We start from the raw sequence: 72089 nt of genomic DNA, 5'->3' as shown, positions 1-72089 counted from the left end.
TTTCCCTGGCCATGGATTTGTCCAAAGTACTTGATACCTGGAGATGGATTTCTCCACAGGGTTGGATTGCCCTTTTTCCTCGGTGCTGGTGATGTATAGTCAGTGTTGTATATGTTACGGGATAGATTTCCCTAGGCCGGATAGCCATATATAGTACCGAGTGGTTGAATACTTGAGAGTGGAGCACATGGTGCATTTCATACAGTCTGTGCATTGGCATGTAGAGATAGCTGAGTTGTATACCTTACACTGTTCAGGGTTGTATTTCCTTTACTGTTTGAGATGTATATTTGGCGTGAAAGCATGCCTACGTTTCTGCACATTTATTTCTATTATATCTGTTGAGGTTGAGTTCGTCACTACCTTTCCGTCCAAAGTTTGGACTTGTTACTTACTGAGTTGGTGTACTCGCGTTACTCACTGCACCTTGTATGCAGATCCACACGATACCGGTCGTAGCGGTGGTTGCTGATTAAGGATCCTAGAGTTTTGGGGACTATCAAGGTAGCTGCACTGCATTCGCGGGCCTTGACTCTCCTTCTTTATCATTGTCGTACTTTCAGTTTATATCTCTAGACACTGTAGTAGACTGTATTTCAGATGTAGACGCTCGTGTACTCAGTGACACCCTGGTTTTGGGCTGGATTGTATCACTTTGGGATTTTCATATGTTTTAAACAGTTTTTCTTTAATGTTATATGTTTCCGTTAATGTTTTCAAACTTATTGTTGTTAGTGTTGGGTTGTTGAGTTGAGGCTGGCCTAGTTCCACGATAGGTGCCATCAAGACGGTTGATTTTGGGTCATGGCAAGTTGGTATCGGAGCGTAGGTTACATAGGTCTCACTAGTCATGAGTGGGTTTAGTAGAATCTTACAGATCGGTACGGAGACGAATGTACTTAACTTCGAGAGGCTACAGAACCCTTAGGAAACTCCACATTCTTGAATTCTTGTCGTGCGAATCTGTACTTAACTTCGAGAGGCTACAGAACCCTTAGGAAACTCCACATTCTTGAATTCTTGTCGTGTGAATCTGTTGATTCTAGTAACTAAACATATGTTGTTTCATTCTCTCACAGATGGTGAGGACTCATACTACCGGGCAGGATGGACAGCCACCAGTACCACCAGCCAGGGCCGCGAGAGGCCGAGGGCGCGGTAGAGGCCACGGTAGGGGCAGAGGTGCAGCCCGCACAGCAGCTGGGGTAGTACCTGCAGATCCACTAGTTTCCCCAGATCAGGACCAGATTCCGGTTGTTGATGCACCATCTCAAGAACCACCTGTGTCTATTGTGATTCCAGGCCTTCAAGAGGCCTTAGCTCAGATTCTGACTGCGTGGACTAGTCTTGCTCAGGCGGTCTCTAATCCGACCGCAGTAGCAACTTCTCAGGCCGGGGGAGGTGCTCAGACTCCCGCTGCCCATACACCAGAGCAGGTGGTACAGGGATTCCAGACACCGGGGGAACCACCAGCCCAGCCGGTTGCAGTTGCTCAGGACTATGTGGTTCCTGCTATGCCTGAGGATGAGCAGCATAGATTGGAGAGGTTTGGGAGACTCCAGCCTCCATCTTTCAGTGGTGCAGAGGGTGAGGATGCACAGGGTTTCTTGGATAGGTTTCAGAGGATACTCTGCACAACAGGAATTCTGGAGACCAGTGAGGTCTCATTCACTACTTTCCAGTTCTCTGGGGCTGCTTCAGTTGGTGGGAGGCTTACGAGAGGCGTAGGCCAGTCAGCGCAGAACCCCTTACTTGACAGCAGTTCTCTGTTATCTTTATGGAGAAGTTCGTGCCTCAGACCAGCAGAGAGGAGTTGCGCAAGCAGTTTGAGCAGCTTCGTCAGTGTGATATGTCGGTGACGCAGTGTGAGATGCGATTCTTGGAGTTGGCCTGTCATGCTATCTGGTTGGTTCCCACAGACAGGGAGAGGATCAGGAGGTTTATAGATGGCCTCACCTATCAGTTGCGATTGCTTATGACTAGAGAAAGAGTGTCTGATGCTACTTTTGATGAGATTGTCATCATTTCTTGCTAGATTGAGATGGTACGCAGTCAGGAGAGGGTTGAGAGGGAGGCCAAGAGGTCTCGTAGACAGGGAGGATTTATCGATGCTCCTTCTGGGGGTCAGTTCCAGCACGGTAGAGGTCGTCCTTTCATAAATGCTCAGACGGCCCATCCAGGTCACCGTGGTGCATCATCTGGCCATGGTTATCACGGTTATCAGTAGGGCCAGACATCATTCGGTGCGCTACCAGCTTAGATTTCATCTCATGCACCATCAGCTCAAGGTTCATCTGTGTCAGGACCTTCTAGCGGTTATTCCAGTGCTTGGGGTTCCCTTCAGTCCCCGGTGGCCGGTAGAGGTTGCTTCAAGTATGGGGATTTGGGTCATATCAAGAGGTATTATACCTTCCTGACGGTAGGTTCATCTTAGCAAAGGAGTCAGCCTTCGACTTCAGCACCAGTTACTTCATCACCCATCCAGCCAGCTCGGGGTGGAGGTCAGTCAGCTAGGGGTCGCCCGAGAGGGGGAGGCAGATTAGGGGTGGCCAGGCCCGTTTCTATGCCCTCCCTGCCAGACCAGATGCTATTGCTTCAGATATTATGATTACAGGTATTGTCTCAGTTTGTCACATAGATGCCTCTGTATTATTTAACCCTGGTTCCACGTATTCATATGTTTCCTCGTATTTTGCCCATTTTCTGGATATGCCCCATGAGTCCTTAGTTTCATCTGTTCATGTATCTACTCCTGTGGGTGATACTATTGTTGTGGACCGCGTATATCGATCATGTGTGGTGACTATTTGGGGTCTGGAGACCCGAGTGGACCTTTTGCTGCTCAGTATGGTTGACTTTGATGTGATATTGGGTATGGATTGGTTATCTCCATGTCATTCTGTTCTAGATTGTCACGCTAAGACCGTGACGTTAGCGATGCCGGGATTTTCGAGGGTTGAGTGGGGCGGTTCTATAGATTATGTACCTAGTAGGGTGATTTCATATTTGAAGGCTCAACGTATGGTTGCGAAGGGTTGCCTATCTTATTTGGATTTTGTGAGGGATGTTAGTGCAGAGACTCCTACCATTGATTCTGTTCCGGTGGTACGGGATTTTCCGGATGTGTTTCCTGCAGACCTACCTGGCATGCCGCGTGACAAGGATATTGACTTCGGTATTGATTTGGTGCTGGGCACTCAACCCATTTTCATCCCACCGTATCGTATGGCACTGGCGGAGTTGAAGGGACAACTTCAGGAACTCCTTGATAAGGGGTTTATTCGGCCTAGTGTGTCACCTTAGGGTGCACCGGTCCTATTTGTGAAGAAGAAGGATAGTTCTATGAGGATGTGCATTGACTACATGCAGTTGAACAAGGTCACGGTCAAGAACAAGTATCCTTTGCCACGTATTGATGATCTATTTGACCAGTGTTCTCCAAGATTTATTTGAGGTCTGGGTATCACCAGCTGAAGATTCGAGATTCGGATATTCTTAAGACAGCTTTCAGGACCCGATATGGCCATTATGAGTTCTTAGTGATGTTTTTTGGGCTGACCAATGCCCCAGCAATGTTCATGCTTTGATGAACAGTGTATTCCAGCCCTATATGGACTCATTCATTATTGTATTCATTGATGACATCCTGGTGTACTCTAGTAGCCAGGAGGAGCATGCTCAGCACTTGAGGATTGTATTACAGAGATTGAGGGGGGAGAAGCTTTATGCAAAGTTCTCCAAGTGTGAGTTCTGGCTCGGTTCCGTAGCATTCTTGGGGCACGTGGTGTCTAGTGAGGGTATTCAGGTGGATCCGAAAAAGATAGAGGCGGTGCAGAGTTGGCCTAGACCGTCCTCAGCCATGGAGATTAGGAGCTTTCTTGGTTTGGCGGGCTATTACCATCGCTTTGTGGAGGGATTTTCATCTATTGCATCGCCCTTGACCAAATTGACCCAAAAGGGTGCTCCATTCAGGTAGTTAGATGAGTGTGAGGAGAGCTTTCAGAAGCTCAAGATTGCTTTGACCAAAGCTTCGGTGTTAGTTCTACTATCTGCTTCAGGTACTTATACCATGTATTGTGATTTCTCGAGGGTAGGTATTGGATGTGTTCCGATGCAAGAGGGTAGGGTAATCGCATATGCCTCGCGCCAATTGAAGACCCATGAAAAGAACTATCCTATCCATGATCTTGAGTTAGTAGTCATTGTTCACGCCTTGAAGATTTGGTGTCATTATTTGTACGGGGTTCATTGTGAGATATATACTGATCACCAAAGTTTGCAGCACCTATTCAAGCAGAAGGATCTTAATTTGCGCCAGCGGAGATGGTTGGAGCTTCTCAAGGACTATGATATCACTATTTTGTACCATCTGGGGAATGCCAATGTGGTGGCCGATGCTTTGAGTCACCAGGCGGAGAGACCCTTGGGATTGAATATTCAGGCCTTAGTGGGCCAGCTTGTCAGATTGGATATTTCGGAGCCGAGTCGGGTATTGGCTTGTGTGGTCTCCAGGTCTTCTCTTTATGATCGTATCAGGGAGTGTCAGTATGATGACCCCCACCTGCTCGTTCTTCAGGACAGGGTTCAGCGAGGTGATGCTAGGGATGTGACCATTGGTGATAACGGTGTGTTGAGGATGCAGGGCCGGATATGTGTGCCTAATGTAGATGGGCTCAAAGAGTTGATTCTCGAGGAGGCCCACAGCTCGCGGTATTCCATCCATTCGAGTGCCGCGAAGATGTACCAGGATTTGAGGCAGCACTATTGGTGGAGGCAGATGAAGAAGGATATAGTTGAGTTTGTGGCTCAGTGTCTCAACTATCAGCAAGTTAAGTATGAGCATCAAAGGCCGGGTGGCTTGTTTCAGAGGTTAGAGATCCCAGAGTGGAAATGGGAGCAGATCACCATGGATTTCGTAGTTGGGCTCCCACGGACTTTGAGAAAGTTCGATGCTATTTGGGTTATTGTGGATCGGCTGACCAAGTTCGCGCACTTCATTCCAGTTGGTACTACTTACACTTCAGAGCGGTTGGCCGAGATTTATATCTGAGAGGTTGTTCGCCTGCATGGCGTTCCAGTTTAAATCATTTCAGATAGAGGTACTCAGTTTACATCACAGTTTTGGAGGGTCATGCAGTGAGAGTTGGGTACTCAGGTTGAGTTAAGCACAACTTTTCACCCTCAGACGGACGGGCAGTCCGAGCGCACTATTCAGATATTGGAGGACATGTTGCGCGCTTGTGTCATTGACTTTGGGGGTTCATGGGACCAGTCTTTGCCGCTCGCGGAGTTTGCATATAGCAACAGTTACCAGTCGAGTATTCAGATGGCTCCGTATGAGGCGTTATATGGGAGGAGGTGTAGATCTCCGGTAGGATGGTTTAAGCCGGGTGAGGCTAGGCTCTTGGGTACAGACTTGGTCCAGGATGCATTAGATAAGGTGAAATTGATTCATGAGCAGCTTCGCACTGTGCAGTCTAGGCAGAAGAGCTACGCGGACAAGAAGGTCCGTGATGTGTCTTTTATGGTCGGGGAGAAAGTTTTGCTGAAGGTATCACTCATGAAGGGTGTTATGAGGTTTGGGAAGAGGGGAAAGTTGAGCCCCCGGTTCATTGGGCCTTTTGAGGTGCTTCAGAGGATAGGAGAGATGGAATAAGCTTGCCTTGCCACCCGGCTTGTCGAGTGTGCATCCAGTGTTTCATGTTTCCATGCTCCGGAAGTATGTTGGCGATCTGTCCCATGTTTTGGACTTCAGCACGGTTCAGTTGGAGGGTGATATGACTTATGATGTAGAGCCGGTGGCCATTTTAGAGCGGCAGGTTCGGAAGTTGAGGTCAAAGGATATAGTTTCAGTGAAGGTGTAGTGGAGAGGTCAGCCTGTGGAGGAGGCCATATGGGAGACCGATCGGGAGATGCAGAGCAGATACCCACACATATTTGAGGCTCCAGGTATGTTTCTAGACTCGTTCGATGACGAATGTTTGTTTAAGAGGGAGAGGATGTAACGACCCGGTCGGTCGTTTCGAAAGTTATAGCCCTGTTTCCTCCATTTCTTCTTCTTTTTGTGTTCTTCAGCTATATTGTGATATACCAGGTTAGTTGGGTCGGGTCCGGAGTGATTTTGAAGTGAATTGAGACACTTAGTCTCTTTATTAGAAACTTAAGTTGGAAAAGTCAACCGGATGTTGACTTATGTATAAACGATCTCAGATTTGAATTTTAATGGTTCTGTTAGCTCCGTTAGGTAATTTTTGACTTAGTAGTGCATCCAAAATATGATTTGGAGGTCCGTAGTGGAATTAGGCTTGAATTGGCAAAAGTTGGTAATTTGGCGATTTTGGTCGGCAGTGGAAAAATTTGATATCGGGGTCGGAATGGATTTCAGGAAATTGGAATAGGTTCGTGGTGTCATTTTTGACATGTGTGTAAATTTTGAGGTTATTCGGACGTGGTTTGGTAGGTTTCGGCATCGTTTGTGGAATTCAGAAGTTTAGAAGTTCTTAGGCTTGAATCCGGGGGTAATTTGGTGTTTTGATATTGTTTTGAGTGATTCAAAGATTCGATAAGTTCGTATGGGGTGATATGACTAGTTGGTACAATTGGTTGAGGTTCCGAGATCCTCGGGAGATGTTTCGGATGCTCAATGGAAGGAAGTTTTGGACTTAGGCTTGGCAGATTTTTCTGGTGTTCTGGTGGTTTCGCACCTGTGGTGGGAGGCCCGCAAGTGCGGCCCTGCAGAAGCGCTTAGGAAGTCGCAGATGCGGGCAAGGCTGGGTTGGATAGGAATCACAGGTGCGAGAAGGGGAATGCATCTGCGAGTCCGCAGAAGAGAGGAATTTGGTTGTTTCCGTAGAAGCGGAGGGAAATGCGCAGGTGCGCGTCCGGAGGTGCGAGACCTGGGACGCAGGTGCGGGGCCAGTGCATCAAGTGAGTTTTCGCAGAAGCGGCAGATATTGGACCGCAGGTGCAGTTTTTCTAGGCAGAAAGTATAAATAGAGGACTTCAAGATTTTTCCTCATTTTCACAATTTGGAACACGGACTTTGGAGCTTTTGGAGCGATAAAGGAAATTCGAGGGTTATCACTGAGGTAAGTTCCTTGATCCTAACTATCCTTAGCTATGGTGTTTACCCGTTGATTTCTCACCTAATTAGTAGGGCTTTGAAGTGAAAATTGGGGGTTAGGGCTTGGGATTTTGGAGAGTGGATTTGGGGGATTTGAGAGACCAAATGATGTCGGATATTGATGAAGTTAGTATGGTTAGACCCGTGAGTGAATGGGATTTTGGGTTTTGTGACTTTTTTGGATTTCGAGACGTGGGCCAGGGGGCGGGTTTGAGTTGATTTTGGATTTTGGCCATAATTTGGCATTTTTCTTGTGAAATTAATTTCTTTAGCCTATATTGATCGTATTGTATTACTTGTGGCTATATATCATGCTAGATATCATGTTTAGGCCTTATGCCGGTATTGTTTGGACCCTTAGCGGTCGTTTCTTGCTGTCATCTCACTAGTTTTCATTCACTATTTCATACTCAGTCATGATAATGCATTTTGTATCATATCTCGGACTCAGTTATTTATTGATTCATCATATCATTGTTCCGAGTTATTTTCATGACATTGTGAGACGTGGTGAGATTGGAGAGGTTGATGACTGAGTGAGGCTGAGTGCCTGGTTATGAGTGACAGTTATAGGATCGGGCTGCACGCTGCAGCAGTTATATTGATGATTATGATAGCGCTTGGATTGTAGGAGCCCCTCCGGAGTCTGTAACACACCTCCAGTGAGCGCGGATGATATTATTGAGGGATAGATTTCCCTGGACATGGATTTGTCCGATGTACTTGATACCTGGAGATGGATTTCTCCACAGGGTTGGATTGCCCTTTTTCCTCGGTGCTGGTGACATATAGTCAGTGTTGTATATGTTACGGGATAGATTTCCCTAGGCTGGATAGCCATATACAGTACCGAGTGGTTGAATACTTGAGAGTGGAGCACATGGTGCATTTCATACAGTCTGTGCATTGGCATGTAGAGATAGCTGAGTTGTATACCTTACATTGTTCAGAGTTGTATTTCCTTTACTGTTTGAGATGTATATTTGACGTGAAAGCATGCCTACGTTTCTGCACATTTATTTCTGTTATACCTATTGAGGTTGAGTTCGTCACTACCTTTACGTACAAAGTTTGGACTTGTTACTTACTGAGTTGGTGTACTCACGTTACTCTCTGCACCTCGTGTGCAGATCCAGGCAATACCGGTCGTAGCGGCGGTTGCTGATTGAGGATCCTAGAGTTTTGGGGACTAACAAAGTAGTTGCACTGCGTTCGTGGGCCTTGTCTCTCCTTCTTTATTTTTGTCATACTTTCAGTTTATATCTCTAGACACTGTAGTTAACTTTATTTCTGATCTAGATACTCGTGTACTCAGTGACACCCTGGTTTTGGGATAGATTGTATCACTTTGGGGTTTTCATATGTTTTAAACAGTTTTTCTTTAATATTAAATGCTTCCGTTAACGTTTTCAAACTTATTGTTGTTGGTGTTGGGTTGTTTAGTTGAGGTTGCCCTAGTTCCACGATAGGCGCCATCACGACGGTTGATTTTGGGTCGTGACAGCTTTTCCTTATCGTCGGGCATTTTCTGACTTCAAGATACTTGACAAAGATTTTACATATTGCCCTTCAGATGAGGATTGGGTTAAAGCTGAAATAATTGCTAAGTTTTTAAGGCCTTTTTATGAAATCACTACACTATTTTCTGGGAGTCGTTATCCTATAGCCAATTTATATTTTCATATGTTGATAAGGGAAGAGTTAGGTAGTGAGGATCCTAATATTAAGGCGATGGCTATGGAAATAGAGAAGAAGTTTACAAAATATTGGCAAGACGACTATAGTCCAATTTCTTTTATGGCGATCATCATTGATCCTCGATATAAGTTAAAATTGATAAAGTTTTGCTCCTCGATATAAGTTAAAATTGAAAAAGTTAAGATTGTTGAGGATAATTTGCTTAGGTTGTTCAAAGAATACATGACAATATCCGATGTTGAAATTGTTGGAAGTAGTAGTCATGGATGTTATGATGAAATAATGGGCGAAATGGATGAATTTGACAAGTTTGAAAGTCCGTCTGAGTATAGTTCAGAAAAGACACAGTTGGATTTATACTTGGAAGAGCTTGTAATAGTTTGCAAAGGAAATGAAAATTTAGATGTGCTTACATTTTGGAAAGATAATAGGAGTAAGTATCCTGAACTCTCATTGATGGCTCGTGACCTGTTAAGTATACCTATCAGCACAGTTGCATCCGAGTCAGCTTTTAGTGTTGGTGGTCGAGTTATTGGCAAATTCCAGAGTTCTATTCTACCAGAGAATGCAGAAGCTAAGTTGTGTTCTAGAGATTGGATTTATGGGCATCAAAGTACATTATAATTAGTATCGTGTGAGTTTTATTTTATGAACTTTCTTGTAGTTTGACAATTTTTTAAATTTTCTTATTTTTAGCTTGTGATGATTCTGAAGAGGAGGACATTTCAATAGATGTGGAGAAAATTGCCGCTACACTTTTAAAAAGTTTGAATTTTGGTATGATTCAGGTTTTTCACTTGATTGTATATTAAGTTCTCCATTTAGACACACCTTCCAAAATTATGATTTCTTATTTTACTTCTGTTGTGTGATGCTTTGTCAGGGTAACTGTGGTGCTAGAAAAAGGAAGAGGAAAAGTTTGTGTTGAAGAAGATGTTGACTTGAATCTTTACTTGGAACTGCAATTAATTGTGTGCACTGCAATTAATTTGTTGATAGTAGTTCAGATAATCACTCATCTAGTATACACTAATTCGATGTAATGAATATGATAACCACAAGTAAATGGGTTTAGTGCATCCCAAATTGGAACTGAGTAATGGAATATCAAATCCTTACTTGGGAAATATTCTGTTACATGATCTTTGGCAAGATATTTTTGCAGATGAGATAGATTTAAACCATTGATAGTTGATAAAACACATATGTATTTAAACAAGGAAATTCTCATAAATTTACAAAGCAAGATGAGTCAGGTACTTTGTACATAACGATTAGTTACCATGATTCCCTTGTACAAGTTTTGTCATGTAGAAAACCAGTAGGACTTAAAAAATCAAAAATGAAAGAAAAAAGAGAGCATCTCAATCTAGCTAAGAAAGTATAAATAACTTATCATATGTTAAACAACACATCACGAAACAGATTTGCAGGAGCCAGACAAATTTTCTATATTATGCAAGTATTTGAATGTGAAGAAACAAAATATTTGGGTCAAGTTGGGCGGGTTGGGTTATGACCCATTATTTAGCCATCTTGACCCAAGTAAAATTTGGGTTGGGTTGGGCATTGACCCAATTATTAGTGCAACCCATCTTGACCAACCCAAACTAATAGGCTATATGTACCTTATTATGTTTTGATGAGCTAAGAAACTTAATGACAAGAACCGGATAAGGAACCTGATACACATTCTCAAATATGTGGAAACAACAAGACTTAAGCTGGAATTGTAAATCAAAGCTTCAGGAGCAAAAAAATCAACAAGGGGAATAGATGGACATCAGTTCCCCTGGTGACCGTACCCAGTCAACTCTCCAACAGCTGTAAAGTTGCTGCATGCATACACAACAGTGCAAAACAGTGCAACAGTCAACTTTATTGGGAATGCTCCTGTACCAAACATGCTTGCATCATTCAAGTGATGTCACCAATATTATATTAACATTAAACCAAAGGCAAAACATCACTTGAGCATTGAAGAATCGTTTAAGCACTCTTTCAAGTAATCAATCTGGCAAGCGATTCCCAAGAGCATCAGGAACAAAGAACAACATAACAACGGACCAGTTCCCTATATTGAGTTATTACATGTCCTTAGTTGTATTGCACCTTTGTTAAAGTTCTTTACTTGTAATTCCTACTTAGCTTAGTTAGAAGCATTGTGTAGGAAACCTTTGTAAATCATAAATCTTTGTGTTTGTGTCTTGGCTAGAGTTAGTCGAGTTGTAAGTCTTTCTAATAGAGTTATTACAAAGTGGCTTGTAATAGAGTTGTTACAAGTTAGTGAGGGATTGAGAGATTAATTCCTATATTATAATAGGTTGTAATCTAAAGTTTGCTCAATAGTGAAGTTGAAATCCTACAAGGGTAGGTCGTAATTTTTAATCCCGTGAGTTGGGAGTTTTCCACGTAAAACTTCTTTGTGTCATTTACCTACTGTAGTGTGCGTGTGTTCTATGGGAACTAATAGAGAACTCGGTTCTCTATATAGTTTGGTGGACCCTTAAACTCTATCAATTGGTATCAGAGCAAGTTCTTTCTATCAGGCTAACACCTAGAAAGGATCCTCATGGTTGCTCCATCAAACTTAGAAGAAGGTCAATCTACCTACAGGCCACCAAGATTCAATGGCCAATACTATGGATGGTGGAAGACTAGGATGCACAACTTCATCATGGCTGCGATGGACCTTTCGTCCCCACATAAACCAGTGGCAACCCAGTTGTAACAATCCCCAAAACAAGAAAGGAGTTCAATGATGCTGACCGCAAGGCCATAGAAAAGAACTTTCGTGCAAAGAAAATTCTTGTCTGTGGTATCGGTCCTGATGAATACAACAAGATCTCAGCATGCCAATCTGCTAAGGAGATCTGGGAGACTCTCCAAACAGCCCATGAGGGAATAACACAAGTTAAGCAATCAAAGATTGACATGCTTAACACAGAATATGAGCTTTTCAGAATGAAAGATGATGAATCCATCCAGGACATGCATACTCAGTTCACTTCTATCATCAATGAGATTCACTCTCTGGGATAAATCATTCCAAGAAACAAACTCGTCAGGAAAATACTCAGTGTTTTGCCCAGTTCCTGGGAAAGCAAAGTGAATACTATCACACAGGCAAAGGACCTACAGAAGCTAACCATCGATGGACTTGTTGGCAATCTAAAAACCTATGAAATAAAGAAGAATAAGAAGAAGAAGAAGAAGAAGAAGAAAAAAAAGAAGAAGAAGAAGAAGAAGAAGAAGAAGAAGCAGAAGAAGGAGGAGGAGGAGGAGGAGGACAATGAGAGAAGAGAGCCCAAAAAATAGAGCCCAAAAAATAGTTCGCAGAAATTGAGGCATTCCAAAAAGGGGCAGCTCTAGCAAGCCAAAATATTATGACCTTTGTCATAAGTGTGGTAATCCAGGACATCTCATCAAGTATTGTCCTCTCCTCAAGTAAGATCAATACAAACAAAACATAGACAAAGCAGCTAAGAGGAACCTGGTTCCTGACAAACGCTTCAAGAGGAAAAATGCCGCTGACAATGTTATGAAACAAACTCTTGCAGAATGGGGAGACTCTTCCATCGAATCTGAAGAAGATGATGATCAAGGTGACAGCTCCATGATGGCAGTGGAAAGTGAAGCAGCTGAGTATGACTCCATCTTTGCCTTGATGGCACAGTCTGATGATGATGAAGATGACGATGATGATGATGAGGTAAATGTTTTAGATGTTCAAAGAAATCGGAAGTCTTATTCTCCTAAAAAACTTATGTCTCTGGCAAATATTTTAATTGATGCTTACCACAGTCTTATAAATGATAAAAATGCACTGATTCTTGAACTAGGAGAAGCAGAACAGTCGAGAGATGACCTAGTTGTTGTTGTGGTAGATTTAATAGAAACCATTGAGAGTTTGAAGAAAGAAAAGGATGTTTTAACTGAAAAAATAGCAAACATAGAACATGAGAGAGATGATCTAGTGGTTGTTGTGGTCGATCTAAAGGAGACCATTGAGTGTGTTAATAAAGAGAAAGAAGCATTGACTGAAAAGGTTGCTAGTATAGAGCAGGAGAGAGAATATCTATTAGTAGTAGTCGTAGATCTGAAGGATACAATTGAACTCGAGAAAAACAAATAACTTCAGGAAGAACTAAGTGGAGTCAAGAGTGATCTTGAAAAATCACTCAAGTGGACCTGGTCCTCTGAAGCTATCATTGCCATACACACGAACAATGGGGGAAACAGGCAGGGAATCGGGTTTCAAAGAGAAATATTTCCCTACAACCCTCATAGCAAGTACGTTAATGTACCAAACAACTGGTTCTGCACTCAATGTGATAACACTGGACACTTTAAGGAAACCTATAAGGTCAAGTTTCAGTCTCAACAGAAAAACAAAGTTTTTGCTAAAAAGGTAATTACTGGTAGAGAACCTGGTCCCTCATGTAAAAGACACATGATGCCTGCTTGGACCAAAAGAACTCTTATTTATCCCTTTCCTCATTATAAGGGACCCAAACTTGTTTGAATTCCTAAGTCTAACCCTTAATTTCCTTGTGCAGGGAACAGTGAAGGGGAGCAACCAAAAATGGTACATGGATAGTGGTTGCTCAAAGCATATGACTGGAAGTACAAACGATTTCCTTTCACTGAAGTCCCTGCAAGGAGGGAGTGTATCCTTTGGAAATGGCAAGAAGGGATACATTCTAGGAGTTGGAAGAATTGGGAAGTCTCTCTCTCACTCTATTAAAAATGTGTACTATGTGAACGGATTGAAGTACAATTTGCTGAGTGTTTCCCAAATCTGTGACAAGGAAAACAAAGTGGAATTTGTGTCAAAGATATGCACAGTCACAAATCTTGTGACTGGTGAAGTGGTGCTAGTGGCAAAAAGATACAAAAACATCTATGTTGCTGATTTTGAGTCCCTTCAGAGTGGTGATCTCAGTTGTCTAAGTGTTGTTGATGATGATGCTGAGTTATGGCACAGAAGGCTCAGTCATGCAAGTTTCTCACTGCTGAACAAACTTGTCAAAAAGGACCTGGTTCGTGGTCTGCCCAAGTCAAGCTTCAAGGATCACAAGGTGTGTAATGCGTGTGCTAAAGGAAAGTATGTCAGATCCTCTTTCAAGCCCAAAAAAGAAGTTAGTACCTTAAGGCCACTTGATCTTCTCCATATGGATCTATGTGGACCTATGATATTGCCAAGCAGAGGAGAAAAAAGGTACATCTTCGTCATTGTGGACGACTACTCCAGATTCACCTGGACTTTATTTCTCAAAACCAAGGATGAAACCTTCCAAGTATTTATTGCATTTGTCAAGAAGTTCCAAGCGAAGATGGGTAATAATGTAGTATGTATCAGGTTTGACCATGGGACAGAATTTGATAATGCCAAGTTCGACGAATTCTGTGTTGAAAATGGCATTACTCATAATTTTTCAGCTCTACGAACACCAAAACAAAATGGTGTTATGGAGAGGAAAAATAAGACTCTTGAAGACATGGCAAAAACAATGTTGATTGATAGTGGTGTTGTAAAAGGTTTCTGGGCAAAGGCAGTCAACACTGCATGCTACTTGGTGAACAGGTGCATGATCAGGTCCCTCCTGAACAAAACCCCGTATGAACTGCTGAATGGGAAAAAACCTAAGCTAACACACTTGAGGACATTTGGTTGTAAATGCTTTGTTCTCAACAATGGTAAGGAAGCTCTGGGAATGTTTGATGCCAAGAGTGATGAAGGAATATTTCTTGGATATTCATCACAAAGCAAAGCTTACATGGTATACAACAAAAGAACTCAATGTATTGAGGAACGCATACATGTGATCTTTGACGAAGCACAGCACCCTCTTAGAAAAGCTGCACATGATAAGGCTGATCAAGATAGAGAGTTATCAAATGTCCCTGGTGAAGTTATTGACATGGTAAACGAAAAGGTTGGCATGATGAGTCACGTCAAGGAATCCAATAAAGATGGTGTGACTATGTCTCCAACTGATGAAGAGGAACCTGGTCCCACAATCACGACAACTGAAGCTGAGAACAGAGTTGTCGATGATGTCCAAGGCACCCCACATGCTGAGGTGAGAAGTGGCCAAGAACCACAGCCAGATATACCTTGATCTTCTATCAATGAGATTTTGGTACCAAACTGGAAGCCCAAAGGTTCACACCCTCTTGAAAACATAATCACTCCTCTTGATTCAGGAATTCAAACCAAATCAAAGGCCAGAAACACACTTGCCTTCTCAGCCTTTCTTTCTCAAATAGAGCCCAAAATTATCAAAGAAGCATTAAAAGATGCGGGCTAGATTACTGCTATGCAAGAAGAGCTCCATCAATTTGAGAGAAACAAGGTATGGCACCTGGTTCCATGACCTGTGGATCGTACTGTTATTGGAACCAGGTGGGTATTCAGGAACAAACTTGATGAGTTTGGAAATACCACAAGAAACAAGGCCAAGCTAGTAGTTCAATGCTACAATCAGGAAGAATGGATTGATTATGATGAAATTTTCGTTCCAGTCGCTCGAATGGAGGTTATCAGAATTCTTATTGCCTTTGCTTCACATATAGAATTCACATTATTCCAAATGGATGTCAAAAGTGCATTTCTGAATAGCTTTCTAAAGGAAGAAGTCTTCGTCAAGAAACCTCCTGGATTTGAGAATCATGAGCATCCTGAGCATGTCTTTAAACTTGACAAGGCTTTATATGGACTAAAGCAGGCTCCTCGCGCTTGGTATGAAAGGTCGTCAAAATTCCTTCTAGAAAATGACTTTACAAGAGTAAAAATTGACAACACCTTTTTTCTAAAGAAACACGGGAGGAACCTGCTCATTGTGCAGGTTTATGTTGATGACATTATTTTCGGAGCAACAGTTGACTCTTTGTGTGAGGAATTTGCAAAACTCATGGGAAGTGAGTTTGAAATGAGCATGATGGGGGAATTAAATTTCTTCTTGGGTTTACAAGTGAAGCAATCTCAAAAGGGGACTTTGATAAGTCAGCAGAAGTACATCAAGGAGCTGCTGAAGTACATCATGGAAGCATCAAAAATCATTGACACTCCCATTGCCACAGCAACTCATCTAGACATGGATGAACCTGGTTCCCCTGTGAATCAGACCATGTATAGAGGTATCATAGGGTCACTCCTGTATCTCACAGCAAGCAGACCAGATATTGTCTTCAGTGTGGGACTCTGTTCCAGGTTTCAATCTAATCCAAAGGAATCTCATCTGAAGGCTGCCAAGAGAATCCTGAGATATCTCAAAGGAACACATGACCTAGTTCTCTACTACCCCTATAGAGATAACTTTGACTTAGTTGGGTATGCTGATGCTGATTATGCAGGGTATCTGGTGGACAGGAAAAGCACGTCTGGAATGGCACATTTTCTAGGTTCATGTCTAATTTCATGGGGTACAAGAAAACAAAACTCAGTGGCCCTCTCCATTATAGAAGCATAATATATGGCAGTTGCATCTTGCTGTGCTCAACTACTATGGATTAAGCAGTACCTGGAAGACTTTGGAGTGTTCTCTGATTGTGTGCCCTTGCTATGTGACAATATCAGTGCACTCAACATGGCCAAGAAAACATGACAATGTTGAAAAAGGGCTCATATGTATGAAATTTTGCAGAACAGAAGATTAAATTGCAGACATATTCACCAAAGCACTGAACAGAGAGCACTTTGAAAGAAATCGCTTGGCACTAGGGCTGATAAAACCAAGCTGAGAACCTGGTCCCTCGATGTTTGGCTATGAAAGAAATGTACAGTTAGTTTAGCTAAAAAGTGTTTTCTGGCAAAGTCTAACTCATTTCTTTACCGTTACAGGTAAACACGCATGATGATTACAGAGCAAACAAGCAGCTAATGCATTGCACGTTGGTCAAAGGATGAAGCTTACATTTGCAAAATCCATCAGGGAACCTGGTTCCTTTGACACAGCTTAGTAGTTTCTATGTACTCTCATTCATAATTTTTAAACGGTTCAAATGGTGCCACGTCATCACATTATCAGTTTCTTTTCTTTCTCGATTTTTGAACCCAAGCATCTCACACGTCGACCCGACTACCCAAACTATCGCCTTTCTTAACCGGTCACTCATCCCTCTTAAATACATCCTTTCACCATCACTTCCACCACTATTCACATCAAAAATCCAAAATTTCCCTTTCTTTTCCCTCTTTAAACCAAAACTCTCTCTTCTTCAACTCACTGTTTCCCACCATGTCTGAACACCAAGAAACTCAAAATGTTCCAAGTGTCACCCCCACTGAGCCTTCACCTGTTGTAACGCCGATCATAGAACCCACACTCTCCACACCAACCAATTCAAACCCTAAGGCAGAATCACCACCACCTTATGCCTCCTCTCCTACCCAATCAAGTACCGGTTCTCATTGGATTCGCAAAACTTTGACTCCTAAGAAGTTTGTGGCTACGACTTCTCCTTCTGCCTCGCTGAAAAAATTAGTTGAAGTGGATATAGTCGAAGAAGAAGAAAAACAGGAAATCTCCAGTCTACCAATGGAAGAATACACTGATAAAGACTAAGTTGTTGGTCCTGTCCATGCTGAATCAATAATGACAGCCCCTAGTCTTGAGTCTACAGGTAACATTCCTTCTTCTACCGGAAGTAGACGAGGAACCTAGTGCATGTTGTCAATGTTGATGATGAAGTGGAAGAGAGTATAGGTGATAACTCTGGTGAAAGTTAGTGGAAGAATCTGTAGAAAACGTGATGGAAGAATCAGTCGGAAAGATGTCTGAGAAGACAGTGTTTGAAAATCGGCTAAAAAAGGAAAGAGTGCTCGCAAATCAGTGAAAAGGAAGGGTGATGCCGGTGAGGAACCTGGTTCTTCCAAGAAGGCAAAGGTTGATAATACCCAGGATGTTGGGAAGGAAAAATTGAAAAATCAAAAGGTTCTGTGGAGCCGTACATTTGCCCCTGATATTATGGATATGGCTGGCATGCGACAATTGGTGAAGAACTGTGAATTTCAACATTGGACGCACTTGTTCGCAGGCGATAGTCCCAAAGTGTATGAGGAAGAAGTGTGCAGCTTCTATGCTGACTTCTTCACAGTTGAGGATGATCATATTTGTATGATAGTGAATGAGGTCGATTTTGTGATGGACTCTGCAGTGCTGGGATCCATTATGGGTGTGCCTGCTGAGGGATTGTCTTCAATTCAAGGCTCGTGCTCTTCAAACTTTAGAAATGCTATTGTGAAGGATAAGGCAATTCAGCAAGGGGAACGGGTACACAAGAAGGCCCTCCTTCCAGTGTAACAATTGTTGTTTGAGATGGTGAACAAGGTTTTGCTCCCTCGTGCTGAGAGAAGGTCAATTACATCTCGAGCAGACCTGGTTATCATGGAAGCACTAGATGGCTACACCACCATCAACCTGCCTGGCATTATGATATAACATATGCGGAAGGTGGCAGAGTTTAAGGATGGTAATCATGGGCTGCCTTATGGGTTCCTTCTCACCAAGGTGTTAAAGTTCTTCAAAGTTTCTCTAGGAAAAGCTAAGGTGGGTACTCGTAAGCAAACCTTCTCTAAGACCACTCTAGATGAGTGTAAGTGCATTGATAAAGTTGGAGGGGTTGGAAGCACTTCTACTATCTCCCAGTTGATCAACGCCCAAAACAGTGCCACTGATGAGATCAGGAAGCTGAAGGCAAGGAATGTCATTCTTGAGGGTCAGCTAAGTCATTTTCAGGAGGCACCTGGTTCTAGTAGATCTCAAAGCACAGAGGTTGCCCGTCTGACTAAGGAGAATGTTGATCTCAAGAAACAGGTTGAGGACCTGAAGGAGAAACCGTTCAATGAGCAGATGTCAGCAAACGCTCGAATGGACATCGTCCTCAAAACCCTTGCCTCTTCCTCTAAGCCTTCCCCTTCCGGTGCTCCCTAGAAAGTGTGCCATTTCTAGTATCAAATCCTAGTGTTTGTCCTTTGTTTTAGTTCTGATGATGTTTATGACTGGTATTTCTATTTTTGCTGTTTTTATTTTGTGGATGTATTGGTAACAATGGAACTGCTCCCTGCTTAATTTCTAAAAATTAATAGAAGTTTCATCCTTTTACTGTGTATGCCTTGCTCATTTGCTCTATTTTTAGTCATGATTGTGTGCACACATGTGGCATGAGTTAATCAAGCTAGACTTTTTTATACTTATTGCTTGCTACTGATCTTTTTATGATGCCAAAATGGGGGGAAAATAATTGAGGGGGAATATACGATATATGTGTATGTCATTCTGGTTCTTAGGGAGGAACTTCAATTATAAGTTTGTCATCATCAAAAAGAGAAAAATTGATAGGCTATATGTACCTTGTTATGTTTTGATATCTAACAAACTTAATGACAAGAACCAGATAAGAAACCTGATACACATTCTCAAGTATGTGAAAACAACAAGACTTAAGCTAGAATTGTAAATCAACGCTTCAGAGGTCAAAGAATCAACAAGGGGAACAAATGGACATCACTTCCCCTGGTGACCGTATCTAGTCAACTCTCCAACAGCTGTAAATTTGTTGCCTGCACACGCAATAGTGCAAAACAGTGCAGCAGTCAACTTCATTGGGAATGCTCTTGTACCAAACATGCTTGCATCATTCAAGTGATGTCACCAATGTTATATTAATATTAAACCAAAGGCAAAACATCACTTGAGCATTGAAGAATCATTCAAGCACTCTCTCAAGTGACCAATCAATCTGGCAAGCGATTCTCAAGAGCATCAGGAACAAAGAACAACATAACAACGAACCAGTTCCCTATATTGAGTTATTACATGTCCTTAGTTGTGTTGCACCTTTGTTAAAGTTCTTTACTTGTAATTCCTACTTAGCTTAGTTAGAAGCATTGTGTAGGAAACCTTTGTAAATCATAAACCCTTGTGTTTGTGTCTTGGCTAGAGTTAGTCGAGTTGTAAGTCTTTCTAATAGAGTTATTACAAAGTGACTTGTAATAGAGTTGTTACAAGTTAGTGAGGGGTTGAGAGGTTAATTCCTAGATTACAATAGGTTGTAATCTAAAGTTTGCCCATTAGTGAAGTTGAAATCCTACAAGGGTAGGTCGTGGATTTTTAATCCCGTGAACTGGGAGTTTTTCACGTAAAACTTCTTTGTGTCATTTACCTACTGCAGTGTGCGTATGTTCTGTGGGAACTAATAGAGAACCTGGTTCTCTATATAGTTTGGTGGACCCTTAAATTCTATCACAAACTCAGCCCAAATAGCCCATTTGCCACCCCTAGATTCAATGTACGTTCTCTTTAAAAAATTATTTAAAGTTTACCAGTGTCACTTAGACCTGGATGTTGTTGTTGCTCGTACTCTTCTTCTTCTTCTTCTTCACAGCATATAAATCAACTAATCCATGAGATTCCTTCTTTGATTGGGTTAAATGTACGGACTCTTTAACACAAGTTCTCACATTTGGGAATTGAGGTTAGGCTTTGCAATCTGCAATTTCATATCTTTTACACAGTATGTTTTCAAACTTTAAAGATACGAGTCGAAAAGTGAAAACTGTTAAGTCCAACTTTTTAAGTTTGGATTAGCGAGTTTGAAGTTGATTATGAGGTATTAGTTGAACTTTATAAACTTTAACTCTTCTTTAAATAGTGGTCTTAAATATGACAATTTGTGCAGTTGCCCCAATTTCAAGTTATTATGATTTTTGATAGCTCCAAAGCATCTGCTGGAAGACGTTTACAATTATGGCTGGAGGATATTAATGTCATCATGTGCCATCTTCTATGTTGCTTGGGCTTAAAACGTTAAACCTTAGGGTAAGTACAGCTTAATCAGTCTGTTCATTTTGTTCTATTATTCAACTTTCAAGGAATATATAAGAAATAAACTAATCTCTGTAGAACACATTGCTACATATGTTCCAGCGGCTGACTTGGCTTGGGTGTTTGAAGTCGATCCACAGTATATATTATGGGTTCGGTAGAACACATTGTTTTGCCACAAATTTATATTTATTTTAAAAAATCACTTAATATGTAAATAATTTTATCCCGAACCAAGTAAGCAGAAAGGAAGTTTAGAACCCTTTTTGCTTTTGATATCGAAAATAAATATGAAAAATTAATTTAAATAGCCGTCCACTCAACCACTCCAACTAAAAATAGCTTACGGATGTATAAGATCTTTTGTAGCCTGTTCGTCTATCTTCCTTCCAACTTAATAACAACTTGTACAGAACCCTTTTATTTTTTTGTTTTCTTCTTTTTTCTTCTGGTAGATCAATTTTATCTATCATATCAGGCTAGAAAATATTATTAATATTAGAGGAAAAACAAAAAAACAAAAAGAAATAGCTCTTAGCTGTTAAAAAAGAAAAAGCAGTTTGCCATTCACCAATTAAGTATTTGTCAAATGAGAAATGTACAAAAGCTCGATGACTACTGGTATTTCAATATCAAGTAGTTTTCTCTACACAAATGAGCACACTCTACTTTTCTTAAAAATCCAAATTCCCTCAACATACTAGAGACGAGACACCAAAAAAAAGAAAGTTGGAGTTGTTTAGGTGTTAGCTTGAAGGAACCAATGCAAGAATCTGTTCTGCTTGATCAGGGAAGAAAGTTATGAATAGCAATGCACCTGAAATATCAACATTCAACAACAAAAGATTAATTAAATGAACAAATGGAAAAAATGGAATGTCAACTCATCATCCACACGGAGATAATCAAGGAAAGTATTTAAGTTATATACGTTGACAATATAAATAATTTTTCCAATTTCAAAGCAATCTAATTGACTACGGCTCTACAAGAAGTCATTATTTTATTTTTCAAGTTACTATATCGATCAATGGTACTTGAAGGTAAATTTAACCGGATGGTGTTAGACGTATGCACTGTGAGAGTGCACAAAAGTTAAACTCTTAAGAGAATGCATACAAGATGTATCAATATACAACTTACAGATAAGCACAGTTCCTAGAACAGCTGAAATCTTGCCCTGTATGGTAACCAAACCGGCTTTGCCAGCATCTTGCAGTTCTTTGGAACCAACCGAATCAAATGTTCCTAAAAACAGGAAGTTATTTTCGGCTTTCAGCTAATCCAGAAAGACAAGATTCAAGTTGAAATTGAAACTCCAGGTTTAGTGTTTTACCAGGTTTTACGGTTTGAAGACCTGATGTTATGCATGCGATGTTGTCATAACCTGCTTCGTCTAATCTCTGGGCAGCAGCTGCAGATCTTAAAGCATTTCAAGAAACACAACGATTAGCCTTGCTCGTATCATCCTTATGCAGGGGCTGCAATCTTAAGTTGAACCCAACTAACCATAAAAATTCATCTATGCTGCCTTGCTCAATTAATAGCTCACACATGGAAATTACATCAAGTGATTCATCTTACCACTGTAAGAGCATGAATCTTTACTGTTAAGAAAATTCACCACTTAATTTCACCAATTAATTCTTGCCTCTTAGGAAATCAAGAATCAATTGTATTCAGTAGACTCACCCCTACTTACTCATCCACAAAATCAAGAACACTAAATTCGCTTTTCTTTGAATATGAACTTTTGTTTACTCAGATTTGCCGAACTTATAGTATTGCTAAGAGAACTTATACTTCTCTACGCAGTGTTATCAAATCCTGTAGAACAGTGCTTACTATTCTATTTACATGCTATTTGAACTAGGATCCAAATGGAGATCAGGCTAGGATCATTTTCATGATTCCACATTTGGAATGGTTTCACTCGACATGGAAGCTAAATTCACTTGGAATATTAGCCCTAAACTGATCTAACTTCAACTAGAAATAATTAACTTACCTAAGACCCTCTTGACAGACAAGTAGCAGCTTGCTTTCGGGAGAAAATTGGCTTTTAACAGATGGCACAAACTCAGGATTGGGCTTAGTAAATGGCAATCCATAAAATAAACCAGAAAAATTGTTGTGCAGCTGTCTCTTGACAATAGTACCTGAAGAAAATAGAAGGCACTAATCAAATTCTGAACAGAACACCAATGCAGCACCCCCTTCCCCGGCAGGCGTAGAGCTAGGCATCTGGAGTGTGAATAATATGACATCGGATAAACCAATAATATGAATGGTTCCGACTCCAATAACATGAAAATTGATATTGAGCAAAACTCAGTCTTAAAAGTTTTATCGTGAGGTGAGAATTGTTCAAGAACATATACGGAGACAATAGTCTGTTATCTCAACCAACGTGGGACATTGCAACAGAAAACAACTAAGATAAAGGAGAAATGATATACCTAAGTCATTATCTGTGTTCTCAACAAAGAGTGGTACATGATAGCAGTTTTTGATATGAGCTCTCTCAAATTGAGTTTTGTCGCGCACATCTAGAACTGCATATCCCTCAACAGCGACAAGTTTCTTCGCCTCATCAGCATTCACAAACTCAACTTCTGCTTTAATTTCGAAAGCTCTCCTCCTAAGAGGTTTCCCTGTCACGATCCCTCCTCGATACTTGACAACCAACAAAGATGATCCCAAGTTGCTGAAATATACACATCACATCACTTAGTTGAGCTCCTAAAATTTTCATGCGAAAATGAAGAGGGTGCAAAATGACATCTACAATAACATCATACCATGCATTTTTGTACAAGGTAATACAAAAATATAAGGATCAAATTGATAGTCTCCACCTAAAATAACATGCATTTTGAACAAGTGTTTTCTATAAATCACATAAATATGTTCTTGCATTCAACTAATCAAGAAACAGTGACAATTGAACCATTAAGATTAATGTAGGCCTTTGGACATAAGAATTGTAATTTTTGAAAAAAATTAGTATTTGAAGTTAAGTTGAAAAATGGTATTTGAAATTTGAAATGTCATCCATTTCACTTGAAAATTTGTTACAATTTTGTGAGTGGGTAAAAAAGTTTTTCAAAAAATTTTGAAAAAGTAATTTTTGAAAAATTTCCAAAAACTTGCAAAATTTCATTGAAATCAAATGCAAGAAACTCAATTGTATATTCTTTTTCCATAGTTTGTTCTTAAGTACCTAAAATAAGCTTTTCTTAGTAAGGCAGAAACTAAGGAGGAGGAAGAGAAGCATATATACCTCCGGGAAGAGAGTAATGAAGGAGAATAGCAACTAATCCCTGCCATCTCCACAGCGTTGTATAATAAATTTATTTTGTTTTCTCCTCTCACTTGCACTTCTGTTGATAGTTTCTTGGCTAGAACCCAGGCGTGGGCCCCATGAAATTTAAGAGAGTGAATGGGTTTCTGCCACGTGGAAACAAGAATGAACTGGATTAGATTTCTCATATACCGAAATTTTCCAGAAATTGCACGAACATGGTATAATAACCGGACCGTGGCTTCACAGTTAAAAGGCGTGAAACTAATAAAAAGTACTTTAGTTAAACTACTTTCATTTTGAGAGAGACTATTCTATAGATGAAAATATTCCAATAATTTTACCAGCTTTAACTAGGTTTCTTATTTACAAAAAAAGTAGCTAGAGTTTGTTTTTACAAAATATATATAAAATTCGGTCAAAACATACAATTTATATATATTTATATGTTGTACAGAATTTGATCAAACACATACAACTTGTATACAGTTATGTTAGTTGTATGTATTTTGTATTTCGTTTGTACATACCACGTACAAAATACATATATCTTCCTCTTCGAGTTTCAATATGAAATTTTAGCGAAAATCACTTTGAATCTTCTCCAAACTCTCTCAAATTTGAGATATAAACACCAAAAGATATTCCCAATTATTTGCAACAACACCCAAAATAAATAAATAACAATTCACAAAACTCAATTTTTGAATTTAATGATTCGATACTTTTTAATGGCTGTTAATGGAGCTTTTAATGGAGTTTACAATTTTGTAATCGTTTCTTACATTTATTTATTTAAAAAAAATGAGAATTGTGATTACTTAATTAGATAAAAATTTCTCGTTGCGTTCCTAATTTTTCACAATAACTAAGAGAAAATGTCACGACCCCAATTTCTCACCTTAGGATGTCGTGATGACACCTAGTCTGTAAGATTAGGTAAGCCTAACATGCATTGAGATACAACAGAAATAATAATAAAACTTCAAATTAAACCATTTAAACTATCATAATAAAACTCAACAGTACAGCTGACAACAACTCCCCAAAACCTGGTGGAACCGAGTCATGAGCTCTACAAAAATGTACTGATAGTCTCGGAATACAACACTATTTTGAAACAAGGATAAACAGTAGAATATCTAAAAGCAGAAAGTGACTTCGAGGCCTGCGAACGTCGAGCTGGTGTACCTTGAAGTCTCCAAAAGCAGCTAATCGATCAATCATTGGCGTCCAGCACAGGCATACCTGGATCTGCACAAAAATATGTAGAAGTGTAGTATGAGTACACCACAACAGTACCCAATAAGTATCAAATCTAACCTCGATAGAGTAGTGACAATGCCAGGTGAAGACACCTACGAGGAGAAAAGAAACTTAACAGAGTATAGTTAAACGTGAAAAGGACATTAATAGTTCACACTTAAACATGAAAAGGACATTAATAATTTTAGATAATTAAGTTGAACATGCTACCTTAGAATTGATGCAAATCCCCCAAAGATAAGGCTATAGCTTAGTACATTTATCATTGGTCCGACCAACACAGCATAGTAACTCCAAATTTTAAAATCCACCCTCCCCTATACCCCTACCCCAAAAGAGAGAAAAATAATGCAAGTTAACCGGATAATTGGAGCACTCAACGGTAGATTTAAGAGGGGTTCTAGTCAATTGAACTTATTATTTTCAATCGACTTGTATACGATATGTATATGAATTTTTTTAATATATATACACACATATTCTAAGTACTCGGATAATTTTATATCCTCCTGGATTCGCCTTTTGAATTGATGAAATAAAAAGTTATAAGTAATAAAAATACGTTATTGTTATAAGAAAATTAAATTATGGTGGATGTCTACTCTTCTCCATTATCTCCATAACTCCTTATACTCTAATAATTATGGAGTTATGATTGTAACTCCATAACCTCTTCCATGATCTTCCTCTCAAATGTTTAATGAGATGTTCAATGACATATTTTACAATAGTGATTCTTCACTTTTCATGTCCATATAAAGGCCTTGTAATAGATAGAAAAATACACACAATTGGAGAAGAATCAAGAATCTCTTATCTCTTTCTCTCTATATCTCTTAGCTTGTTTTTTCTCGTTCTATATTGTTACTTTGAGCTATATTTCATAACACGTTATCAGCACGAGAGCTCTAATTTTTATTTTTATCATCATCTCCGAGGAGAGACGATAACCTACTTCATGGGAGACTACGAAAAGCCAGCAACCTAGAATCAATTTGGTTGAGCCAATGACACCCTTTGCATTTCGTATGCCATATCAATTAGTTTGCTTCTATTTTTTCCAGGGGGTATCATGTTTAATTATCTATTAATTTTGAATTTGAATTATGTATTACTAATATCGAACAGGAAATTGATAATAGTAGTTACAATTGTTTTCTGCCAGTATGAGCCACCACTGCCAAGAACCAAAGATGAATCCATTCCTTTCCATTGAGCATGCACTAAGAGAATCGACCTTTAAAACTCGAGTTTCATTGTTTTGTGTAATAATGTATACCAAGAAAACATGTTGGAGTATTAAGAAAATAAGGTACATGTTTATATACTTACACTATTTGTGTGTACACGAGCATTTTGGCATGCATGAGTTTATATTTGTTGAAGCTGATAGGTGGCACTGGTTTAGTAATTTACACCACTATGAACACAAGTTGGTTGATATAGAATTAGTAGTGTGAATAACATATATCAACGTCAATACTAGCCCCACACTCATATATACTCTCAGCGTTTCAATTTATGTGAACTCATTTGACTGGGCACAGAGTTTAAGAAAAGAGAGAAAACTTTTAAATTTGTGGTGTAAAATAAGTCACATATATTTTGTGTGGTTATAAATCATTGCATAAAGCTAAATTGTTTCCAAATAAGGAAAGAAATCATTCTTTTTTGCACGGAATAAAAAGGAAATAGGTTCACATAAATTGAAACGGATGGAGTATAATGATTATGCTCTTATCCTCATGGTTGCCAAAGTAATGTAATATTTTTAAATGTTCGAAGGCAAGTCCCAGTACATGCACTTTGGTTTATTATGCTATTAATTGAGGGTAAGATGGTGGGTTCAAGTCCCAATGCACCACAAAGGTAAGACATCAGGTTCGAGTTCCGGTGCACCATGATTATAAGAGTTGCGTTTGAGTCCCAACTCATTATGGCCTAACATATCGTTAAATGGGTAATACATTGGGTTTGAGTCCAAATGTGCTATATTGATGATATAATGATGACTAAAAAATAATAATATATTTTTCATGAAAAAGCATGAAGCTAGTCCCACTTGATTTGCTACATTCTTGAAGTGAATGTGATAGCGGTGCATAATAAATCTAAATGAAGACAAGTGATTGAACAATGAACGTGGGCGTTCTAAAGAAGAAAATAATAATAGTCATCACTATGATTATAAAAGGAGAACAATAAGGGTTCTCAAAATAGTTCTTCAAAAGGTGAAGGCAATGTTCACCATCAAATTGGTATAGAAAAATAATAAAGCACATCGCTATGACTATACTCCATTCTTTGAAGAGAATGTGACTTGTGATAAACATTGAGAATGCAGACCCATTCATGAAGATGAATGTGGCAATATGTGATAAAAGTAATGAATAAAAACATACAATGCATAATTGGATGAATACCACATAACTCACAACTCACCTCTAAGGGAGATTTGGGTGAAATAAAGAGAATAAATATTATTATGTGGTTACACGAATATGTCATTGGTCGCGTACATGTGATACGCCAAAAATATTTTGGCATGCCTTATAAAAGTTATTAAAGGCAAAATTAAAGCAAAAAATAATTTTGCTTATGATATTTGACCATGACAATTATTATGATGTGATTTTCTTTATAAAGGAGACATTCACCATATGGATGGTGTGATAAAAGATCTTATAGTACAAAATTAAGAGTTCCGGAAGAATTAATTTGTTACTACCCGGATGAATGAAATTGTTCTTGACATTGATATTATAGTTAAGTCTCAAAAGAAACTTTTTGAGTTTCAAATGTACAAGCCAAAGTGGTTGGCATATTGAGACTATAAATGAAAAGAAGATTGAATATCTTCAAATTACTATAATCATACCGGATAAATATAAAAGGTTACCCGACGTTTCTTCTATTTTGTACTACACAAGTATAAGCATGATGATGGAATCACATGCCACAAGTAAACTAGAGGTTTACTGAAATAAATATTAGTTGGCATGACCGGTTGACCATCCCGGTTCAATTATGATTTGAAAATTAATTGAGAATTCACCTATATTGAAGAAATAGAAGATTCGTCAAGAATTCTCTTGTGCTGCTTATTCTCATGATATACCAGTTAAGGTTGGAATTGAATCTCTTGATTTTTGGAACGAATAAAAGGTGATAAATATATAGGCCCAATCACCTGCCATGTGGACCGTTTACTATTATATGATTTTAATAGTTGCATCTATTGTATGGTCACATGTGCATTTGTTATTAACTTGCAATTTGACTTGCAAGGTTGCTTGCTCAAATTATTAGAGCATGGTTCCAGAATATAAATTATGATAACTTATCTTGATAATGCTGGTTTAAATCCAAGTTGGTTTAGCAGAAATTGCATGCCTCCAATTATAGCTAAATTATTGGTTATGAGAACAAAACTCCCAAATAGAAATTTGGTATGAGATGTATTATTTAATATATAGCAGCACTTGTACGCATCTAGCCAAGTTATGAAAAGTTCTCCCTATCACAATCGGTTCAGGGTCAGGAACCAAATAATTTTCATCTAGAAATATGGATGTGCTATATGATTTAATTATGTCACCACAATGCACAAAGATGGGTTCCCAAAGAAGGTTAGAAAATGTGTTGGTGATCTCAACATTAGGGGGAGAAAATGGGCAGCTGAGAAAGTGATACGTGGAATGAATTATTATGAATACATATAGATCCTCGTACAAAAAAAAATATGAACTTGAAGTTCAAGTGATAATTCATTTGCAAATTATTGCCAGACGCATTTGCTGGCCCAAAGCTAAATGTCATATTTAAGCTGCTAATGCTCCAAATAGAATAAAGTTCATGAGGGACAAAGTCTATGGTACACAAAAAGCGTAACAGACCAACTGGTTCCAAAGATAAAACTCTTTAAAGAAGGAGAAGAGCAAATGATAAAGATGGTCATAATAAGGAGGCAGGTGCTTTATAAGAGCACCATGACATAACATTTTATAAGACCTCATGGAAGAGGCTCAGGTACCTGAAAATAATGAGATCTCGATAAGTTATGTCTTTATTGTGTGATGATGGAAACGATATAAAATGATCATCGACGATATTGTTGATATAATGTAGCGCTCAATATTATTAATATTGACGAGGATCTTGAGCTCAAATCTGTCATGAAATTTGGATAGATAAATGATTGGCCAAATAAAAAATATGCAATAAAAATTGAGAAAAATGTGAAGTTGGACGGATAGCCCCAACACCTGAAAGTATAAAGCCAGTGGAGGTATAAATGTGTTCTTGTACGGAAAAAAAATCAAGTCCATAGACATAAATACGACTTGTGTAAATATCCTAGCATTGATTATATAGAGACATGTTCTCTTGTGGTGGATGTAGTCATTTCAGATTTTAATCTGGAAATACATGAAAAACTTGATATGCGTATAATGGAAATCATTGAATGATTTAAATTGTTCTAAAACATATTAAGGTTTCCAAGAAATTAACTAAATAAAGCTTCAAAAATCCTTATACGGATTAAAACAATCAGGGCGCATATGGTATAATCGCCTGAGTGAGTACCTGTTGAAAGAATATACATGAAATTTTTAATTTTTTTCTTCAGATTTAAAATTGTATCCACTGTTTGAACTCATACACACGCATGTTTTGGATTGGAAAAGGAAATGTGAGAGGAGGGAAAGAGAAGAGATAATGACTTAGCTTGAAGAATTAGATATGGTAAAGATGAATTGGATAAGGAGCTTTGGTGAGGAGAGAGAAGGGTAAGGTTTTAGAAAGAGAAGATGAAAAATAACCTAAGCAATGAAACACATTGTTGGGGACATGAATGAGCGGGTGGGTGGGTCGGGTAATTGCTTAGGATAAAATGAGTGCAGATTGAAATAAAATTTTAGAATGGGTAAATACGGGTAAAATTTTTGAGCTAAGTGGGTATTTAGTGTCGTTTCCTCTAATTTAAATTAAGGCTGTCCAACGGGACGGGACGTCCCCTCCCGTCCCACTTAATTTTAAACGGGATGGCCCAATGTTAAACGGGACACGGGATGGCTATTTCGTCCCGTTTGTCCCGTCCCGTCCCGCGTCCCTTTTTTTTGAATTATAGTTGTTGGGCAACGGCTATAATTGCAAAAATAGCCGTTCCCAACGGCCAAAAACGATCATATTTGCCCCCACCCCCAAAACACCTCCTACCCCCAAACTTTTAATATAATCCCTAAGTTTATTAAATTATACTTTGGCCCTATTTTCTATTATAAATACCCCAATCCTTCTTCATTTCTTCCCACAAAAATAAATCATTCTCTCTCAAATCTCTTACATTCTATCTATATTATTCTCTCAATTTTCTCGCAATCAAGTGATAAGTTCCAAGTATTTGGACAAATTTTTGGAGTAACTTTCAAGCTTCAAATTAATTCTTCAAGTATTTGGAGCAATATTTTGGGTAATTTCTTCAAGTTTCAATATTTAATCACGGTGCACTCGTTCTATCTCCTAATTTTAATATATATATTTTGCGCATTATTATAGTGCTTAATTTTTGTATTTACTTTACGTGTTCTATTTTCGCATTTCATTTGTGTTTTTAATTTTTGTGTTAACTTTTTTAATTTAATTTCGTATTTAAATTATGGCACCTAAAAATATATTTGGCGTATTTAAAAAAACTAGTAAAAAAAGTAGTAAAGGTAAAAGTAGTAGTAATCCTAATCCTAACCCTTCTCCTATAATTAGAAAATATATAGATGAAATGACTCATGTTGATGAAACTTCATTTTTCCAACCCCCCGCATGTTATAATATTAATTTCGGTGAACAACTAGATCTTGAAACTTTACAAAGACAATTTGGTAATGATATTTTTATTGAAGACGAAGAAAATAAGGATGAAGAAAATGAGGAAGAAGAATTAGATGAAACACCCACTAGTCCCGCAACACAAGCTCCAACTCATAGTCAATCTCGGTCTGGAGCTTTACCCTCTGTACCTCCTGTAAGGGGTAAGCCTAAGGGTGAACGTCCCAAAATATCACTTGTATGGAAACTTTTTAAACATGATAAAGTCAATCAACGTGCTACATGTAAAATATGTACGCAACGATTTGCGCACACCAAAAGTGGTGGGACGGGGGGTTTATCTAGGCACTTAGGTATGGACCACAAAGCTTTATGGATACGAGCTAAAATAGAAGCCGGACAAACACCGGATCCTAGCACTGGTACTAGCACTCCTAGTGGATCTGGCGAGGCTTCTAATTTTTTACAACAACAGCTTGACCCTGCTTCTGGTATTATTTTACGCCCCTATAACAAAGATATAGATCGTGAGAACTTAGCAAAAATAGTAGCTGTCTGTGGCTTACCTTTTACTTTTCCTTCTCACCCTGCTTTTGTGCATTATATACAAGAAACTTATAATCCTGCTTTTCAAGGTTTTCCTAAGACTACAGTTAGAAATGATATTTTTAAATTTCAAACCGAATATCTTTAGTATATTCGTTGTGTATTTTTTCACTTAGATTGTAAAGTGTCTATCATATCTGATATAAGGCGTAGTCCTAATGGTTGTGATTATTTAACTGTTACATGTCATTGGGTTGATCATCACTTGAACATGCAAAAATATATTATTGGTTATAAATTTGTTGATTCAAAATACACTGGAGCATATATTGCAACTACTGTTCTACAAATACTTGATTTTTATGGACTCATTGATAAAGTTTTAACTATCACCTTAGATAATGCTTCTGCTAACACAACTGCAGCAACTAGCTTAAGAACTAGACCTTGTCCAATTAATCCGGTAATTTTTCATGTTAGATGTGCATGCCATATTTTTAACTTGGTTGTAAAAGATGGTATTAATTTATTTTCTGATGCTTGTAGTAAAGTACAACATGCTTGCGGCTATATTTTTCGGGCTAATAAAGCGAGTAGAATTCGTGAATTTGCTCAACAATGTGCTAGTGCTAACCTTCCATATAGAAAAGTTCCAAAAGATGTTTGTACTAGGTGAAATTCTACTTATGAAATGCTTAAAGTTGCTTATGATTATCGGGTGCTTATACAAAAGATATTTAATATGCATAGTGGTATCCCCACTGATCAAATTGTTGATTCTGATTGGGATCAGATCAAAGAGCTTACTAAATTTTTAGAAAAATTTTATTATGCTACAAAATAATTTTCTGGTATATATTATCCTACTATTACACAAATATTATGGTATATTTGCGAAATTTTTGTTGTATTTGATAAGTATAAAACTAATCCAACTTATGCACCGGCCATTAATGAAATGATTACAAAATTTAAAAAGTATTTTTTTCCTATTCCCCAAGTTTATTTAATTTATACTATACTTAACCCATCTTTAAAATTAAGAGGTGCAAAGAGACTTGTTCATAAAATTTATGAGAATTTAGCAATTCAAGAAAATGAACAACCATCTCTCGAAGAATGCCAAGCTAACATATATTCTTATGTTAGATCAATATTTGATAAATATAAATCTATGAAAACAACAGGTGGTGAAACTGCTCCTTCTACTTCTAAGTCTAGAGTAGAAGTTCTATGGGAAGATATGGATGATATAACAGGTTTCAAAAGAATTATATTTGTATGTGAGATTTGAAAGTTCTATTAATAAAATAAAAGGCTCTAAGCGTTGAATTTGTTTTATGAATTGTCTTACACTCTTACTTAGTTACTTAATGGATTGAAATTATATTAAATAAATTATAACTCTATTATATATTTATAATTGCTAGAATATTTTATTACAAGTCTTTTGTTTTAATATTTTATAATTCTTTACTTAGTTTTCTAATTTTCGTTTAATTTTTAAATTTATTAAATAAGTCAAAAAACTAGATGTTGCAAACTTTAAAAACTTAGTCATTGTCAAAAGAATATCCGTTGCCAAACTCAATGCTTAAATAATTTTTTTTAAAAACGGCACTTAAGGCCCGCGAACCCGTCCCGTCCTGTCTCGTCCCGTTTGTTAGCGGGACTGGATGGGCCTACCGTCTGTCCCGTCCCGTCCTGTTTGTTAGCGAGACGGGATGGGCCTACCGTTTTGTCCCGTCCCGCCACCGTCCCGGCTAAATATCGTCCCGTCCCGTTAATTTTGTCTCGTCCCGTCCCGTCCCATTGGACAGCCATAATTTAAATCAATTTAAACATCGAGATATGGTGGGCTTTTAAAATATCGAAACTGCCCTCAACACCTGACAAGCAATAACAATTCTTCAAGTAAGAAAAAACATCTATAGCAGAGTCAATTTCACTTTTCCACTTTGTTCAACCTTGAAGTTTCATGTCTAATTTTGAAGCGTAGTAAGTTTATTGATTGACCGTTGACGAGATACTTGGTAACAAACATGTATTAATAAAAATGCTTATCCGCACACAATGATATCTCACTAGTTTAACTTTGAAGAAGAATCTTGTCAAAAAGGTAAATAGTTAACCACACCACACCACACCACAGTGTTTCAACAAATCTAGCAATTTAACCCTAGGAGCAAAAAAATTAAAGTGAAAATACATCACCTAATCATCCTTAAGTGGAAAATACGGGTGTGAAAAACACTTGTCTTGCATTCATTAGTTTAGTGTGGTATAAACGCTTTTTTCATGTTAAAATCATATATCTCAATCGTCTCTTTTCCAATGAACGGACTTGTTCATCTCATCCATTAATCTTTTTCCATGTTAAAATTATATATTTCAATTCTCTCTTTTCCAATAAACTGAATTGTTCATCTCATCCAAACGTATATACAAACAAATGTTTCAACATAGATGATAAACAAAAGCAAAACAATGGATAGCAAGATCATTTTTGTGGCGCTGATATACGGGATAACTTGCACGCACCTCGACTATTTCACCAGGTGCTAGCCAACTCTCACCAACACATGTATCAGATAACTCCTAGGACTAACGGTAGGCAGATGGAAAGAAACCGCAATTAGCAAGATCACAAGAGATGGACTGGACAACAGCACCTTCAATGCTATAGTTACCAAGTCAAAGTATGCATCCTGTTACCTGTATAAGCAAGTCCAAGCATATCACTGGCAGAACCCAAAAGTAAATGTTGTTGGGGGTCGGGCGCTTGGGGGGGCAGGAGCAGACAAATGCAGGTTATCAGAAATGCATTTAGAATACAAAATTGATTCTTTTCAGGGTTTATGTGACCAGTTCTACAAAATACTGGCCTCCCTTCTGCATCTCTTATTTGTATACAGGAACCCAACAAGCCAAAGCAAACAAATGCTAAAACAGAGTGCTATATTTCAGAACCTAGTAAGTCAGGCGAAATGGAGAACCTAATGTAAAAAATACAAGCTACCATATTAGTACAGGAGAATGCATTCTGCTTTAATGAAATACAGTACAAAAAGCCATTCTAACTTAAATCTGCACAACAGTACAAAAGTTTGAACTTGTTCATGCGTGCACAGGCAATAGCATTAAAACTCTCAGCTGCCTCAAGCACCAAAAGAAATGGCAAAAGAGGAACTTGCTGTGGCGAAACTGAAATCTACAGGGAAAGTCATGTGTTTCTGCTACTGTCTTTGCAATACTGCTGCATGACCTCTGTAGAAGTCTAATCATTTTGAAGACAGTACAATTGCCGTATATTTCCTGAAGCTGACAAATTATGGGAGAATGGGTGAGAGAGAAGGAGCAAACTAGTTTCCATTACACAGAAATGTTTAAACCATCACAATTACCATATAACCAGTCTTTAAAGCACTGATGGAGAGCTGTTGTTAATTCCTTTTTCCGGCTCTCTTCAAGCTCAGCTTCCCGCAAGCTCTGCTTAATCTCCTCCAAGTTTTTTTGCTGAAACATCAAGTATGAATGACGATTAAGCAAAAGTTTGACAACTCACGAAAACCTTTAGAACATGGAATGGACTGTACTACTGAAGGCATAAGAACAACAAATGGCAATGGGGTAAACAAATGTTATACAAAATAATTACAAAAAAGTAAAAGTTTTTCAACTTACCCTTCTCTGCTGCGATGCCATGTAAGCATCAGGTAAAGGGAATGGATTGTTTTTTGTTGACCCAGATTGTTCACCTTCAAACCAGTGTGGAATCTGTGGACATGGAGATGTGTTCTTATTAGCATGCAAATCATAATCATAAAGCAAGAGATTTTCAACAAACGTTCCTTTGACAGAATACAGATTTCAGTTTCGGAAACTAACAAGGATACAGGACGATTGAAAATGGAAGCAATACTATGTAAATTGAAAAATAAAACTCAAATATGAACTCGTCATCCAGATTGTTTAAACATACCAAAAAGTTAGTGAACTGATCGGGGTCTATGCGACTGGCGGACTCAGTCTGAACATCAGAAACACCTGCAGGATGTGAAAGCGAATCATGTGGATCAACAACGCCAAGAGCCACAGGTTCATCCCATTTGTTGATGGCTGGATCAATACCAACTACATTCAGGTGCTCCTCCAGCTGGGAGTAAAAAGTATTGTATGGAGCCACCTGATAAAACCATGAAACATGAACGGCGCTCAGAATCTAAAATTCCGCGGAACTGTTAACTCTGAAGCTAGGAGCATACTGTCACAATAAATAGAATGGAGATGCATATAATGAGAAAACACAGAACACTCTACTGTCAACTCTTACATCTGATAATAAAAATAGAAAGAAATGCATTAACCAAGCCCCAGTCAGCTTAGGAAAATATTTTTTTTATGACGGTGGTGTCTGAATCAGCTTGCACGCACCTCGATTATTCCCGGAGTACCTGCTACCTCCCACCAGCACAGGTACCGGATAAATCCGCCCACTAAGGCTTTAGACAGATGAGAAGAAATCATCTACAGCTTGTTTGGATGGTTGTTATCCATCACTTCATAATTTATAGTTCTATAATGTATTATATTGTATTGTATTATTTTGTGGATACAAATTCAAATAGATTGTATCTTTTCTTGTGGTTAAGTAACATTTCTATTGTTTGATTTCATTGTATGGTATTGTATAATAATTGATAATTTACTAACAAACCCTTGTTGTAAAATATACTAGTAGTTGTTTTCGCTGGTAATACCGCTAAATTAATCATAAAAATATTGGTGTTACTGATAATTTTTTTGATAAGGTTAAAATATTGGTGTTCCTGATAATATGCTTATGATTGAGAGTTGCAAGGAATTAGACGTCTGATCGCAATTCATGTCTAATAGCCATATACTTCCTTCTTGGCTACTGTTTTTTAACATATACTACTAAAGCAAACAACGACAAACAAAAATTATGACAAATAATGATTGCACCAAGTTTTTTTTAAAAAAAAAAAAGAGAAATCATGAACTAGTACATAATAATTGCATACGAACTAAGAAAGAGAAATACTTGTGGTTTCTAATTGGCTATAAGAGTAGCAAATGAACCTGAAATATGTGGTAGAGATGTCTGATTGCACAAGTAAGAAAGAGAAATACTTGTGGTTTCTAATTGGTTATAAGAGTAGCAAATGAATGTGAAATATGCGGTAGAGATGTCTAAAGTAGATGAGAATGAAGAACTTATAGTATGATAAAGATAAAATAGGGTATAGGGTGGAGTTAAATGAAAAAACAGGGTAAATGGTAAAATAGGATTATCAAGTAATAAGAGCATAACGGGAAAGAGAAATAAGGTAACGATCCCAACAGACCAAATCAGTCGTCACACAAAATGGGCTTTTTTGCTAGCATTTTCTGCTTCCCTGGGATATGGATCTCGAACTTAGTGGTTCTCCTCCTACTTCTTTGACCATTAGGCCACATCCTTAAGTGCAATCAACTTAGTCGCAAAACGTGGATCTTTAAGCAAAAGAGCCATGAAGTCAAAGAATTCTTAGCAGCAATGTGCCCAATAAAAACTACTGCTGCGAGATAAAACCTATTAAGATGCACCGTCTATTTAGTAGACGACTTAGTAGATGGGTATAAAAGGTACGGAAGATAATATCACAGGTCATTGCAGCATCAATCGCCTTTTTGGGGGGGTTATGGTAAACCCTAACCTCCCCACCCACCCCCAAATCCATCCCCAAAGCACCCAACCCAGAAGCCAAACAGTGGCGTTTTCCCACTTTACTCCGTTGGTGACTCGAAGTTCACTTATCGTGGTTGGAGTTAGACTATCCATCATTTGACTTTTGCAAATATCACTTCTTAGCTTCCTTATTGTTAGCAACTAGTTCATGGTTTAAGCGGGACGTAGTTGGACCTGGTAATATAAAGTAAAGTACACCTAGAATCCCTAAAGTTGAATTTTTCACCTCTGGCTATCCATATATACCTCATGCCAAAGTTTAGTATCTCGATTTTCTAAATTGAACAGACAGTCAATTCCACTAGGCACACATTCTGCTCCATCATTTAATGAAATCAACTTAAATTTATCTCCACTATTCAACTATTTCAAGAAAATTACCACAAACCAAATAGGTTTCCAAACCTCTCAATTGTGCTAAACTGACAGCCACATTTCCGATTGTGCTTGTCCCATGTTGTCTGACACGTGACAGAAACAGTTCCTGATCAGGTGCTTATATTTTGCAGTTTGCACCCAGATAGGACCCTCAGATTACCTAAACAAAGAGCTGCATGGTTCATAAGGTATCTGCCATGGTGTCTATTTGAAACTCCTTTTTCTTGCAGGGATCCAGATATGAAAACTGACCCAAGACCAAGAACTGCTAGTATTTTAGTCATTTTCCACTTGTCATAAAAACAAATAAGAACAAATGCTAGTGTAAGATCAATGATAGCAAAAGCAAATGCAAAATGGACTCTTGGGATACATTCTGAGTTTGCAGTGAAGTTCGATGCCACCGAGTGAGTGGCATATAAGCATTAAAAATAAAATGAGAGAATTGGTGATCCATGGAATAAGATGAAATTTATTCAGCAGCAGTGTAGAAGCTTAAGATTCACCTGCAATTTATGGTTATCACCAACAACAAGTGGTGTTTGATTTACTCCCAGGAAAAATACACATTCACGACAGTTGACGATACAGATACGTTTAGCCGCTGCTATCACGTGCACACGTTCACAGTGCTCAACTCTTACAGCCTGTAAAAGACGTTACAAAGGGAAATGCTCATATTTCATCTAGAGAATCGGACACATAATGGTGAACCATATGCAGTCATAAATCAATTAACTCATAAGACAAGCGGAAACTATAGTTTATGTGGTATTTATTACACCTTGACCCAAAAATTAAACACCTCAGGTAACTGTTTAGTTTTTATATTGAGATTTCAAAATCACGGCTAATTTGAAACATGCATAGACTTCTAAGTGGCAGCAGAAAGCAACAAAGTAGAAAACATCAGTTTGATAAAGCATGAATTTCTTTCTTTTTCATCTTATTGCATGTATGTCTAGCTGACTTTTCCATGCCTAGCATGAACGTGAGAAGAGAACAAGAATGCAAATCTAAAATCTCTGGGTGCCAGGTAACAACAAACTCTCACAAAGTTTAAAATCCACAATTGCTTTTCACAATTCCTGCTGAAGCCAGCACAGACTAAATGAATTCTTAAACCAAACTGCTCCAATTGAATTAAACCTTAGAGAAACCAAATTTTCTGACAAGGTAAGCCCAATGTTACCTGTCATCGCATCCCTTCAAAATCAAATTATTTGTCAATGTCCTAAATTAGTCAATTTCCAGCTCAGACAATTGATTAATCAAATATAGAAGCCTTTGCATCTTTATCGCCAAGAATATAAAATAAATACTCCCACCGCTCCACTTTAAATGATTTTTTGGTATTTTTTCTGTGGTTCACAATATTTGATTTTTTAAGATATCAAGAAGGAATTAACTTCTTTTTTCCAAAGTTACCCTTGGCCTAAAGAGCCTGGGAGTATCTGTTATATTTCCAACGAACAAAGTAAGGTTAATATCGTCAATTTCATTGTTACTAAATGCTAAAAGGTAAATTCCTTAATATGTGTGAAAACAGCCAAAAATCAATTAAAGTGGCCCGGAGGGAGTAATGTTTAAAACTTCTAGATACTTCACAAAATTAGCTTTTCATGAATAAAAGCCTTCAACAACATCAAGCGTTGGCAACTTGGAATGTGCTCTACACAGGAGAACAGAATACTACTTTACAGCTTAAACGTATATAGAATAATTGTGGGAAACAAACAAATGACAATGCATGATATAACAAAAACGACAACAACAAACCCAGTGTATTCCCATAAATGGGGACAATGCATGATATACATACATCATATATCGGATAAAATTTACAAGTAGTTCATAATGCAGAACTATAGTTATTTTAAGCACATTGATAATCTGAATACCAACTTAAGAAGGAACACGCAAATCTTCCTGAACTCTCAGGGAACCTACCTTGCCAACAGCTCCCAGGAAAATGGTTGCATCAGAGCATCCGTATACTGTCGCATATTTCAGAGGTGCTAAAATGTAAATGACTGATTCATGGCAATTGACAACCTGAGCAGAAAAAAGAAAAATGAAATGGAGAAAGTTTCAAGATCCATGTAAAAGTCCCTCTTTTTAAACTAATTTAGATGACTGCACAAAGCATACAAGAGAAGTTGATAGAATGTTGCAGAATTATTTTTTATTGGATTACAAGTCCCCAACTTGTTTGGGACTGACAAATACTCCCTCTGTTTCAAAAAGATTAGCAGTATTTCCTTATTAGTCCGTTTCAAAAAGATGGCACATTTTTATATTTCCTTAATGGGAAACTTTTATAGCCACACAAATGCTATGACTTGTTTAAGACCACAAGTTTCAAAAGTTTTATAGCCACACAAATATTATGGCATACTTAAGACCACAAGTTTCAAAAGTCTTCCTCTCTATTAAATTTTGTGCCAAGCCAAACTAAGACAAATAAATTAAAACGGAGGGAGTAATTATTGTCGTCGTTGGATTACAAGCCCAAAGCATTACCTAAAGAACATATGACATTCATTTTAACCAAGGCAAAAAGAAAGGCTAAAGATTTTACCAATGCAAAGTCATTTCATGTTTTACTCCACAACATTAGCCCACAACTGTAACAGCCTCACAAGGTTTTGGGAGTTGAGACTAAGTTGGGATTTACCAAAGACGTTAATGTCTGAGCCGGGTTCGAGCCGTGGAAACAGCCTCTTGCATAAATGCAGGGTAAGGCTGCGTACGATAGACCCTTGTGGTCCGGCCCTTCCCCGGACCCCGCGCATAGCGGGAGCTTAATGCATTGGGCTGCCCTTTTATTAATGTCTGAGCGCATAGCTAAAGAAGCACATACAAGCTGATCAACCATTTCCATCCTAAAGACATAGCTTTCTTTTTTTATGAGATTGGCTTTCAATTGACCAATCAATCATGACTCAATTCCAAACTAATTGCGGTTGGCTATATGAGCCCTCTACACGGGTCCATTTCATTCTTAAGGGATTCTCTAAACTAGAGGTTTTCTAAACCACATTTATATACTGGGTTCTAAGAAAACTAAAAAGCTCTTGGCAAGCACTAGACCTAATACAAGTGAAACGACAACTGAGATTTAATGCAAGTTGGTATTGCCTATATGGATCCTTTGCTTCCACAATAAGTTCTTAACTAAGTCACATTAATCCCAAGAGATAGCAGGTCTTTCATAACAATTTTTGTCGAGGTAATTTTAGATCTACCTCATCTCTTTTTAGCACCTTCACTCATAATTGTGTCGCGCACAAATGAAACTAATGCATATGGATGTCCGTAAGCCTTGGCTAAACTATCTCACGTGACCTTTCTTTTGCCATCTATCTCTACTATTTGCATCCTCTATCGGATGCAGTCATTTTTAATCTTGTTGAATCATGTACAACTTGTCTAAGACGATTATCTTGTTGATATGTTGGGCCTCAAAAGCCCAAGTTTCCCAAAAGCCCAACATTCACCCTCACACTATATTATTGGTCTCAAAATTGCTCAATGAAACTTACTTTGTTACTTCGGTAGGCATCTTTCAATTGCGTATTACTTCCATGAGTTCCATCACACTCATCTATTTCAACCATTGTGTTCTGATCTAAAATAAAACATCTTTCTCTGTCATGCCTTTTTCCCTTGAATGACTGGCCTAAATATGTGAATTGTCTGCATTTAAGCATTACAATCGCATCAAATATCACTTTACCTTCACGTGAACGAAAAACTTGTGGTACCTATATTCTATCTTACTACTACATATCTTAAAACCCCAATTCTTAAGGGTGCTTCTACATAATACCATTTTTTGATTGATTACCTCACTTGTTTCTTAATTGACAGAATATTATACGCAAAAAAAAACATGCACCAAGGAACCTTATCTTATATACTTCTGTGGTCCGGCCCTTCCCCGGACCCCGCGCATAACGGGAGCTTATTGCACCAGACTGCCCAAGGAACCTTATCTTATATACCTACAGTTAAATCATTTAAAACTAGGGCAAGTTGGTTCACTCATCCACAACAAAGGTAAACAAATAGGGGCACAAGCCAGATTCCTGGTATAAATCCACGAAAGTTCCTCTATATCTCTCTTCGCCATTTTCACACTAGTGATCGCTCCATCATACATATCCTTCATGACATATATATATTTGATATGAGTTCCTTTCATCTCAAGCATCAACCTAAGGGCTTTTCTTTGCTTTCTATTATAAGCTTTATTTAGCGCAACTACTATCATTGAGATCCTCTTCCTCTTCCTCTTTCATCAACTTTCCTATCAGAAATACAACCTATGTTGTAGATCTACGATGCATAAATCTAAATTGATCCTCCACTAATCTCTAAATTTATGATCATCAATCTTCAATAACATTCCATCATGATTCATAAGTTAATATCAGAGATAGTTTTCACAATTTTGAATGTCTCGCAATTCTAAATGAAGAATACCCCACTCGTTTGGCTACTTTCTACTCCTTAATATAACATTAAAATAGCTGGGATAATCTTAACTATGCATATCTCTCCAAGCACTTCACAATTATCAGGATCACAGGTTTTTAAACCATTTTCATGTCATCCTTTAATTCATTAGACCTCTACAAATGTAACTAAGGTTTTGTCACAAATGTACGAAGATCTATAAAGCTATCATTGTGATTTCTGTTGAGCAATTGATTGCTATAGCATCTTCATTTTCTCTTTAATCTCATTGTCTCTTGTCAAACCTTGTCGACAGTCATCTTTAACATACTGAACTTGGTCCAAAGTCTTTATCCTCTCCCCTGTTGTATCAACTTATGCATTTCTTTCTCCCTTTTCGCATCAACTTTTGTATAAACCATCTAAAGCTGCACCTCACCCTTTGCTAATCACATACCTCAATTTCTCTCTTAACTCGATAACTCTTTAAAGACTTATCCATCTTCTGTTGTAGGTAACTTCCTGTATAACTCTTTTTTTCTTTAACAACTATTTGACTACTTCATTCAACCACCACAATTCTTGAGGTCAAGGCCCTAGCCCCCCCTTTTTTTGACAAGTAAAGGAAAATGATGAAGGCCCTAGCCTTTAGACACATTTATACTTCCGATTGCTATTTTCTTCAAGTAACTATCTATTTCCTTCTATTGTATATTAACAGTAATTTCTAAGCTTCATGCTCCCTCTTTTCTAACTTGTCCTAACATGTTATTCGCTTTGTAGCTTTTAGTGTCAGTACCGAATTCTCAGTTTTATGCAATTTTTCTACTTTTCCAATCCACTCTTTGCTTCACATCCAAGACCACTCCTTAGTATCATCGTGTACTCCGTGCACGTCGCTCTGTCGCATCTATTGCCTTTCACTTAATACCCTAGTAAAGCCCTATACCAACAACTTATCCAAAACTTCTTCCTATCATTTTCCACATACTCTCAGAGTACATTTCTCTTCTAGCCTCGAACGATCTATCGCCAAACTGACAGGGGACTTGTATCTTGACACACTAGCCCCTAGGACACATGAGTAATAATGCTTTAAAATTGTCAAAAAAATAAATCAAACAACAGCCAGAATTCCAGACATATGTTGAAGCTATTGCTGATCAGTTAGACACGAAACCAAAGAGGCCCCAAAATAAGTTGCCAACAGAAAACTACTTCAATGAATTAACTATTAAGCAAGCAGATTCTCAGATACATGATGCCATGTAAGAGGAATTCTCCTTGCTGTTAACTTAGAATATTTAGCCCTTTTTGGGACAAGTGCACAATTAATATTAATAGCTTCAGATATTAAATTAATATAACAAAGTAACAAACATATAAAGACAGTTCTTCTACATTAGAATCTTTATAGATAATTCTAGTTTTCCAACTTCACGATTGCATTGATCATGAGAACAAACATCAGAACATAAAGACAAGTGCGCACATACACAGATTACAGCACATTACTGGAAATTAAAATTCTTCAATAAAAATGGTGTTCTGGAGCATCCGTGCAGCATCTTATTATCTGTGTGCTGTGTCTGAAGTTTGTATTCTTTAAGTTCCAGCCCAATTGTCTGATGTTCTTTTAAAAATACGGAATGTTAGCCAAACTGCACTGTAACTAAGCTCCACATTACTGTGTTTCCAATTCAAGGAGGAGGATTATACTGGAAGGATACCCATTGATGACAGGTAATGCACAGAGGAACAGGACTTCGATAAGGGAATTGTGGACCTTTTATCAGAAACTCTACCAAGAAGAGAGCGATTGGATATCAACACAAGAACGGGTCGAATTCAGTATTATTATGGTGCAAAAGCTGATTGCAATAGAATCTTTACTATTCTGATTGCAATAAAACCAACTCCAGATATTTTATGCCTGACATTTGTAGAAGAAAGTGGCTCCATTTTGACGATATTATATCTTGATATAACTTCACAAATGGGCAAGACAGAATCCTGTCTCTTCTAGAACAGAAAGCACCAACAAATTATAAATACTTCAGGCACAGTTATGATTCAATTTAAAACCAAGAACATGCATTAAAATGGTGGCAAAAGAAGCACATTCAGAATAAGCTTCCTTGAATCAGACCACTGGGGTGATTTTATTTTAAAAATTCTAGAGACCAGATCGAAATATTAAAGACTAAGGAAAGATTCCCGTGCTACCGACAAAATACTTGTCTCACAGAAGCAGTATCAATTTATATTGAATCATGCAACTTATATCTTTAACAACAATAAAATAAATTCAGTTTTTTTTTATAGGTAAAATTACGTTTTAGCATAAAAACAATAAGATAAAGTAAGTTAAAATTTACCTTCACAGAAGAGCCTTTAAGATCATTCTGCTGACGTACATATGATGTTTTCGAGATTCCCTCAATGAAATTTGGGCCTCTAGGACTCAATGAACTCTTTACTGAACTTGCAGAGACATCAGCCATTGGCACATCCTGGTCGATGGCACTGGTTGGTCCATTTTCCTTGGCAGAAGCCCTCTCAGTAATGCGTTCCAGAGCAGACGCTATATTTTGTAGCAGCCAATCATGTACTTGAGCTGCAGGAACAGGAACAGCTGGCATGTCTGGATCTGAATTGGCAAAAAATGGGGCATTCTGACTCAATGGGATTCTCTCAGATCCCTTTTCACCAAAATAGAATAGAAAACCAAGATGCTCAAATTTCTCTGCGGACAGAACCTAAAGGAATTACACTAATTGGTCAGCTTTACAGCATATCTTTACCCAGTACTCTATGACACAAAGGTAAGAGAAATGGCTGCAAACAGGCATAAATTTAGGCAATAGGTTCAGCAATAGATGTTTCAGTTTCTAAACTTCCTGGCATCAGTTGTCACTGAGAGTTTCACAAATTGCAATTACTAGGGGAATTTTGTTTTTCTTAGATCCTACAATATCGTAGAAATCAGCATAACAGAGGGCATCATAACTACCCCAAGTTCATTAGAGAGGGCCCCAATCGTCAGCCAGGAAGAATTCTATCACGAGGCATAAAAGTTGGAAAAGAAGGCCTGACAGGTAACATCATGTGCACTCAGTTCCAGACTGACAAAAAGTGCATATGGCTGGCATATCTGCAGTTAGAATCCATTTAACGGCCATTATCCTTGCACAACCTGTGAAATTTGATGCATGGGAATTAAGTGCATTGGAAATTGCCAAATTCTAAAGAAAATACTCCACTATGTACCTCACGAGACTCCCCCGTTCATATACCTTCTTCCACATAGTTAAAGGACAGACTCTCCTTTTACTCATCAAAGAAAAACGACAGACTCTACCAACAGCACCCAATAAATAACATTTTGTTACTTGAAGTATCATTTCCATCAAATGCCAATTTGGAGATGGGATATTCACACATGCTCTCTCAGGGTTCTACATCAGGGGCTACACAAATTTCAACTGCGTGACCAAGTAACTATAATCTCCATTCTTTTTCTTTCTTCGACAAGTCGATCAATCGTCTTCACTTATCTCAATTAGCTTGTTTGATCGATAACCTAAGATCAGGCGTGCCTCCTTTGTGATATAGAGGACGTTTTAAAATTCATGTAGCACTGCTGCTTAATCTAGATTGTTCTTGAGACTAGCATCACTAAAATGTAAAATGTCATGTTCATGTTCCCAGAGAAGACGTGAGCTTGAACATAGACGGAAAGAAAAAAATGTTGGGGATGATGATTATGAATTTCAGTGATATCTACAACTATCCAACAAGGCCAGGGTTCAGTATCATCAGCTATGACGAGGCTAACTGTGCTAATCTCATGTCAAATCCTCAAATCACATAAGTATCAGGCCCGAATATTTAAAGAGGAGTAGGATATCTCATACATGGTGATGGACCTCTACAGTTCGATGATTCCCATGAATGATATATTCTAGGCTATTGGTAAATTTTTTGATTTGGTTAATAAGTTTAGTCACTTGATGGGGAAATCCTACGTACGAGGCAGTGTACCCACGTATATAAACTTACAAGGACATGATTTTCTACAAAAAGCGTCCAGTCACCATTACTAGCCATGATATTGGTAAATAGAATTTGGAAACAGAAAATATTATTTGAAAACAAAACCCACTTTGATACTGGTAAATATGATTTGAAAACGGAACATATTCACAATAAAAACTATCTTACTTTCTAGAAACAATCTCATGCATCCCTCCCACGTAAATCCATCCGTCTCCACTGTAACTAACCTTGTAAACTGTACTTGACGCCAAAAGAAACTTCTAAACAATGAAACTCTATGGTCAACCTGAGCCTAGACATAGATAATACAGCATATAAACCTAGGCTAGAGAATGTAGAAATAATTTTAGAACTACCAGAAGGGGCTACATGATATTAAATTCTATATACAGGATAAAGAGAGTACTAACTATTTATTGAAGTATTAAACAAAGAACTACTCACATGATTCGATTTTATGTGACACTCTTTCCTCTTTAGCATGTTCCAAAAAGATTGACACCTTTTTCTAATGAACCTATTTACTTGTGGTATTCTCATTTTACCTTAATAACATACTCTTATATAATAAAATACTCTTATAGGAATGACATAGCATCTTTCGGATCACAAGAAGGTAAGGGTACTTTGGGCATCTTATACACATTTAGCTTATCTGTCAAAAGTTTCCTTCTTTCTTAAATTCTTTATCCAGTCAAATTGTCATATAACATTCACATAAGCAAACTAGAAGTAATCATACTATTTAGTGAACAAGTTGAAGTGGGCGTTGAACTTGTCCTGGCCCACACTTGCTTGAACTTTATTCTCACGCTTGGCTAAGTTCACACTCACCTAAGGCTGAATCCTGATCTTAATGGACAGACTTGTCGAGCTTCGAGCCCAACCAACCCATTTGACAATCCAAACCTTCCAAGATACCTCATAGGAAAGAAAAGTGAACTTTACATGATACTAAAAAAGTTAATATATCTGTTGACTCTGTAACATGAACGCAAATATAATTACATCTTTTTCATCGATTGGATGCATAGTTAATGTCTTACTGCATAAGCATGATTTATAAAGACCAGGACAAAAGTAATTCAACAAATCAAACCTGAACCTGCTAACCAAGTGGTCTAAGAGAGGTAAAGCAAAAACTTTAACCTGTTAATCAAGTGGGTCTAAGAAAGGCAAAGCAAAAACTTGAAAGGAAGCTGTTCTACATCGATACAAGTGGCAAGCATGTAGATGCAGGGGGGAAAACAACGCCCGATGTTATACATCATTCACCAGTGGATTTTTCCATTAGTATTGCCAGGCATACAAACCTCCCCACCTGCACCTCAGTTTCTTTCTAGTTGTAGCAGTTAACCATAAAAATTTATGTTCCTCCCAACTCTTTTGTATTCGCATTGTTTCTCTCTCAAACATTCACACCCCATCTTGCAAGACAACTTAAAACCGCATAGAATCCAAGGCCATACCGCGTCAACTCCCTTAGAATTCTTTATTTTTATTTTTAGCATTGCATGTTGAAATCATAGGATATCAGCTAAACCATGTATGTTGAATAACAAGAGGGGTGTTATAAACATGAAGTATGAAATTCACAAACCAGTGTTTCGTCGCCCTCTCCTTCTACTGCCTCTGACAAAAGAGACAGAATGTTTCCCAGGTGCTTTTGTAAATAGGATAACTGATGAGCCTCTTCATCAGATTGTGATGGCATATTTCGTCGACTATTGCTACGTACAAGCTGCAATGATAGAAACAAATCTTCTGGTTATTATTACACAGCAGTTCAACGTGTGTTTCATGGTACATGCCACACTATTTAAATGAATAGCGCAAATAAAGAAAACAGACTCGTTAAGATCAAGAAGGGGAGTCATTTAACATAGTCAGAAAAACGAGAATATGAAGGAACAATTTCTGCTATAAATTGTAAACGACTCAATGACAGGCAAAATACTGGAAATAGTTCAGTTGAATAGATCTCGCTTCTTCCAAGTTCACGTATAGTCTTTAGACCATGCCTCTTAGGAGAAATAAGAAACTTAACCACTTTAACACTCTAAGCCTCAAGCCTAAGCTGTACTTCATCGAGAATTACGCATAGCTGAAATGAAGTTAGTGGCTTATGAAACAACTGTAACAAATTGTTGTTACCCTTCAGGAAAAAGCTATAGCAAAGCTTGGAACCTATGACTTAAAAACTACTACATAAATATTTGAAGTTCCCTGGAATGAACTTTAACATTTTACAAATGTAAGTCAGCAATTGTTAAGCTTCCCAGTTACCAAACAAAAAACAGAATAGAAAACTCATGTTATAGCTTTCCCGGGGAAGCATCCTTCATCAAGAGCCAAGAATCAAAAGAAAGCAAACTTGCACAACCATAGGCCTATCTACAATTTTATGAAATTCCATGCATAGGACCAGGGAGGATCCACGGTGTTAGCTATGGGTTCGGTCAAACCCAAAAGCTTTGGCCTAGATCCGAAATATGTGTTAAGAAATCCACTAATATGTACAAATATTTAATTATGAACCCCGTTATTAGCACTGAGGTCTATCCTAGAATCCCGAACCCATAAAGTTCAAATCGTAGATCTGCATAGGGCCACAACATCCACCACTACTCTTTCCGCCTACAGCTTAGTATAAACTAGTATTTTAAAACTTTTCTACTAGATATATATTATTCTACTTAGTATAAAGTTTTGACACCAAGTACAAAACTTTATTAGTTCTCAAGTTCTTTTCAACATGGTAAACATTTCATCTTACAACTTCTTCATATTATCTAAATCCTATTACAAAAACCATAACTACAACTAAAAGCTTCCAATAAATAACCAAAAATGCAAAGAAAACTCACTAAACAAATCAAATCAATGATAATTAGAAGAGCTTTAAGTTATATATACCACAATGCAAGGAATTTTTACACCATCACCAGACAAATCAAATCAATGATAATTAGAAGAGTTTTAAGTTATATATACCACAATGTAAGGAATTTTTACACCATCAAGCCACCTTTTACCTATTTTACCAGGTAATTAGTCTTGTTTTCAGGAGTATAAATCCCACATTTAAGAAGGCTTACCCTTTGGTGACATGATAATGTAAACAATTCTTTATGTTTATATAACTTAAACTCTAATTTAGAAACTACACATCACAAAAATGCCGAGTTTTGAACAATGTCCTGACCTGCAACGGCGACAATGCAGACAAGAACCCGTCGAAAGCCGAAGTAGAAGGCCAAACATCAGCTACAGCAGCTGAATCCTTATGTCCTTTAGGAAGCAACCTTTTGTAACTCTGAATGTACAAAAATACAACCAAATCAAACACATTAACACCAACAGAGCCGACCTCGGAGGGCTTAGCGGTAACGAGAGGGTCCGAATCGGAGTGAAGAACGCAAGCAATGGTTTCAAGGACGAGGCGAGCGTGTTCGGGCGAGATCTGAAGGGACTCAGCAATGGATTCCGTGTTAACGCGTTGGTGCGTAGTACTTGACTCGGAGGAGGAAAGGGAGGATAATAGCTTGTCCTTAATTGGACCTAGGGTTTGTGTTCCGTCGGTGAAGATTAGCTTCGGGATCGGTAATAGGCCGTGTTCAAATGGCTCCCTGCGTGGGTGAATGTATATTGGAGCGGTGGATGGTGTCGTCGCCGGTGACGGTGTTTCATCGGATTCCGCCATTAGTGTTATTAGTGGAGAGGAAAAAGGTGAGAAAAAGCTCTGGAAGAGTGGAAATGGCAGTGATCAGTGCCAATTTATTTTCTTTAATCAATCTCTTACTCGAAAAAACAAAAAGAAGAAAATGGCAGTGATCAAAATCTCAGCGAGAGAAAAGCAAGGTTGAAAGCCCGCATAGTGTTGATTTGTAAAAACTTACCTACACTCGTCTAAATAATTACCAATCATTAACAAAACAAAAATGCATATGTAAATGCAAAATATATATTTTACATTTATTAACTTGGCATAAATACCCAGGATAAAATTTTGTAATGCCCCAGAAGATAAAATATGTATTACATCCACGTTCAGGCTCTAAGTTGGACACACGGGTATTCAAAAAGTTGTAAAGTTATATATATAATGACCGATAGGTCGTTTTGAGTATTTTAGTTCTTTTTCCCATGTTTGATGCCTTAGATATATGTATTTGTGGTTATGTAACTTGCCGGGTGATTGGTTTAGTTTCGGGGAAGTTTTGGAATGAATTGGGACATTTAGTCCCAAGGTTATATGCTTAAGTTATAAGAGTTGACCGGAATTTGACTTTTATGTTGACGACCTCAGAATAGTGTTTCGATGGTTTCAATAGTTTCGTATGGTTATGTTGGACTTAGGCGTATGTCCGGATTTGGATTTGGAGGTTCCTAGGCCATTTTGGCTTGAATTGACAAAAGTTGGAAGGTTTAAGGTTTGGAGGTTAATAGGTTAGACCGAGGGTTAACTTTGTTAGTATCGAGTTCGAATTGTGGTTCCGGGAGTTGGAATAGGTCTGTTGTGTCATTTAGGACTTGTATGCAAAATTTGAGATCATTCCGAGTTGGTTTGATATGGTTTGGCACGAGTATTGAAAGTTGAAAGTTCATTAGTTCCTTAAGCTTAAATTGGAGTGCGATTCATAGTTTTGATGTTGTTTGGGGTGATTTGAGGTCTCGAGTAGGTTCGTGTTTTGGGGATTGGTTGGTGTGATTGGATGGGGTCCCGCAGGCCTTGGGTGTGTTTCAAATTAATTTCGGATCACTTTTGGACTATGTTGCATTGCTGAGGATTTATGTGCTTCTGGTATTTTCGCATCTGCGAGGGTTTGGCCGCAGATGCGGCCATTGTTGTGCAAGTGCGTGATTTGGGTTGGAGGTGCAGGGACTGCAGATGCGGCAGCTGGGACGCAAATGTGAAGCCACAAGTGCGGCTAGGAGTCCGTAGAAGCGGAAGCACAGGTGCACTTGGTGACCGCAGAAGCAGTAGGTCGGGTGCTTGGAGGGGACCGCAAATGCGGTCATTTTACCACAGAAGCGGCACCGCAAAAGTGATTAAGTGACCGCAGATACGGATTAACTGGGTAGAATGCTTATATCGAAAGGTTTAATCTTTTTCTCATTTTTGGAGTTGTGGAGCTCGGTTGGAGGCAATATTTGAAGAGTTTTTCATCACAATTGAAGGGGTAAGTAATCCTTACTTGATTTTGGTGTTAGATATTGATTACCCACAGATTATTACACCTAATTTGTATTAATTTAAGGTGGAATTTGGGGGGTTTTAGACTATAATTTTGGAGAGTGAGATTTGAAGGTCGATTTGAGATTGGAATTGGATAAAATACATATATTTTGACTCGTATTGGAGTGGGTGTTCAAAATTTGTGAGTTTGGTCGGGTTCCGGGGTATGAGTCCGGGATTAATTTTTTGGGTTGACTTGCATACTTGATTCAAGATCTTAACCTTATCACTTTGAATTCTTTGTTATTGCTTTTATTGATGATATTAAGTTATTTTGGCTAGATTTGAGTCGTCTAGAGGTTGAATCACGTAGGAAGTTTCTTAGAGTACTGATTTGGCTTGCTTAAAGTAAGTATCTTACCTAAACTTGGTTGACGCACTAATTGCCTGAATTATTTGTGATAGCTAAGTGCTATAGGTGGCGCACATATGTGGGGTTGAGCTCAAGTGTGTGTACCGAGGTATTTATCCATGCTCAAGGTAGTGCTTAGGCTATGATATGCCTTGAGTTGATTGACAAGCTTCATGTTATGATGTTTCTCCTATTTGTACCCCTTTTATGAGCTACTTGTACTATATTTGAGGTTACTCTCCTGATTGAACCTGATAATTGATACTTCGTAATGTATTTGCCTGATTGAGCTATGATAGCACACTTTGCACATGCATACACCTTAACATGTCATTTATACTAGTCCAGGAGTATGAAATTTGATGTTTATTGATCATGTACATGCATTTTTGTATATCTGCTTTTTGTGTGATATGGATTTGGACTGGTAGCATATGACCACGTCGGGTGAATTGTGATATTGATCTTGTGATCATGCCGGGCAGATTATGATATTGAGCATGTGACCACACCGTGCGAATTGTGATATTGAGCCTATGACCACGCCGAGCGGATTGTGATATTGGCATGTGAGTTGTCCGTACAATACGTGAGTTATCCGTGCAGATCTGAGATATTAATATTATTGGCACATGAGTTATCCATGCAGCACGTGAGTTGCCCGTACAGTTGATATTATTAGCACGTGAGTTGTCCGTGCATCGTGTGGATATGGATCTATCCCCTTAGGGTCACCCTCTTATGTTCCTTCTTGATGGTGTACACGCGGTTTGAGGAAAACTGATCAGTGGTTTGGTACGACTATGCAAATCCTGAGGAAAAGCTAGCTAGTATTTGATTTGGTTATTGTATTTCATCTTTACTTGTAATTTCCTTGGTTGTTTACCTAATTTATTTGCATATCTTCTTTATATGCTGGACAGTTGACTGAACAGAGTACGTTAAGTAATTGGGTGCACGAAGGTGGTTCTTTATGTGATTTATAACTTGATCATATTATTGTTCCGTAGTTGTCGGATTTATGAATTGTACATGTTATGGCAAGTATCAGTTATAATTCCTGTTTCTATTACCTCGCTAAGGTTAGTTATGATATTTGCTGAGTATATGGGGTCGATTATACTCATACTACACTCTGCACTTAATTGTGTAGATTCAGGTGTTGGGCCAGTCACCAGTAGTCGAGGCTTGTTGCCGAGTTATCGTTGGAGAGACGTGGTAGAACTGCATCTCGATCGCAGTCTTGGCGTCTCTTTTTTTTTTGTACTGTTGTCTTTCATTTAGACAGTATGGTTATTTATATTTCAGACTTGTATTTCTGTTTTAGAGCTCACGACTCTGTATATACCAGTTCCAGGGGATTTGTTATGTATCGACACATTTATTTATGTTAATTGGACTCATACTTGTATTGTCCCTGTTAATTCAGTATTTATATTTCTCTTTTGTTAGGTTTGGCTTGCCTAACAAGGGAGTTAGGCTCCATCATGGCCGGTTGGTAGTTTTGGGGTCGTGACAAGCTAGTATCAAAGCCCTAGATTCATAGATTCTATGGGTTATGAGCAAGTTTAGTAGAGTCTTAAAGATCGGTACGGAGACGTCGGTACTTATATTCGAGAGGCTACCAAACTGTTAGGAAAAACTTCACTTTCTTGCATTATTGTCGTGTAAATTTATTAATTATGGAATTTGAACATTTACACTTCTATTCTCTCACAGATGGTGAGGACACATTCAATTGGATCAGGCGGGCAGCCACCGGTACCATCAGTGAGGGCCGCGAGAGGCCGGGGCCGAGGTGGGGCTCGCACTATAGTTGGAGCAGCACCTATGGAACCACCAGTCGCTCTAGTGGAGGGGCAGGTTCCGTATACTGTTGAGCCGGTGGGACCAGCTCAGACACCGGTGGTGCCCATTATTATACTTGGTCTTCAGGAGGCGTTGGCTCAGATCTTGAGCGTGTGCACGAGCTTGGTTCAGGTAGGCACGCTACCAGTTGCACCAGCTACCTCATAGGCCGGGGGGAGCCAAGACTCCCGCTGCCCGTACACCAGAGCAGCTAGCTTAGGGTTACCAAACACCAGGAGTGTTACTAGTTCAGCCAGTTGTTGTTGCTCGGGCCGAGCTTAGTCACCCTATGACTGATGAGGAGCAAAAAATGTTGGAACAACTTAAGAGGCTTGATCCTCCCGAGTTCAGTGGATGAGAGTTAGAGGACGCTTAGGGTTTTCTGGATCAGTGTCATCGGATCCTTCGCACAATAGGAATTGTGGACACCACTAGAGTTACCTTTACTACTTTTCATCTAATAGGGGCAGTCTACAGATTGTGGTAGACCTATGAGTCAGGCGGGCTAGCTGAAGCAGCACCACTTACATGGCATCAGTTCTCAGTTCTCTTCTTAGAGAAGTTTGTCCTTCAAAATCGTAGAGAAGAGTTGCATAGGGAGTTTGAGCAGCTACGCAAAAGGGATATGATTGTGACCTAGTACAAGATAAGATTCACAGATTTGGCATGTCATGCAGTATGGTTAGTTCCCATTGAGAGAGAGAATACCAGGAGGTTCATTGATGGTCTCAACTATGGTCGATGTTACAGTTTGGCTCGAGAGGCCAAGACAGATGCTAGGTTTGACCGGGTGGTTGATATTGCTAGATGTTTGGAGCAGGTTCGCAGGCTCGAGCGGGAGGAGCGGGAGGCCAAGAGGCCATGTGGTTTAGGTGGTATTAGCAGTGCCTCATCTGGAGGCCAGTCACATTATAACAGAGGTCATCCTTTTAGGCCAGCCCAGGCAGCTCGTCAGATTTCTCGTGGTTCTTCAGTTAGCCATAGTTCATACTGTGCTCACCCAATTCAGTCAACATTTAGTGCACTACAGGCATAGAGTTCTTACCGTGCTCTATCTGCTCAGGGTTCTAGAGGCAATTATTTTGATTATCAGGGTCAATAGCTTCTTAGAGGAGGGGTTGTTTTGAGTGTAGAGACTTGAGTTATCTCAAGAGGGATTGCCCCAAACTTCTGAGTAGGTCTCACAGTAGAGCTTGCAGTCTATGATTTCAGCACCAGTAGCTATACCACTCGTACAGCTAGCTAGGGGTGGGACTCAGTTAGTTCTAGGTCTCCCTAGAGGGGGAGGTCGATCAGGCAATGGTCAGGCTCGTTGCTATGCATTTTTCGCCAGGCCAGAGGCAGTTGCTTCCGACTCTATGATTACATGCATTGTTTCAGTGTGCCACAGGGATGCTCTAGTGTTATTTGACCCTAGTTCCACTTACTTTTATGTGTCATCCTATTTTGCTCGTTATTTAGATATGCCTCGTGATTCTTTAGATATGTTTGTTCATGTATCTACACCAGTGGGTGATTCTATTATGGTGGATCGTGTATATCGGTCGTGTGTGATTACCATTAGGGGTTTTCATCTATAGCAGCCCCATTGACTAGATTGACGCAGAAGGGTGCCCCATTTAGGTAGTCTGATGAGTGTGAGGAGAGCTTTCAGAAGCTCAAGACTTCCTTGACTACAACTCTAGTTCTGGTTTTACCTTCGAGATCGAATTCTTATACAGTCTATTGTGATGCTTCATGGATTGGCATTGGATGTGTGATGATGCAGGAGGTTAGAGTTATTGCTTATGTTTTGCGTCAATTGAAGCCCCATGAGAAGAACTAACCATTACACGATTTGGAGTTGGCAGCCATTGTTCATGCGCTCAAGATTTGGGGGCATTATCTTTACGACTTGTCTTGTGAGGTGTTCACGGATCACAAAAGTCTCCAACACTTATTCAAGCAAAAAGATCTAAACTTGAGGCGACAGAGGTGGTTGGAACTACTAAAGGAGTATAATATCACCATTCTTTATCACCCGGAAAAGGCCAATGTGGTGGCCGATGCTTTGAGTAGGAATGATGAGAGCATGGAAAGTCTTGAATACATTCTAGTTTGGTAGAGACCATTAGGATTGGATGTTCAGGCTTTGGCTAATCAGTTCATGAGGTTGGATATTTCGGAGCCTAGCAGGGTACTTGCTTGTGTTATATCACGATCGTCTTTGTTTGAGCACATCAAGGCGCGTCAGTATGATGATCCCCACTTTTTTGTCCTAAGGGATATGGTGCAACATGGTGATGCTAAGGAGGTTTCTATTGATGATGATGGGGTATTGAGGCTTCATGGTCGGATCTGTCTTCCAAATGTGGATGAGTCGCGAGAGTTGATTCTGGAGGAGGCCCACAATTCACGGTATTCCATTCATCCGGGGGTCGCGAAGATGTAACATGATTTACGGCAACACTATTGGTAGCGGAGGATAAATAAGAATGTTGTTGAGTATGTTGCTCGGTGTTTGGACTATCAACAGGTGAAATACGAGCATCAAAGGCCCAGTGGTTTTCTTCAGAGCTTTGTGATTCCGGAGTGGAAGTGGGAGCATATCACTATGAATTTTGTAGTTGGACTTCCACGAACCTTGAGAAGATTTGATGCAGTATGGGTCATTGTGGACAAACTGACTAAGTCTGCACACTTCATTCCAGTCATGACTACCTACTCTTCAGAGCAGTTGGCTCGGATTTATCTCTGAGAGATTCTTCATCTTCATGGTGTGCCCGTGTCTATTATCTCGGATCTAGGCACGCAATTCACATTGCATTTTTGGAGAGCAATGCAGCTTGAGTTGGGCACATAGGTTGAGCTGAGTACGACATTTCATCCAAAGATGGACGGGCAGTCAGAGCGCACTATTCAGATCTTAGAGGACATGTTACATGCCTGTGTCATTCATTTTGAAGGATCATGGGATCAGTTTCTGCCGCTAGTAGAGTTCGCCTACAATAACTGTTATTAGTCGAGTATCCAAATGGCTTCTTATGAGGCCATATATGAGAGGCGATACCGTTCTCTGGCTGGCTGGTTTGAGCCTGGGGAGGATAGGTTGTTAGGCATTGATTTTGTCCGTGATGCTTTAGAGAAGGTGAAGTTGATTCAGGTGCAGCTTCATACAACACAGTCTAGGCATAAGAGTTATGTTGACAGGAGGGCTTGTGATGTTGCATATATGGTGGGTGAGAAAGTTCTACTCAGAGTTTTGCCCATGAAGGGCGTGATGAGGTTCGGAAGGAAGGGCAAGTTGAGCCCTAGGTATATTGGTCCTTTTGACGTGTTTGAGAGAGTGGGATAACTGGCCTACAGACCTGTCTTTCCATCTAGTCTTTCAGGAGTTTACCTAGTGTTTTAACATTTTCATGCTCCAGAAGTATTATGGAGATTCGTCACATATTTTGGATTTCACCATGATGCAGTTGAAGGAGGATTTGACTTATGATGTGGAACCGATAGCCATTTTGGACCGGCATGTTTGAAAGTTGAGGTCGAAGAATATCACATCGATGAAGGTTCATTGGAGGGGCCAGACAGTCAATGAGGCTACTTGGGAGACGAGCAGGAGATGCAAAGTAGATATCCTCACCTTTTTGAGGCCCCAAGTATGATTCTAAACTCATTCGAGGACGAATATTTGTTTAAGAGGGGGAGAATGTAACGACTTGGCCGGTCATTTGAGTATTTTATCCCATTTTTCCTTTTTGATGCCTTACATATGTGTATTTGTGATTATGTGACTTACTGGGGTGGTTGGTTTAGTTTCGTGGAAGTTTTGGAGTGAATTGCGACATTTAGTCTCAAGGTTAGATGCTTAAATTATAAGAATTGACCAAAGTTTGACTTTGTGTTGACAACTCCGAAATAGTGTTTTGATGGTTTCAATAGCTTTGTATGGTGATTTTGGACATAAGGCGTATGTCCGTATTTGGATTTGGAGGTTCCTAGGTCATTTTGGATTGAATTGGCGAAAGTTGGAAGGTTGATAGGTTTGACCGAGGGTTGACTTTGTTGGTATCGTGTTCAAATCATTAATTTATCTTTTAGAAAAGTTTTTACTAAAATCCCCAATTTTTTCAATTTGATTCATCAAAAATCGCTAAATTCAAGATTGGAATCATGAAATATAAACAAATCCGAGCCAAATACTTACCCCAATCCAAATCGTGAAAATCCCCTCCAAAATCGCCTAAATCTGAGCTCTATAACTCAAAATATGATAAATGAAATTAAACCCCTCGTTCAAGATATTTCTGCCCAGACTTTTCGCTCATGCGGTCCCTCAGTCGCATTTGCGACACTGCATCTTCGGAATAGTCATCGTAGATACGGACTCTACTTAAATCCGAAAATTCCGCTTCTACGGACCATCACACGATCATGCGGAGCCGCTTCTGCGGACAAGGATGTGTATGTGCGATCGCGCTTCTTCTCACACTGACACACCTGCGGATACCCCTGAGCTCGACCAAACACTGCAACTACAGTGCCATGTCCACTTCTGTAGACTTGCACCTGCGAACCAAATGTCACAGGTGCGAAAACACCCCAAATGATCTAAAACCCATCTGAATCTCGCTCGAGGCCCCCGGGACCCCATATAACCACACCAACCAGTCCAAAACCATAACATGAACCTATTCGAGGCCTCAAATCACATGAAACAACAACAAACCTATGAATCTCACATCAATTCAAGCCTAATGAACTAATGAACTTTCAACCCCCAAAATGCATGCCGAACCATATCAAATCAACTCGGAATGACCTTAAATTTGGCATGCAAGTCCCAAATGACACAACTGACTTATACCAACTGCCAAAATCGTAATCTCAACCTGATAATTAACAAAGTTAACCCTAGGTCAAACCTATCAACCTTCCAAACCTTCAACTTTCCAACTTTCGCCAATTCAAGCTAAAACAACCTATGAACCTCCAAATCCAAATCCGGACATACGCCTAAGTCCAAAATCACCATACGAAGCTATTGAAACAATCAAAACACCATTTCGGAGTCATCTACACAAAAGTCAAACTCCGGTCAACTCTACAACTTAAGCCTTCAACCAAGGGACAAAGTATCCCAAATCAATCCAAAACTCTCCCGAAACCACACCAACCAACCCCGAAAGTAACATAACCACAAATACACATATGTAAAGAATAAAATAGGGGAAACAGGGCTGAAATAATCAAAACGACCGGCCGGGTTATTACACTCTCCTCCGCTTAAACAAATGTTCGTCCCCGAACGAGTATAGAGATATACCTAAAGTGCCAAAAATGTGAGGATATCGGCTCCACATATCATGCTCGATCTCCCAAGTCACCTCCTCGACCGGTTTACCTCTCCACTGAAATTTCACCGATGCAATATTCTTCGACCTCAACTTTCGGACCTGCCTGTCCAAATAGTCGCCGGCTCCTCAACGTAGGTCAAATCCTTGTCCAACTGTACTGAGCTAAAATCTAACACATGTGACGGATCACCATAATACTTCTGGAGCAAGGAAACATAAAACACCAGGTGAACTCCCGATAAGCTGGATGGCAATGCAAGTCTGTAAGCCACCTAACCAACTCTCTCAATAATCTCAAAAGAACCAATACACCGAGGGCTCAACTTGCCCTTCTTCCCAAACCTCATCACACCCTTCATGGGCGAAAATCTAAGTAGCACCCTGTCTCCCACCATGAATTCCACATCATGAGTCCTCCTACCAGCATAACTCTTCTGCCTAGACTGTGATGTACGAAGCTGCTGCTGAATCAACTTCACCTTCTCCAAAGCATCACGGATCAAATTAGATCCTAGCAACCTAGCCTACTCAAGCTCAAATTGACCAACCGGAGAACGACATCGCTTCGCATATAAGGCCTCATAAGGAGCCATTTGGATGCTCGAATTATATCTGTTGTTGTAGGCAACCTCTGGTAGTGATAAAAATTGATCCTATGAGCCCCCGAAATCAATAACACATGCACGTAACATGTCTTCCAAGATCTGAATAGTACACTCGAACTGCTAGTTCGTCTGTGGATGAAATGTCATACTCAGCTTGACCTTGTGCCTAACTCATGTTGCACAGCTCTCCAAAAATGTGATGTGAAGTGTATGCCTCGATCTGAGATAATAGACATCGGCACACCATGAAGGCAAACAATATCACGAAGATAAATTCAAGCTTGATCTCTGAAGAGTAGGTAGTCATGACTGGAATGAAGTGTGCAGACTTGGTCTGCTTGTCCGTAACAACCCACACTGCATCAAATCTCCTCAAGGTCTGTGGGAGTCCAACAAAAAAATTCATAGTGATACACTCCCACTTCCACTTCGGAATATCAAGTCTCTGATGCCCGTACTTAACATGCTGACCGTTCAAACACTGAGTCACATACTCCACAATGTTTTTATTCATTCTTCTCCACCAGTAGTGTAGTTTCAGATCATGGTACATCTTTACGGCGCCCGGATGAATGGAATATCGCGAACTGTGGACCTCCTAAAGTATCAACTCATGCAACCCATCCACATTCGGAACACAGATCTGACCCTGCAACCTCAACACCCCATCATCCCCAAAAGTCACCTCCTTGACATCATTATGATGCACCGTGTCCTTAAGGACAAGCAAGTGGGGATCATCATACTGACGCACCTTGATTCGCTCAAACAAAGAAGACCACAAAACCACGCAAGCAAGAACCTGGCTAGTCTCCAAAACATTCATCCTCATGAACCTGTTGGCCAAAGCTTGAACATCCAAAGCTAATGGTCTCTCCCCAACTAGAATAAAGCAAGACTACCCATGCTCTTAGACTTCCTACTCAAAGCATCGGCCACCACATTGGCTTTCCAGGATGATAAAGAATTGTGATATCATAGTCCTTTAGTAGCTCCAACCACCTCGGTTGTCTCAAGTTCAGATCTTTTTGCTTTATAGGTGTTGTAGAATCTTGTGATCCGTGAACACCTCACATGACACGCTGTAAAGATAGTGCCTTTAAATCTTTAGCGCATGAAAAATGGCTTCCATTCACCAAATTGTGCACTAGGTAGTTCTTCTTATGGGGCTTCAACTGATGCGAAGCATAAGCATTCACTCCACCTTCCTGCATCAGCACACACCCAATACCAATCTGTGAAGTATCACAATAGACTGTATAAGAACCCGATGCTGAAGGCAAAACCTGAACTAGAGTGTAGTCAAGGAAGTCTTAAGCTTCTGAAAGCTCTCCTTACACTCATCAGACCACCTGAATGGGGCACCCTTCTGAGTCAATCTAGTCAAAGGTGTTGCTATAGATGAAAACCCTTCCACAAAATGGCAAAAGTACCCAGCTAAGCCAAGCCAAGAAAACTCCGGATCTCAGTAGCAGTAGAAGGTCGGGGCCACCTATGAACTGCCTCAATCTTCTTCGGATCCACCTTAATCCCCTCACTGGATACCACGTGGCCCAAGAATGCCATTTAATCAAGCCAAAACTTGCACTTGGAGAATTTAGCATATAGCTTCTTCTCCCTTAAAGTCTGGAGCACGATCCTCAAGTGCTGCTCATGATCCTCCCGGCTACGAGAATACATCAATATATCATCAATGAACACGATGATGAAGGAATCAAGATACAACTGGATCATGTTGTTCATTAATTGCATAAAGGCTGCTGGGGCATTGGTCAGCCCAAAAGACTTCACCAAAAACTCATAGTGACCATAGCTGGTCCTGAAAGCCATTTTCGATATATCTGAAGCCCAAATCTTAAACTGATGGTACCCCGATCTCAAATCAATCTTAGATAATACCTTAGTACCCTGAAGCTGAACAAATAAATTATCAATACACGGTAGTGGGTACTTGTTCTTGATAGTAATCTTGTTCAGCTGCTTGTAGTTAATACACATCCTCATGGGACCGTCTATCTTCTTCACAAATAGAACTAGAGCACCCCAAGGTGAAACACTCGGTCTAATGAAACCCTTATCAAACAACTCCTAAAGTTGTTCCTTTAATTCCTTCAACTCTACTAGTGCCATGTAATATGGTTGAATAGAGATGGGCTGAGTGCCCAACACAAAATCAATATCCCTATCTGGTGGTATGCCCAGTAGGTCTACTGGAAACACATCTAGAAACTGTCTCACTACATGTACTGACTCAACGGTAGGAGTATCAGCTTTAACATCTCTCACGAAGGCTAAGTATGCCAAGCACCCCTTCTCAACCATCTGTTGTGCCTTTAGGAAAGACATCACACTGCTAGGAACATGACCCAATGAACCTATACACTCCAACCTTGGCAATCCCGGCATAGCTAACGTCATGGTCTTAACGTGACAATCAAGAATAGCATGATATGGTGACAACCAATACATGCCTAAAATCATATCAAAATCCACCATATTGAGTAACAAAAGGTCAACTCTAGTTTCATAATCCCTGATAGTGACCAAACACGAATGATAGATACAGTCTACCATAATAGAATCCCCAACAGGCGTAGACACATAAACAGGGGTACTCAAAGAATCACGAGATGTTCCATATATGAAGCAAAATAAGATGACACATATGAATAAGTGGAACCCGAATCAAATAAAACTTATGCATCTTAATGATAAATCGGAACAATATAAGTGATGACAGCATCTGATACAACAACCTCAGTACTTCTAGGGAAAGCATAACAACAGGCCTGGCCTCCCCCTCTAGGATGCCCTATACCCGTCTGTCCTTCACCCCTAGCTGGCTATGTTGATGGAGTAGCAGCTAGAATAGAATCATAGCCTGAGTACCATACGGAGGTCCACTCCTTCAAAATCTGGGGCAATCTCTAACCATGTGCCTAGTATCACCACACTCAAAATAACCCCTCTACGGGGGTGGCTGCTGATACTGAGTCTGACCCGGACAGCTAGAAAAATTATTGTAGAAACCTCGTGCAGGAGGTGCACTGAAAGATGGTTGTCAGAAAGGGGTACTCTGAGGTCCCTGAATCACTGGAGCACTGTGAGTAGCCTAAAGTTCATAATGAACTGGTCGACTGATAAACCCTCCTCCATGACGAGCTGAAGCTACAGAGTGGGAACCACTAAACCCTCTAAAGTCTCGAGGACACTTGGCCTCCCTATCCCCTCTCTTCTGGTCACTGATACACTTCAACCTCCTAGCGATCTCCATAACCTGCTAAAATGGAGTATCACTCTCTAAAACCCATGCCATCCCAATTCTAAGACCATAACCAAGTACCTTAATAAATCTGCGGACCCTCTCTCTAATAGTAGAAATCAAGGCAGGTAACTCACTGAACCTCATAGCATACTCGAACACAATCATAGTCCCCTAGTGTAACTACTCGAACTCTGTGCGCAACGCATCCCTGAGGGTCTATCGTATGAACTCCCTCAAAAAAAGATAAGCGGATTGAGCCCAAGTAAGTGGCATTGCATCAGTTGGCCTACTCTCTTCATAAGCCTGCCACAATCTATAAACCGACCTCGTCAGCTGGAAAGTAATAAGGTCGACCCCGTTCACCTCCACTATGCCTATAGTACGCAAAATATGGTGACACTTGTCTAGAAAACCTTGTGCATCCTCAGAAGTTGCGCCACTGAAAGTAAAAGGGTAATACTTCTTGAACTTCCCAAGCCTCTTATGCTCCTCCTCCGATGCCACTGGCCTGGCGTCCGGCTGAACCGTAGTCACGGGCTGCACCAGCATAACACTCAGAGCCTGATCAATATGAGCCCGTTGCTCTATAGTACGGGCGGCAGGAGTTTGAGCTCCTCCCCCAGCCTGAGAAGTAGCTGGTGCAACTGGGATCAATACTGCCTGATATATGGTACCAAACATGCTCAAGAAATGTGCCAAAGTCTCCTAAAGTTACCTACTCCCTAACCGGAGCTACTGATGGCTCCTCAGGTGCTGCTCTAGCTGTAGCACGTGCCCCTTCTCGGCCACTACCTCGGCCTCGGCCTCTCACGGCTCTAGCAGGGGGCGCAGGTGTCTTCTCAACTGATTCGGTAGTGCGTGTCCTCACCATTTGTGAGAGAATAGAAAAACAATGGTTAAATTTATGAAATTAATAAATTCATCCAATAAGGAATGAAAGAAGTGAAATTTCCTAATAGTTTCATAGCCTCTCGAAGATAAGTACAAACGTCTCCGCACCGATCCACAAGACTCTACTAAACCTGCTTATGACTCGTAGAACCTGTGAACCCAGAGATCTGATACCAACTTATCACGACCCAAACTCCCACCTTGAGGATCATGATGGCATATTAGTACCTAAGACTAGGTAAACCTAACACATAACAAGATCAACAAAAAATACCAAATTAAATATTAATGAAAAGCTGAAGAGTGCCATGAAATAACCAACAACAGATATACAAAGGTCACATAAATCCCAAAATCGATAATACTCAGTCATAGGCTCTACTGAAAGCAGACTAGAAATCTCAAAATACAATATTGTTTGGAAATACAATAAGTAGTAGCAATGAATCAATAGAAGGTGACTTTGAGGCCTGCGTATGAAACAACAGGTATACCTTAGAGTCTCCACAGCGCAGCTCAAAACTCTAGCGATCTACACGATCCGAGGTACCTAGATCTGCAAAAATAATATGCAGAAGCGTAGTATGAGTACACCACAATCGGTATCTAGTAAGTTCCAAGATTAACCTCGGTGGAGTAATAATGAGGTTCAAGTCAAGACACCCATTAGAAAATAACCTATGACGAATATCAATATAAAATGAATAACGAGAAGTATAACCAATTAAAGATCAACAAGGAACAGGCAACTGAAAACACGGCATAATTAACCAAACCATGTAAAACACAAAGTTAAGGCATTTAAGGGAAAACAATGATATGCTCAATTCATCAAGTCGATTCCAACACAAGAGTAACGTCAAGAATCATTACAAAGTACCACAAATTATAATCACAAATCCCCTTTATGACGCCACCTGAGATTCACATTTTAAAACATTTTCCCTAAATAGCTTCACGCGCATAAGCCCCCTTATCTCGCCGTATGCACATCAATAGACACACCACCCTTATGTTTCCGCATGCGCACCTCAATCACAACACAACAATATCAATAACCCACACCACGCGTACACATGTGCCACAATATAGCCATAAAAACAATACCAATGTCACAACAAAATATAGTCCATAGCTCAACAAAAATGTGTACAATAATCACAACAATAATATAGGGGTGTGGGGAGTGAACAACAAAATAAAAGCATGTTTCATATGACAAATAACTCCAAAACAAGGCATATTAATAACTTAAGGTCTAATCCGATTACCTATGCCTATGTACACACTCGTCACCTTATGTACACGTCATTTCACACAGCACAATTATTGCAAATGAGACCAAATCCTAAGGGAAATTTTCCCACACAATATTAGCGCCTCAATAAGCTAAATCAATACTCTAAGAAGCAAATCAACCTCAAACGGCTAGAATCTAGCCAAAACAACTTAATAATATTAATAAAAGCCATAGGAAAAACCCCAAACAATAAATCTACGATCTTGGTTCAGTTATGCAAAGTCAACCCAAAAAGACAACCCTTGGGCCCGCATTTCGGCACCCGACAAAACTCATAAATTCCAAATACCCATTATGATACAAATCCAACTATACCAATTTCATCCAATTCTGGCCTCAAATTAGTCTTTAAATCATTAATTTATGTTTTAGAAAAGCTTTTCATAAAATCCCCAATTTCTTCAATTTGATTCATCAAACAATCGCTAAATTCAAAGTTGGAATCATGAAATATAAATAAATCCGAGCTCTATAACTCAAAATGTGATAGATGAAATTAAGCCCCTCGTTCCAGATATTTCTACCTAGCCTTTGCACTCCTGGGATCCCTCAGTCACATCTGCGACACCGCATCTGCGGAAAAGTCATCGCAGATGCGGACTCTACTTAAATCCCAAAATTTCGCTTCTACGGACCATTACATGCTCTTGCTTGGCTGCTTTGTAATGACCCGGCTGGTTATTTTATGTATTGTAGCCTTGTTTCCCTATTTATCACTTCTTCTATGCTTAATCATGGTTATGTGACTTGTTCGGGTGTTTGGATTGATTCCGGGGAGGTTTCGAAGTGAATTGGGACACTTAGTCCCAAGATTAGAGGCTTAATATGGAAAAGTTGATCAAAGTTTTACTTTTGTGTAAACGACTTCGGAATGGAGTTTTGATGGTTCTAATAGCTTCGTATGGTGATTTTTGACTTAGGAGTATGTCTGATATTGATTTGGAGGTCCGTAGGTCATTTTGGCTTGAATTGGTGAAAGTTGGAAAGTTGAAGGTTTGGAAGGTTGAGAGGTTTGATCGAGAGTTAACTTTGTTGATATCGGGTTCGAATTTCAGTTCTTGGAGTCAGAATAGGTCCGTTGTGTCATTTATGACTTATGTGCAAAAATTGAGAACAATCGGAGTTGGTTTGGTATGATCCGACATTAGTTTTAGAAGTTGGAAGTTCATTAGTTTATTAGGCTTGAATTGGGGTGCGATTCGTGATTTCGACGTTGTTTGATGTGATCTGAGGCTTCGACTAAGTTCGTATCGTGTTTTACGACCTGTAGGTATGTTTTGATGGGGTCCCGGGGGCCTCGGGCATGATTTGGATCAAAGTCGACTTCATTTTGGACTTGTTGGACTGCTGATTTTCTGGTATCTAGTTTCTTTATACGCGATCACGAGGGAAGGGTCGCAATCACGAAGGGTCTTTGGTGACTGGTGGAAATTGTGCATCGTGTTTGCGAGAAAAGGGGACGTGTTCGCGAAAGTTGAGGTTGGTTGTTCATCACGAACGTGTGATGTGTGTCACGTTCGCGTAGAAGGGAGGTAAGGCTAAGGGGTGGCAGGTATTTATTCTTCGAGTCGCGAGGCGTAGACCGCGATCGCGTAGCTTTAAGGTGTTTGGTCATCGCGTTCGCGACTGGGCTGTCGCATTCACGAAAGAGGTTTCGTCAGCTGGTATATTTGTACTTCGCGAAATCAAGGCAATTTCCGTGTTCGCGAAGAGGAGTACCTGGGCAGCAGATTTAAAAAATCCAAATCGAGGGTTAGAGTATTATTTCATATTTTGAGTTGTCAAGCTCGGTTTTGGGAGAATTTGGAAGGGATTTTCAAGATTTGGATCGGGGTAAGTGTTTTTTACTTTGATTTGTTATTATTGCAGGATTCCATCTTTGTTTTTAGCATCTAATTACTGAATTAAAGTGAATAAATGGGGGATTTTGTGGAAACTTTTCAAAAATGAAAAAATGGAGGTTTGAAGGTCAATTTGAGGTCGGAATTGGATGATTTTGGTATGGTTGGACTCATAATCGAATGCGTGTCTGGAATTTGTGAAGTATTTTGCGTTCCGATGTGCAAGCCCGCTGTTGACTTTTTTTATTTTGATAAAGATCGAAACTTTATTATTTGAAGTTGCTTCCTACGGTATTATTTGTTGATATTGAGTTGTTTATGACTAGATTTGAGTCGTTTGAAGGCCAATACGCGTGGGAAGGGCTTATTGGAGTTGTGATTTGCGCGTTTTAAGGTAAGTAACACATCTAAACTTGGATTTTAGGGTATTCAACCTTTAGAACTACGTTGTATGAAAGACATTGGGGTAACGTATGCGCTAGGTGACCGGAGTGTGTGCGTGCACCAGTGTGTTCATGGTTTGGGGAGGCCTTCAGGCTATTGGCGGGCTTGTTTTGCTACCATATCATGGTATCCCCGTGTTCCCTCTACTTGCTTGATTATTTGAACTGTGAATCATGTTAGACATCATGTCTAGGCTATGTGCTAACTATTTGAGACTTGATAGGGGTATTCTTGTTGTTTCTGAGTTATATACCTTATTTGCACACATACGTGTATGATTTCTCTGTCTCAGTATTTCTTATTTGATTCCTCACATATTGTTGATACCGCTTAAGGGTAAGACTGTTAAACTGAGTATTTGAGATGTGTTTATCTGAGACTTGAACGGTAAATGACTGAGTTTGGGCCTTAGAGACGGTTTGGTACTAATTTTGAGGTGACGCCTACGCCAGGTCCATATTGGGGTAAGTGTTATATTTTTGGGGTGACACGTGCACCAGGCCACATTACTGGGCTAAATAATTATAATTAGCACTTGGGCTGGATCCTCCCCTCTGGAGTTTGACATGCCAGTAGTGGGTGCAGGCACAATATTTCACATATATGCTTGATGATGGGTAGTTATGCCAGGCACCCGTACAATGCTAAGTGTAGATATTCTTTATGGATCCACTGTGATAGTGTTGATTGACGTGTATACCTAACATGTAGGCATAGATATGTACTTTACCCATGCTACCTAATAATTAACCTACTTTATCTGTGTTGGGCTTTAACTGTTATACTTGAAAGCATGCCTAAATTACTGAAATGTGAACAGTTGAACTTGATGTTATTGAGCTACTATTTCTACGGTTTGTCCTTTATATTTTGAATTGTTATCGGTTATTGGTATTGGCATTGGATTGTTGTTCTAAGCTTGCCACTACTTTCAACCCAAGGTTTATGTTGTTACTTATTGAGTACATTATGTTGGCTGTACTCATACTACACTCTGCACTTCCTGTGCAGATCCAGGTACATCCGACCGAGGTGATTTTCAGACTTGAGTTGTGCCAACTTTTGGGAGACTATGAAGTAGCTACCATATCGTCCGCAATCCTTGAAGTTCTCTTCCTGTTATCTTTATTTTACTGTTCTTATATTCAGACAGTTTTAATAGAGGATTTTTCTTGTACCTTGTTATTCAGTAGTGCTCGTGTACTCGTTGACACTAGATTTTGGGCCTGGTTGTAGCGACATTTTGGTTTTATTCTCAAATATTTTATGGTATTCTTCTGGTGTTGAGTTATTAGACCATGTTATTTAATTTTCATTTATATCATGTGACTGTTGGCTTACCTAGAGGGTTGGGTTAGGTGCCATCACGACTTATGGATTTTGGGCCGTGACAAATTGGTATCGGAGCACTAGGTTGCTTAGGTCTCATGAGTCACGAGCAAGTTTAGTAGAGTCTTGCGGATCGGTACGGAGACGTCTGTAGTTATCTTCATGAGGCTACCAAACTGTTAGGAAACTTCACCAGTACCACCAGCTAGGGCCGCGGTAGAGGCCGAAGTGTGGCCCATACTACAACCAGAGCAGCACCTGTGAAGCCACCAATTACTCCAGTTGAGGAGCAGATACCAGATGTAGTTGAGCTGGTGGGACCAGTTCAAGAACCAGTTATGCCTATTGTGATCCCAGGCCTTTAGGAGGCCTTAGCCCAGATTTTGACTGTGTGCACGAGCCTGGCACAAGCACTCTCAATTCCAGCTTCACCAGCCACTTCACAGGCTGGGGAAAGTGCCCAGACTCCTGTTGCTCGTACTCCAGAGCAGGCAGCCTAGGGACTCCAGACACCGGGGCTACTACCAGCCCAGTCAGGTGCTACTGCTCGGGCCGAGGTTGACCCACCTAAGAGTGATGAGGAGTAGAAGAGACTAGAGTAGTTTGGGAGGCTTAAGCCTTCAGAATTCAATGGGGAGGAGTCAGAGAATGCCCAAGATTTCTTAGACTGGTGTCAGCGGATTCTTTGCATAACGAGTATTTTGGAGACTAGTGGAGCTGCATTTACCACCTTTTAGCTGACTGGGGCAGCCTACAAATGGTGACAGGCCTATGAGTTGAGCATGCCCGTTGGTACAGTGCCACTTTCATGGCATGGGTTCTCTATTCTCTTTTTAGAGGAGTTTGTCCCACAGACTCGCAGGAAGGAGCTGCATAGAGATTTTGAGCAGCTACGCCAGGGAGATATGACTATGACCCAGTGTGAGATGAGATTCGCAGATTTGGCCTGTCATGCAATATGGTTGGTTCCTACATAGATAGAGAGGATCAGAAGGTTTATTGATGGACTCAACTATGGCCTTTGTTACAGTTTGGCCCGAGAGGCCGAGACGGATGCTAGGTTTAACTAGGTGGTCGAGATTGTGAGGCGCTTGGAGTCAGTTCGCATGTTTGAGCGTGAGGATCAGGAGAGGAAGAGGCCTTGTGGTATTGGTGGTTTCAGCGGTACCTCATCTGGAGGTCAGTCATATCACAACAGAGGTCGTCCTTACAAGTCCGCTCGGATGGCTCGTCCAGTTCATCGTGGTGCATCAGCTAGTCATGGTTCATACAATGCACGTCCGGGTCAATCATCTTTTAGTGCCCTCCCAGCTTAGAGTTCATCCCGTGATCCATCAGTGCAGGGGTTCATCAGTACCAAGTTCTTCCAATGGCTATTCTAGTTCTCGGAGTCCAATTCAGGCCCCACCATCATTTCCAGCTCGAGGTTGTTACGACTGTGGAGAGTTGGGGCATGTGAGGAAGTATTGCCCCCATCACTACAGAGATCCAGTGCAGTAAAGAGGGCAGTCTATGACCCCTGTACCAGTTGCTTCATCACCTGCTCAGCCAACTCGGGGTGGGACTCAGGCAGTTCGAGGTCGCCTAGAAGGGGAGGTCGATCAAGTGGTGGTCAGGCTTGATGCTATGCTTTTCCCGCCAGGCTAGAGGCAGTTGCTTCAGATGCGGTGATCACAGGTACTATTTCAGTTTGCCACAGGGATACTTCCATATTATTTGACCCTGGTTCCATTTATTCATATGTATCATCGTACTTTGCTCGTTGTTTGGATATGCCACGTGATTCCTTAGTTATGCTTGTTCATGTATCTATACCTGTGAGTGATTTTATTATTGTGGACCGTGTATATCAGTCATGTGTGGTGACTATTGGTGGATTAGAGACGAGGGTTGATCTTTTACTGCTTAGCATGGTTGATTTTGATGTGATTTTATGCATGGATTGGTTGTCACCATGTCACGATATTCTGGATTATCACGCTAAGACCGTGACATTAGCGATACTAGGATTGCCCCTGGTATGGAGAGGTTCTCTGGACTATGTTCCCAGTAGAGTGATTTCATATTTGAATGCCTAATGGATGGTTGGGAATAGATGTCTGGCATATTTGGCCTTTGTGAGGGATGTTAATGCTGGTACTCCTACCATTGAGTCCATTTTGGTAGTGAGAGAATTTCCGGATGTATTTCCTACAGACTTGCCAGGCATGCCACCCGATAGGGACATTAATTTTGGTATTGACTTAGTGCCAAGCACTCAGCCCATCTCTATTCCTCTGTATCATCTGGCACCAGCAAAGTTGAAGGAATTGAAAGAACATCTTCAAGAGCTACTTGATAAGGGATTCATTAGGCCTAGTGTGTCACCTTAGGGTGCACCAGTTTTATTTGTGAATAATAAGGATGGTACTATGTGGATGTGCATTGATTACGGGCAGTTAAATAAAGTTACAATTAAGAACGAGTACCCACTACCGCATATTGATTACTTATTTGACCAGCTTTAGGGTGTTAGAGTGTTCTCTAAGATTGATTTGAGGTCTGGGTATCACCAGTTAATGATTCGAGATTCTGATATTCTAAAGACGGCATTAAGGACCCGCTATGGTCACTACGAGTTTCTTGTGATGTCTTTTGGGCTGACCAATGCTCCAATAACATTTATGCATTTGATGAACAATGTATTCCAGCCATATCTTGATTCTTTTGTCATAGTATTCATTGATGATATACTGGTGTACTCACGCAGACAGGAGGATCATGAGCAGCATCTGAGGATTGTACTCCAGATGTTGAGGGAGAAGAAGTTATATGCTAAATCCTTCAAGTGTGAGTTTTCGCTTGATTCTATGGCGTTCTTGGGGCACGTGGTGTCTAGCGAGGGGATCAAGGTAGATCCGAAGAAGATTAAGGCAGTTCAGAGTTGTCCCATATCATCTTCAGCTACTGAGATTCGGAGTTTTCTAGGCTTGGTCGTATATTATTGTCATTTTGTGAAGGGTTTCTCGTCCATTGCTGCACCTTTGACTAGATTGACCCAGAAGGGTGCCCCATTCAGGTGGTCTGATGAGTGTGAGGAGAGATTTCAGAAGCTCAAGACTACCTTGACCACAACTACAGTTCTAGTTTTGCCTTCAACAATGGGTTCATATACAGTTTATTATGATGCTTTTCGAAATTGTATTGGGTGTTTCTTGATGCTGGAGGGTAGGATGATTGCTTATGCTTCACGCCAGTTGAAGCCCCATGAGAAGAACTACCTCTTTCATGATGTAGAATTGGCAGCCATTGTACAAGCATTGAAGATTTGGAGACACTACCTTTACGGTGTGTCATGTGAAGTATTCATAGATCATCCGAGTCTACAACACTTGTTTAAGCAAAAGGATCTAAAT

The 72089-nt window shown here is 39.6% G+C and overlaps 4 protein-coding genes across 4 annotated transcripts; 2 read left to right on the top strand and 2 right to left on the bottom strand.

The window, feature by feature from the left end:
• Window positions 1-8997: 8997 nt before the first annotated feature.
• On the top strand, window positions 8998-9948 carry LOC108946738 (zinc finger BED domain-containing protein DAYSLEEPER-like). The gene is made up of 3 exons (XM_018773911.3): window positions 8998-9434; window positions 9518-9598; window positions 9705-9948. The coding sequence occupies exons 1-3, from the start codon at window positions 9044-9046 to the stop codon at window positions 9707-9709; spliced, it is 477 nt and encodes a 158-aa protein (XP_018629427.3). The 5' UTR covers window positions 8998-9043; the 3' UTR covers window positions 9710-9948.
• A 1445-nt stretch (window positions 9949-11393) lies between these two features.
• Window positions 11394-12139, top strand: LOC138907431 (H/ACA ribonucleoprotein complex subunit CBF5-like). Its single transcript, XM_070198029.1, has 3 exons — window positions 11394-11470; window positions 11536-11823; window positions 11890-12139. Exons 1-3 carry the CDS (start codon window positions 11394-11396, stop codon window positions 12137-12139), a joined length of 615 nt encoding a protein of 204 aa, XP_070054130.1.
• Window positions 12140-21193: 9054 nt separating this feature from the next.
• Window positions 21194-24079, bottom strand: LOC104105499 (rhodanese-like domain-containing protein 9, chloroplastic). Its single transcript, XM_009613819.4, has 6 exons — window positions 23936-24079; window positions 23112-23359; window positions 22661-22811; window positions 21989-22074; window positions 21796-21900; window positions 21194-21469 (listed from the first exon to the last, which is right to left on the bottom strand). The coding sequence occupies exons 1-6, from the start codon at window positions 23980-23982 to the stop codon at window positions 21399-21401; spliced, it is 708 nt and encodes a 235-aa protein (XP_009612114.1). The 5' UTR covers window positions 23983-24079; the 3' UTR covers window positions 21194-21398.
• A 10326-nt stretch (window positions 24080-34405) lies between these two features.
• Window positions 34406-50208, bottom strand: LOC104119802 (uncharacterized). The gene is made up of 9 exons (XM_009631392.4): window positions 49450-50208; window positions 47845-47985; window positions 44564-44944; window positions 39675-39779; window positions 38231-38371; window positions 35577-35780; window positions 35279-35371; window positions 34999-35110; window positions 34406-34915 (listed from the first exon to the last, which is right to left on the bottom strand). The coding sequence occupies exons 1-9, from the start codon at window positions 49945-49947 to the stop codon at window positions 34872-34874; spliced, it is 1719 nt and encodes a 572-aa protein (XP_009629687.1). The 5' UTR covers window positions 49948-50208; the 3' UTR covers window positions 34406-34871.
• Between the last annotated feature and the right edge of the window lie 21881 nt (window positions 50209-72089).

Source organism: Nicotiana tomentosiformis, chromosome 3, assembly GCF_000390325.3.
Source record: "Nicotiana tomentosiformis chromosome 3, ASM39032v3, whole genome shotgun sequence".
Lineage (NCBI taxonomy): Eukaryota > Viridiplantae > Streptophyta > Magnoliopsida > Solanales > Solanaceae > Nicotiana > Nicotiana tomentosiformis.
This window is presented reverse-complemented; position numbering and strand designations above follow the sequence as displayed.

Excerpts from the sequence above, each read along its gene's own strand:
- LOC108946738 (XM_018773911.3), top strand. The coding sequence starts at position 9,044 with ATGACAATATCCGATGTTGAAATTGTTGGAAGTAGTAGTCATGGATGT. Across the intron at positions 9,435-9,517 it reads TTGGATTTATGGGCATCAAA|CTTGTGATGATTCTGAAGAG; the intron begins GTACATTATAAT and ends TCTTATTTTTAG.
- LOC138907431 (XM_070198029.1), top strand. The coding sequence starts at position 11,394 with ATGGTTGCTCCATCAAACTTAGAAGAAGGTCAATCTACCTACAGGCCA. Across the intron at positions 11,471-11,535 it reads AATGGCCAATACTATGGATG|TGGCAACCCAGTTGTAACAA; the intron begins GTGGAAGACTAG and ends CACATAAACCAG. Across the intron at positions 11,824-11,889 it reads ATCCAGGACATGCATACTCA|GAAAATACTCAGTGTTTTGC; the intron begins GTTCACTTCTAT and ends CAAACTCGTCAG.
- LOC104105499 (XM_009613819.4), bottom strand. The coding sequence starts at position 23,982 with ATGGCAGGGATTAGTTGCTATTCTCCTTCATTACTCTCTTCCCGGAG. Across the intron at positions 23,360-23,935 it reads TCATTACTCTCTTCCCGGAG|CAACTTGGGATCATCTTTGT; the intron begins GTATATATGCTT and ends TGTATATTTCAG. Across the intron at positions 22,075-22,660 it reads GTCTGTCAAGAGGGTCTTAG|ATCTGCAGCTGCTGCCCAGA; the intron begins GTAAGTTAATTA and ends AAATGCTTTAAG.
- LOC104119802 (XM_009631392.4), bottom strand. The coding sequence starts at position 49,947 with ATGGCGGAATCCGATGAAACACCGTCACCGGCGACGACACCATCCACC. Across the intron at positions 39,780-44,563 it reads TTAAAGGCTCTTCTGTGAAG|GTTGTCAATTGCCATGAATC; the intron begins GTAAATTTTAAC and ends TTTTCTGCTCAG. Across the intron at positions 35,111-35,278 it reads TGGCATCGCAGCAGAGAAGG|CAAAAAAACTTGGAGGAGAT; the intron begins GTAAGTTGAAAA and ends TTGATGTTTCAG.